This window comes from Indicator indicator, chromosome 25 (assembly GCF_027791375.1).
Source record: "Indicator indicator isolate 239-I01 chromosome 25, UM_Iind_1.1, whole genome shotgun sequence".
NCBI lineage: Eukaryota > Metazoa > Chordata > Aves > Piciformes > Indicatoridae > Indicator > Indicator indicator.
The window spans coordinates 11,862,674-11,934,762 of record NC_072034.1 but is presented as its reverse complement, the minus strand read 5'-3'; positions in this window follow the sequence as shown (position 1 = coordinate 11,934,762).

Sequence of the window (72,089 nt, the reverse complement as noted above, 5' to 3'; positions counted from 1 at the left end):
AACTGCAGAAAATGCAGCAAATTCAATGCCAAAGTGACATTAAGGAAGTGTTAAGGTTGGATGGTAGTTTATAGTGCATTCCCAGAATGCCAGTGGGTTTGTCCAGACCCTCAAGCTATCTGAACAAGCAGAAACAGGGGATGAAGAAAATGAACACCTCCTCAACATTTCCCTTGGGCTAATGCAGCATCTTGTTCACTGTAACACATATGCTTGCATCTGTTCTTCTGTGTGGTGCACATGACTTGAGGCATTTAATCACGATTACTAGCAAAAATCTGCTTGAGAAGTGGAAGTTCTGATTTCTAGCTGAGCTCTAAGTATGTGCACATCTTCTGAGTTGTCAGTGTAGTGTTGGAGATGTGGGGCTGAGCTGCTAAGTCTTCATGACACAGTGCTGTGTTCAGTGCTTTAGATTCCAGGAGCAAGACAGCTTAACAAGAAGCCACCTTGAGGTTAATTATCACACTTCAATTTTAAGTCTTTCATCAGTGAACTCCATATTTTTAATTTTCCTCAATAGAAAGAAATGCTGTTTAAGACTTGATGAGGCTGATGGAGGTTATGTGTATGCTCATAATGCTCTGCAGCTCATTAAAGGTACAAACCAGGATGAGATTCCTAAGTGCTTCTCCATACTCCTGAGCAGCTTATGGAGGAAGAGAGATAAATATGGTATATTTTGAAATATTTATAGCTTATAGTGGCTGACAGGAGAGGCAGAGAATTCTCTATAGCCAAAAACTAACTTGACAGTTTTATTACATGGTAAAGACAGTAACTAGAAGCATATGAGAAAGACTGATGTGCTTACAGCCTTCTTTCATAAAATACAACCCCCTCTCTACCCAGGACAATATTATCTTATAACTGATCTTAATTTTTAATATTCTTTCTTCTGGACTGTTAAACGTGGTGTGCTGCTGTGCAAGCTATGACCACATGTGTGAAGTTGCTCCTTGCTTTCTGGAGTTTTCTTTGGCTGAAATCACATTTTGGAGGCTGCCTAAAGCATTGTCTGATCTTGGGTCTATCTCCACTACATACTACCCATTGATCTCGCACCTGGTTTCAGTCAGGTCTCCCCAGCTCTACTCCCATATCATTTAGTGTATTTCTTCTCGTGGGTAGAAATGAAGAAAAGTAAGTTGGGGCTTATAACTCTCTTTTAAACACAACAGATATGACGGCAGCAAGCACTATTCTCCACAGGCTGCGTGCCAAGACAAGGTGAGAGACTCTTATCGTGAAAGGTGAAAGCATTTATTGCCTAAGCATCTTTGCAAAAAGCCAAAAGCACTAAGCATTAGCAAAGCAAAGCACTATGCACAAGCAAAAGCCTACTACTGTGTTACATAGTCAACTTATATACTTCTCTAATAGAGCTGTCACATCCCAGTTGGCTATCCTTCCACTGACATGGGTCCAAGCAAAGCATACCATAGGTCATACTGACAAACAAGCTTCTCAACATATCCAGTCAACTTCTGCCTAGTCTTCCTCTTCACTTACAAGATGTTTACACTCTTTCCAACTCAAAGACAAAACATAGCCTTTTCAAAAGTTGTTCAAAGGTTGCTATCTTCCTACAAACAGGTATGTTAACACATGAAAGGAGAAGGAAACTTGTATGTACCTTATAATCAGGCTTTTGCAAACTCCCCAAATCTAACCAACAGCATCTAAACTACAGTGTTGCATTTCAATCCAAACCCAGTGTATGGACAGGAAGCCTCAGGGTGTGCTCTGCTTCCTTGGTCCCATCACACCTATTGAAGCTCTTTCCCTGCAGGCAAATTGTTTTCCTTGTGCATTTCCTGGTCGGTGCTTCACCTTGCATTTCTCTCTCTGACGTGTGAGCTGGACCTGTCCTCCTAGATTTGGGGTTGTTTAGTGATGCTGCTTTATCTGGGTGATACACCAGAGGGATTCTTGCCCAGAGGAGGCTGCATTTTCATAGAGTCATAGAGTGGTTTGTGTTGCAAGGATGTTAAAGCTCTTCTAGTCCAATCCCCCTGCTGTGGGCAGGGACACCTTCCACTAGCCCAAGGCCTCATCCAAGCTGGCCCTGATCACCTCCAGGGTAGAAGCATCCACAGCCTCCCTGGGCAACCTGTTCCAGTGTCTCACCACCCTCACTGTAAAGAATTTCTTCCTAGCATGCACTCTAAATCTCCCCTCCTCAAGTTTCAATCCATTCCCTCTCATCCTACCACTACAAGCCCTAACAAAAAGTCCCTTCCTGCCTTTCTCATAGGCCTTCCTCAGGCACCGGAAGGCTGCTCTAAGGTCTCTCTGGAGCTGCCTTTTCTTCAGGCTGAACAGCCCCAGGTCACCACCAGCCCCTGGTTTTACTCACCACCAGTCTCTGCTCACAGGAAGCATGCTGAAATCTAAGGTAGACCTGATCAGCATGAGTATTTAGAAAGTCAGCCCTTAGAAAGGGTAGTCTCAAACTGAAATGGAGCCGGGACTCTGGATTCAAGGATTCAAATCTCTTGCAGTTTCAAGCATAAATTTACAGTCCCAACATAGTGGAAATTTTTGCCTGGCTGAACATATGTATTGAAAAAAAGATGCAGGTGTGGCTCTTCCTTCAAATAGAATGAAGGTAAATGCTTCACCCACCATAAAAAAAAGAAAAAAAAAGAAATATGTGTATGTATATTATTCAGTGTGTAGTATTCCTGATAACTGCTCTTCATAAAAATGTTCTTGCTGTAAGATCCTGACAATAACTGCACTGTTTCAAAGGCTCTATGTTTTCTGCTCAATGTTGTTGCCTTCATTTCTCTGATCTATGCAAAATCTCATATTTTAACCTAATGAAATGAAAATTTAAACACTGCTTGTCACTTGTTGGGGGAAGAAAAAAAAACAACCAAACAAAAAACCAACAACCCTTGAAGTACTTCAGTTTCAGTACTGGAAAAAAAAACCAAACAAAACAACCACCCTTGAAGTACTTCAGCTTACCAGTAAACAAAAGGGCACACCCTGCAAAATGTGTTTGAAATGCTCATTAAAAATGTTAGAAAAGTTTCTCTTGAAACTTCAGCCCAATTTTATTTCTTACTGGGGAAAATTATAATGTTGGAATGATGTTGAAATTGTGCTTTCTGGTTGTTTGTTAAAGACTTGATCTTTGTCTGGAGGCAGAATTCTAAATTGTATTCTTTTACAGGGGTTGTTTTTTGTGGATTTCTCTCTTTCTTTTTCTTTCTTTCTTTTTCTTTCTTTCTCTTTCTTTCTTTCTTTCTTTCTTTCTTTCTTTCTTTCTTTCTTTCTTTCTTTCTTTCTTTCTTTCTTTCTTTCTTTCTTTTTTCTTTCTTTTTCTTTCTTTCCTTCTTTCCTTCTTTCCTTCTTTTTTTCTTTCCTTCTTTTTTTCTTTCTTTCTTTCTTTCTTTCTTTCTTTCTTTCTTTCTTTCTTTCTTTCTTTCTTTCTTTCTTTCTTTCTTTCTTTCTTTCTTTCTTTCTTTCTTTCTTTCTTTCTTTCTTTCTTTCTTTCTTTCTTTCTTTCTTTCTTTCTTTCTTTCTTTCTTCTTTCTTTTTCTTTCTTTCCTTCTTTCTTTCTTTCTTTCTTTCTTTCTTTCTTTCTTTCTTTCTTTCTTTCTTTCTTTCTTTCTTTCTTTCTTTCTTTCTTTCTTTCTTTCTTTCTTTCTTTCTTTCTTTCTTTCTTTCTTTCTTTCTTTCTTTCTTTCTTTCTTCCTTTTCTTTCTTTCTTTCCTTTCTTTTTTCCTTCTTTCCTTCTTTCTTTCCTTCTTTCTTTCCTTCTTTCTTTCTTTCTTTCTTTCTTTCTTTCTTTCTTTCTTTCTTTCTTTCTTTCTTTCTTTCTTTCTTTCTTTCTTTCTTTCTTTCTTTCTTTCTTTCTTTCTTTCTTTCTTTCTTTCTTTATTTCTTTCTTTCTTTCTTTCTTTCTTCCTTTCTTTCTTCCTTTCTTCCTTCCTTTCTTCCTTCCTTTCTTCCTTCCTTTCTTTCTTTCTTTCTTTCTTTCTTTCTTTCTTTCTTTCTTTCTTTCTTTCTTTCTTTCTTTCTTTCTTTCTTTCTTTCTTTATTTCTTTCTTTCTTTCTTTCTTTCTTTCTTTCTTTCTTTCTTTCTTTCTTTCTTTCTTTCTTTCTTTCTTTCTTTCTTTCTTTCTTTCTTTCTTTCTTTCCTTTCTTTCTTTCTTTCTTTCCTTCTTTCTTTCTTTCTTTCTTTCTTTCTTTCTTTCTTTCTTTCTTTCTTTCTTTCTTTCTTTCTTTCTTTCTTTCTTTCTTTCTTTCTTTCTTTCTTTCTTTCTTTCTTTCTTTCTTTCTTTCTTTCTTTCTTTCTTTCTTTCTTTCCTTCTTTCCTTCTTTCCTTCTTTCTTTCTTTCTTCCTTTCTTTCTTTCTTTCTTTCTTCCTTTCTTTCTTCCTTTCTTTCTTTCTTTCTTTCTTCCTTCCTTTCTTCCTTTCTTTCTTCCTTTCTTTCTTCCTTCCTTTCTTCCTTTCTTTCTTCCTTTCTTCCTTTCTTTCTTCCTTTCTTTCTTCCTTCCTTTCTTCCTTTCTTTCTTCCTTTCTTCCTTTCTTTCTTCCTTTCTTTCTTCCTTTCTTTCTTCCTTTCTTTCTTTCTTTCTTTCTTTCTTTCTTTCTTTCTTCCTTTCTTTCTTTCTTTCTTTCTTTCTTTCTTTCTTTCTTTCTTTCTTTCTTTCTTTCTTTCTTTCTTTCTTTCTTTCTTTCTTTCTTTCTTTTCTTTCTTTCTTTCTTTCTTTCTTTCTTTCTTTCTTTCTTTCTTTCTTTCTTTCTTTCTTTCTTTCTTTCTTTCTTTCTTTCTTTCAGGACTTCCTTAATTCATTCTAAACTCTGATTTCTTACACTCATTTTGTAAGTTTCACGGAACTTGATCATGCTATGGAATGTGTTGCTTTGAAGGGGAACTGATGGGAATAATCTACATGTGTGCTGGCTCCGTTGCATGCAGTTATGTTTAATGTTGCTGCAAATAGGAAAGACCATGCTTGTAGGAAAAATATTTGTGTTTTTATCATGTTACTGTTAACTCATTTGTCTTTTCAGCTCCTCCATTTAAAAGCCTTGTGTCTGTTTCTCACAATGAAGTTTTAAAAGCTGCTGCCAGTCAGTTTTCACCAACCGTAAACACGATTATAGTAAATGTGTGCATAAGAACTGCCTTTTTTCTTTTTTTTTTAAATCTAGAGTGTCTTTTAAGAGGATCTGTTTTTCTTCTGCACTATTGTCTGTCACCAGTAGACACATCAAGTGCAGCACCATTGTTGGCTTTCGTGTTTTCCTTGCTACTTCTGTCACAGGCAATCCTGCACGTGTGTAGAGCTTCTGAAAGCCATATCACCTTGCAGCGCAGCAGCTGAGCTAGCACACTGCTCAGGGACTGCCGAGTGGTTGATGCTTGGCAATCACGGCAGCCTGGGCTCGGGCAAAGCTTGTCCCTGAGCTGGGTCTGTGTGCACTTGTCTTTGTCTGTAGGTGGCAGTGGGCATACGCTATGCAACAGCATTTCCAACATGGGGTCACAAAGTGAAAAACTACTTGCAGATTCCTATTTTCAGAGCTTTTCCTTTTCTCTCGCATGTGTGTGTGTTGCCTTTTTATTTTTTCCTTCACATTAAAAAAAAAAAAAGAAAGAAATTCTGCAGGGCTTTAAAGATTGAATCTCTTTGTAAGTGCTGTTGACCTTCTAGCGATAAAACCTCTACTGATTTCTTCTCATTCCGAATGCTGATGTTTTATATCCATTCTCTAAGCTAGCATTCATTTCACTACAGCTGGGGTGTATTTTAAAGTCCATTTTTTAAGCAAAGAAAGGTTATAAATGTAGTCTCCATATTACAGAAACAGATAGAACATGCTAATTTTTCATTCCTTTCCCTCCTTGAAGTTTTTCTTTCTGTGGTTCAGGCACCCTTTGAAATCCAGGGCTGTGTGAATGTCTGTTTTAAAGGCATCCTTTAAAGCCAAAAGACTTGCTGCTGTTTCACTGGGCATATGAAGCCCTAGGTGAGGGGAAAAAAAAACATGTGAAGAAGCAGCTGGATGGCTGCTGCCTGGATGGGTGAAGATGCAAGTGCTCTCAGGGTGTGTGTGCTGGGGAGAGGAGATGGATATCAGCAATGCAAGGTCAGCCTGCCCTGAAGAGAGGCAGAAGCCTGTAGCAGAGAGTAAAAGAAAACTTCTAGAACTACTGGTGAGTGAAGTCAGATGAGAGAGAACACATTGTAAGTCATGGAAAATAAGAGTCTAAGGGCTTGTCCCGACCAAATCCTGCTAGTACCAAGAAAAAGATTGATTCAGGCTGATGTCACCAGTGTTTTTTTCCCAGTAAGACTGCTTAACTCCCTTTTTAATATCTTCACATTACAACTTTCTCCTTCTGAGTCCAGTAGATATATTAAAATAGAACAGGTTTATGGATCTGCATGCAGTGATGGTTCTTCAGTCTGATACTAAGGAAGTGATGTTTAACAGTTCTCGGTGGGAAAGTTGGAATGGGAGTGTGGGGGAGAAATCCAACGTGTTGGTGTGTATTTAGTCTCTTTCATCTTCAGAGGGAAATATGATGGGGACTGTGCTATTTCTGTCATGTGAGAAGGTTAATCTACCTTTTTTATTTGTACATTTTCTCCCACTTCACTGGAATGAAATGAAAAAGCCCATAGGAAAGTCATGTTGTCTCCTTGGATAGCTTGTATGCCTGCACCACAAAAAGAGGGATTATCACTTTCTCCTCTGCCTTTTGAGAGGAAGTTTTTTGTGTGCCATCCATATTTGTATACTATGCAGTGTTGCAAAGCCACTTGGAATAAATCACTCTAGATTGATTAATTATTTTTTTTTCCCTTTGGTTTTTTTTGTTGTTGTTGTAAGTTTTGGGGGTTCTTTTTGTTTGTTTTTTTAGCAGCTCAAGCGAGTCTGTTAACATAAGCTCAGAAAACGCCATAAGATCTGTTATATATTCAGGTTTCCAAAGATTTGTCTATTTTAATGTATTTTAGTGCCAGTGTACATGCTCAGAGGTCCAAAGGGAAAACTTGCTTGTGTTTACTTCTCCTGATCCTGGGCTTTAGATGCAAACAGGTATTATGTAAAATACAAAATTAGAAGGAGAGACATAAAGGTGGCTAAAGGGTTAACTTGGGATTAGAATGACATAACTTGGTGTTGTGCCTGTCTGAGCCTCTCTGGACAGAGTCCTTTTAGCCCAGGTCCTCACTAACATAAACAACCATCTATCTAAAGGTTTGGTCCCTAATCCAAATTATGAGAGGTGCTGCAGTAGCTGGTGGAAAAAGGTGGACATCTCTGTGAGAAGGACCAGACTTAAACTCTAGGTGGAAAGAATAGTCTTTTGCATACTTCTGTTTCTATTTAACATACAGATCTTGCACTAAATGCTGATTTAGATGACTCCAGTTAGATGAGACAAGTCTTACCTTCAAGCTACCATAGACATGTAGTATTTTGTACCAACATTTCAGTTCAGCTCTTTTAAATGCATTTTTCTCTCTCTGAGGCATGATAAGATAGGTTATGTTTAGCTATGGACAGCCTAGTTGTTGAAGGATAGGAAGATTCTTGGATGAGGAATAGACTCCAATGTCACTTTGGGAACTTTATCAGATAAACAATGAATCCAAAGTGATGGGAATACAGGATGTGAAGCAAACACTGGAAAATAAAAATAAAAAAACATACATGGGAGAAAAGTGCATGCAAAGAGCATTTCCAAGATGCTGTTATTGAATGAGCATGAAAGGAAATGTCTTTCAGATGAGCAAAGAAAAGCAGAAGTAGCAGAGTCAGTTACTCTAAGCCTGGGAAAGCAATTTGATATCCAGAAATTCAGAAGAAATTTTGTGCCCCTTGGAGTCAGTTCTGGCCATAGAAAGTCTATGGAAGTAGTGTTCTCTCTCCACTCTCTAAATGGCTGTTATATGTTGCTGGAGATTGACATTCTTTCCAAAAAAAAAAAAAAAAAAAGTCTTTTTATAACAGATGTATAATAAATTCTAAATAAGTTAGACCCTAACCTTATAAAGTAAGCTGGTAAATGTGCCCCAGGCCGGGAGAACAAGGTAATTATTTGATACTTGAGGACTCTACCTATGTGGATATTTTGGCTCTGACTCTGCAAGCGATTTATTTCATACCTAATCTAAAGCAGATGGGCTCTGCTGTTGAAGTTATTGCTTTCTAACCTAAAGTTTTCCACTGAACTGAGCTAGTATTAGATGAAATGCTTGACATGAAACTAGAAAAGTAATAAATTGAATTGTGCAAACTCAGAAGTTGTTTCTGGTCATGTTAGAATCATAGAATGGTTTGGATTGGAAGGAACCTTTAAAGGTCATCTGGTCCAATCCCCTGCAGTGAGCAGTGACATCTGCAACTAGATCTGGTTGCTCAGAGCCTCAACCAACCTGATCTGGAATGTCTCCAGGATGTGGCATCTACCACCTCTCTGGGCAGCATTTTCTAGTGTTTCACTATACTCAGTCTAAAAATGTTTTTCCTTTATATGCAAACTAAATCTACTCTTTCGGATTACTACTATTACTCCTTGTCCTATTGCTACAGGCCCTGTTAAAAAGCCTAACAATTGTCATTTGAAGAGACTTAAAAATAGCCATCACAGGGTGAATATGAAGTGTAACTGTCATGTAGGATGTGCAGTGGCTGCAGCATACGTGTTCGTGAATGGTAACAGCAGAGAGCAAATAGGAGACCAAGTGTTGAACTGAACCAGCTGGTTCATAGGTAATACTAAATTAGAGCTAGGACTTATTCTACTACTCTTCAAAAGTAATGGTGACATTTTCCTGATACTGCAAGTTGCTTTTCTGATTGCTACACTTGACTTCAGAAATGAAGGGATGACTCTGAGCTACCTAAAGGTTAATTAAAAGAAAGAAGAATATTAAATAAAGGCCAGATCTTCCCTTCTTCTTCATGTAGGAGCCTGCTGAAATAATTTGAATTTTAAGTCTGTGAGACTAAGCAGTGAAAACGACAGTAAAGGACAGAGCTGACTTTGGCTGTGGTCTTAACCCTTCTACCTTGGTTAAGGCCTGCTTTTAGCAGGTTGTATGTGATTGCTAGCAAAGTTCTAACAGCTGAGAATAATCTAAGACCAAAATGACTCATTATAAAACCCAAACTCTTTCAGGTGGTAGTTCCATAAAAGAAGGACACTGGTGATGGCTGCCTCTTCTTCTGCCCAAGGAGACTGAAAAGAAGGTAAGCAGTTTGACTGAAGTATTTCTAAATGGTTCACTGTGTTTGTTTTCGTAAGTATTTATGGTTCGAGAGCTTAAAAGTTTATGGTTCAGTCTGCAAACCTGAAGAACATAAAACTGATTGTTCCTTTATGTACTAAGGAGATTGTGATTTGGGACTTGCAGGGCTAGTATCTGGTATCTAAAGTTCTGTGTATTTAATTTTTTTGTAGCTAATGTGTTTCAACTAATCTCTGTAATCTATTTCATAGAGGTTTTCTTAGGCTAAAAATCCTGTTGAAATTAGAGAGGTTTGAAATGGTGTTTGAGCCTGTTACACTTTTGTAGTACCTCCCAGCCTGGAGATATTACCTAACCATCAACTAGTGGTGCTTGTGTGCAAACATTGGAAAGACTTGTGTCCCAACAACTATCCAATGAAAGGAACAAGCAACCAAGTCAAGATCATAAATAAGCTGCATTGTTTAATTACCCTTCCCATGTTCAGTGGTTGGTGAATTTTGGATGTGATGATACAAGGCAAAATTAGATCATCCTTCAGAATCATGTCCCTAGAAACTATGGACCAGTTCTAATTTCTCTGTAGTCTGAGTTTAGGAGAAGAGACAAGCCACTATAACTTTTAAAATTTTCAAAGTACCAAAATGATTTAGGTGACCAACTGTTAAAACTGATGGAAGCACATAAACTTGAGCTTCAAAGTTGTTTTGGTTTAAGATTTAAGAAGCTTCTGAAAATAAATCTTGAAAAGGTGGAGTAGCTGTAACAGTGAGCTCAGTGAGGCATAGAGATACACTAGGCATATGGAGAAATTTAATAGAAGGAAAAGTAGTGAATGCCGTATCATCACACCAAAACTATAACATAACTCTGGGCAGGTTGATGATTTGTTCTTGAAGTGCTTTATTTCCAGACAAGAGGTTAGAAGCATTCAGTTAAATTTCCAGTTAAACGTGTAAGGGTGTATGATGTGACACTGAGTGCTTTGTGGTTTTACAGTGCTTTGCCCAGTATTATTGGACAAAGTAAAATGGAGTAGATATTTGAACTATGAGAAAGCTGTGGTGTGGTTTTTTGCCTATGATAAATCTGTAGAGCTGGGAGAAATGGCATCTGGGTACCAGCCTCACCCCTGTGTGGATCCTGGGAGGAGAATCTGTATTACAGGAGCATTCTTGGAAACTCAAAGCTATGGCCATGGTTTTAAATAGAAAAATATGAATTAGAGTAGTGTATGGGGCCAAAACAGCAGTCCCAGTACACAACAGGACACATGCATGATGAGCATTCAGGACAAATATATGTGTTTCATTCTGGAAGTTTTGTTGGAGTGATGCTCTTTGTAGCTGTAATGCAAGCCCACATGAATGTATATACCGAAAAGAGAGGAAGGTTTCCCAGGAGTGATCTTGTACTAACATTATTAGCCAATCTTGTAATGTTTTATGATCTTTTTCTGCTAAAGAGCAAAGTGATGAATAAATATCTTGAGAATCAATACATCTGTTTAGTAGGTACTTATTTAGAGCCCATGATTAAGTAAACTTTGGTAATTCAGTACTTGGTGTGTTGAGTTTTACTGAAACAGACTCACTCCTCTACCTTTATTAGGGAATGTTGTTGGCAGCAAAGGCATTAGGGCTTCCATGTCAGTTCTGAGCCAAGTTTTGAATATCTCTGAATGCTGTGGCATGCATTTCTAAATGACATCATTACAGAAGGACTGTATGGAGAATACTCTTTTTTTTTTTTTTCCTAAATACAAAGTGCTTGGGGAGTTTACCCCTGAGTATTCAAATTAGTCATTAATCAAAAAAGCAATTTGTTGAGCATTTGAAAATCATTACCAGTTTAAAAGACTTAGATTCTATTTTAAGGATTTTAGCAGGGGGAAAAAAAACCTTCAGCTATCACTAGAGAATATCCAATCTACACAGTAATTTAAGCACTGTATCTCCAATCACCATATGTGGTTTAATATTCACAGCCCTTTTGTAACCTATCTTATAATATATTTTTTTCATAGCAGAGAAAAATAACCTTTGGTAAAATAAGTAGGTTTAATGTGTTGGACCTGCTATGTTTCAAGCCAGTGTGCAGAGTTCCTCATAGGACAGGTGGGTGTGAAGTATTTTGCCACGTGGACGTCCAGTGGCAAGCTCAAGCTGAGTTTGTGTAGACTTGCATAGAGATTCTGTGGGGAAAGAAATGTGGCATTGATGCTATAACAAAGGCTATAGTAATATTCAGAATGTTATTCCTTGCTTGTGTGATGACAAGACTACAAGTTTAATCCAGTGTAACTTTATAGAAGCATTGCAGCTTCATATTTAATAATCCTGCCCTAAGAAAACTGGCAGTTAATGAGCAGATGTGAAATCTGCCATTCTTTAGTACAGTTATGTAAGTTCTGATGCACCTTGCCTTTGGGACAATCATTCACTGAGGTGCTTTAGGAAGAGATTTAGAATTAACATTGCTACAGAGGCATGTGGCTGCAGAAACCCAGACAGCAGGGAAGAGGTGACAGTTACAGTAATTTAGGATTCAGAATTTCTGTACCTTCTAGTCTTTGCCTTCAAAAAATGCCTGAATATAGATATTGTTGTACCAACTCATGAAGGTTTTATGTGGGTGTTTCTTAAGATTATTTGCACTTGCTAGATAAAAATGTGTTTCAAAAGGAAATGAAAGTCATTAGTCATATAAACCACCCCCCTGTTTTGTCTGTAGCAAAAAGCCTCCTTCCTAGGGAATTTTTTCTATGTTTTTGAGGTGAGGCAATAAAAGGCATTTAATGTTTGGTGGTTTTTCTTAGTGTGGGGTTTGTTTGGGTTTTTTGTTTGTTTGCTCATTTATTTGTGGTGTTTGGTGTTTTTGTCCTGTTCTGTTTTGGTTTTTAAGAAATTTATATTCTATACGCAGTTCCTCATGGGATTTTTGTGAAGGCAATTTGCTATTTCACTATTGCATTTCTACATTGTCTCATATGTGTGTGTGTATATATATATATATTACATTTATATTTCAGTTTATGTTTTGTTTTTGTGAGGGCAGAAAGCCATTCCTTAGAGTTTTGAGGTGAGAAAAAGGAATATTTTGTCCTTATCAGAAGATATCTTGGTTTCCTCTTGATTAAGCTTTGGGCCAGTCAGTAAAAGGAATGTATGGATCTGTCTGCATTTCTACAAACGTTGCATAGATCAGATGTGAATCAAGAAATTTGACAGGTAAAAGTGTAATAAATGTGATTCAAATGCTCCATACTTTATCATATTTAGACTGTATTTACTTTCAGGTGGGTGTAGTGGAAAACTATGCAGCACAAACCTATTTACTGTGAAGGAGCAGCAAAGGGTTAGAGTAAGGCCATGCTCATTCTGTTGCTAATTATTCATGTATTTAACATTTCTTCCATTTTCATGCTAATTCTTTCCTGGGGAGATTTTGCATATTGACTCAGGGAGGAAACTACAACCTGTCTCTATCTGCTCTTTTAAAAGTGCTGGAGTTACCCCCTGTGAATAGCTATCTAAGTTGCAATTAACTGGAATGGAAAGAAAAGGCTTGAGGACATGACCAAGGACTTGGCTATTACCTTTTTGAGGCTTAATCACAAATCCTAGTGTAAAGGTGTAGATGTGTTCCTATCTTTGTGTTATGAAATTAACCAGAGTAAGAAGAAATCTACAAGGTTCCTGGTAAATGCTCAAAAGTCTAAGGGGAGTTTTACTGTAATTTTGGCAATTTTACTAGTAGTTGTGCCCAGATCTGACATCTTCTGGACATCTAATAGGAGTTAACAAATGTTGTACCAGTGATATCTCCTCTGCAAAACACTTCTGTAAAAATTATGAAGTGCTGTGCTGTATTCTTGCTATTTCTTGGTGCAGAAGTAATACTTCATGTGTATCAAGCATATGACAGGCTTGTGTCTTACTATGGTCTTGTCTTTAACTGGTTATTCTGCTGGAGTGACCAGCACCTTTTCATTCAGTCTGCATAGCCAGATTTCTTCCCTAGGCATACATGTTGTTTTTCAGTATGGTCTGACCTCAAGAGCAACTGCTTGAGGTCAGAATGCCCATGTGTTTTGTGGGTTCCTTCACACTTTCCTGTATTGGGAAGTGTGGGAAACTCTGTGCAGCTCTACAGATGAACAAGACAGCTTGAGAGATGAATCCCAAACCATTGGTACACAGTAGAACACAACGATATTCCCATTCTATTCCATCTGGCTCTGGATTTACAGCCAAAACTTTCCTCCATATGCTGCTCTAAGTGAATATGTGGATCTAGTGGTGGAATTTGTGAAGAACGTGACTGAGTTTATAAATTAGCTTGATCAAATAGGTGGTGGAGTTTGTGCTTTTTGAAGTATGTAGTTGTGGCAGGGGACTGGGTTAAATAGTTGGGAAAGGCTTGTTAAAAGCTGTGCACTGATGTACAATGAGATACTCAGAAGCCAGAGCTTTATAACCTAGTAAGGAAACAAACTAGAGTCTATACAGCTGTGAGATTTGAAATGCTAGCCTGCCTCTTATGAAATAATAACAAATTTTAAGATGTGATAGAAAGCCAGTGTATAAAGAGAAAGTAGGCAATTTGATTTGTTTGCAAAGTTAAAAGAAAATTTAGTCTCTGCTGTGTATGTTCTGAAAAATTCAACTCCTTCATAGCATAACTCTTAAAAAAAATAAAATGTCATGATACTAAGGATGAACTTTCTTGCATGACCTAAATTCACAACTAAAATATACTCCTTCATTTCTGGTGGCTCCTCCTATCCCTGGTGGAACCTGTTTTCTAGTTGCTGTTTGTTTCAGAAGATAACGGATACCACAGAGGAGTGTTCTATTAAATGCTTCCTTCAGGAAAAAAACAAGTAGCTTTAACTAGTCTCAGAATGCAACTATAGCTCTGTGCCAAGCCCCTAACATTTAAAGGGGTAAAAGCAGGCTGAAAGAGTTGGCATTCTTCTTACCTTCATGTTTCTACCAGTGAAGTTGAATTTTACTCATAGTGAAAATAATGGAAGTATATGCAAGTAATACATTGAAATCCTGACTTCACAGAGGTTCTGATGTGTTGGAAACAGCAATAGTTTTTCAAAACAGCCTAACTGGCTTTTATTGAGCTTTGTGAACACATTAGAAAGCTTGACTTTATTCTTATCTAGAAATATTATTTCCTTTTGTTATACCAAATGTGATCTGAAGATAATGGAAGATCATTTTAGAAGTCTGATCGTATTAATTCCAGTGCTAGTAGATTTTTAGACTGGGTAATATTTCACCTTTAGGTAAGTAAAGTTTTTAAGATTTATTTTTTTCAGAAATGACCTTTATATGTAAAACTTCCCCAATCTAGGGATAAGCAGAAAGATATCTTAAAGTCTATAATTATTATTGTTAATTGAACTAATGGGGAAAAAACTGGAGAGATTTAACTCAAACACCAGAAGAAAGATATCTTTATTTGCTTACTTGATATGGTTCCTGTGCATTTAATGATTTAATCTCACACAAAGTGGTGAGAAAAGGATGTAGGGGACATCTAGTAAGCCCATGCATGGTTTAGACTTCAGGGTGACAGTATGGCCATGACACAGAATAATAGTGGTTCTGTTGAAAGTGCAGAAAGTTGGTTTATAATATCTAACATGTTATAAATCAACAGTTGCTATAAAACATTGACTTGTGGGAGGTGCTCAGCAGGGCCTTTAGATAAAACTGCAATCAGAACTCACCATTTCCCCAACAAGTGCCAGCTGAATCTCAATTAAACTTTGAGATGGGGAAGTTACTCAGTTCTGTGGTGGGTCTAAAACTACCACAAGGTCAAAGATCAAGATTTGGATCAAAGCATACACACAAAGGAGGATTGAGAGTGTGTGTAAGCATTCAATACTGCCAAAGCCTGGTCTGTGACTCAATACTGGGATGTTAGATGTGTAGATTTCAGTGGCCTGTGTTTAGAGGTGGCTGCTAGAAGTGCATTAACTTCTATGCTGGATCTTTATCAGTGAGAGAAGAAAAAAATTAAAAGTAATAACTTTCTGTGGACAAAAATAGAAGATTTGAAATACAGTATTTTTCAAGGTTAACTCAAAAAAAAAAAAAAAAAAAAAAAAAAAAAAAGAAATCCCCTTTCAGAAGTGTACAGCAATTTGTAAACCTGAATCCACATACCATAGACACTGCCTTAGTTTCTCCAATCCTGAAAATTTCAGATGCATCTCATATACAAGAAAACAGATTAAATTATTTGTAGTTCAGTACTCTAACACTTACCCTGACCTGTCTCCCTGCCAGATTCAAAAAAGCAGGTGAGATTTAGACCAAAATCTTCCACTGACCTCAAATGTACTGCTTAGCATACATAGGTGTCCTAAACAGGTGTTCCCTGTGTTGGTTCTCATTACACATGCAGTAAAGGAGTGGCCAAGTGGGCAAAGCTGATTTCAGAACCTAGTTTGGTGCATAACTTCCTGCCTGGGGAAAAGAAACTGTAAAGCTACAGTGGAGCAGTGTCATGATATCCAGACATGTGCCACCTGACTTTTCTTCTGCTGGAGATTTCCTTTGGTTAATAGACTGTGGTTGGTTTATATGTTGGAAGTGTCCACCTGGCTACACTGTTCTGTCCTGTTCAGTGTGGTTCTACTGCTGTATAAAGCAGTTTCATTGCAAACTATATAGAGTATCCTTTTTTTATGCTAGGAGAGAGCTCTCACCTCAGACCTTGTTACTTGCTGAGATGGACTTGAAAACAGGTACCTGGAGCTGCAGTGCTGAGAGCCATCACAGACAGTCAGAGGAGACCTGAACTTACCACCCAATAGGTAGGGTGTAAAGCTACCAAGCTGGCTGACAAAATTAGTTTTTTGATGGCTCCCAATGGCACAGTTTAATTAGGACATTACAGTTTCTTGAGAGTCAAATAAGTTTTAAAATCAACTCCCTTTTTGTGGTGCTGCACACAAAGAGAATAACGAAGAGGTGTTCCTCTTTCTTCTCATTTAAAAATGAAAGCTACAGTGCAAAGTGGTGTGTGGGGTTTCTGCCTGTTTGCACAAATACATGCATATTTATGTCACACATTTCCCTAAAGTGTACCTGAGGCAAAGTGAACATTGAAATCTAATTCTTCCTTTTTGCATAAATGCCTAAATTCTGGTTTCGTCGTCTTGAGCTTTTCTTTTTTCTGCATCTTAAATGCATAAAGGATCCTAAAAAAGCATCAGGATATTTTTACTCTAATAGCAGCTCTAAGCATGAATAGTGTACTGGTCTCTATGAAGCTGCATTGTATGAACATTGTTATTGAAACACTCCATTTTTATGTAGTCCTTCAGGTTAAACATCCTTTCTATTAAACATGACTATCTATGTGTCTGTAACTATATGAAAGAGAATGAATAGTTCATGATCTGACCTATAAATAAATATTTATTCTTGATCAAATGCTAAGCTATTGTGTGACTTGGGAAAAATAACTCTGCCTCCCTGTATTTCCTGACAGCTGTGAAACAATTCTACTTCAAAAGTCACAGGATTTGAATTTCAAAATAACTTAGAAGCTGGGAGCAGAGCTTTAATGTTTTTAAAACATTAGCAGGGAGCTAAGCAAGAAAGGAGCTGGAAATGATTCTAGAAAGTGTCAGGAGAATAGTAGTTTTCATTTGTACAGGACTTGAAAATTTTGATGTTCTTTCAGAAAAGTTGGAATGAACACCTTCTCTTGGAACAAAATGGAGAGAAAACCCAACTCCAACACTCCTCAGAGACCCACACATCAAGTCTGGCACCAGTTTTGGCAGCAGAGCCAAAGTGTGTACATTGGGAGTGTGAAAGGATCCTTTCAAAGATTAGAGGGAAGAATTTTCCATACTTGAGCTGTTTCTGCAGCCCAAATGACAAGTCCTGAGGAAAAATCAGTCCATGCCTTTGCAACCAGTTCCTGAGTAGAAGCTCTTCTCAGTTTATGTGGATTGGCTTTAGAAGTTACAACAAATAGTTGCTTTTCTTTAGTCCTGTGGGTAACCTCCCCTTCCCTATTAAACATGACTTTTGACATAGCTGTGACTATATGCCATAAGGCCTAGGAGGAGGAGGAGAACACATTTGGCAAAGCATGTTATGAACATTAAAAATACATCATCTGAGACAGAAAGGACTTGAGGAACTCAGCCTTAGCCTGGTATTTATCTGTGCTCCTTGGAAAGCTGACAAAAAAGATATAAGTGACAGGCAAGATAGTTTTGCTGGTTAGAAAGGTCAGTGGAACTGTAAACCTTTAGCTGGGTGCTGATGTAGTATAATGACTGTGACTTTGTGAAGTAAGAATTAGAAACTAGAAGTATCATTAGGCTTATCATAGAATCACTAAGGTTAGAAAAGGTCTTTAAGATCATCTAGTCCAACTCTCAAACCAACACCACTGTGCCCATGAAAACATGTCCCAAAGTGCTGTGTATACATATTTTTTGAATACCTGCAGGGATGGTGACTCCATCTCCTCCCTGGGCAGCCTGTCCCAGTGCCTGACTGTTATTTTGATAATGGAATTTTTCCTAATACCCAGCCTAAACCTCCCATGGTGCAACTTGAGGCCATTACCTCCCTCCATCTCTCTCGTTACTTGGGAGAAGAAACTGACCTCCACCTCACTACAAATTCCTTTCAGGTAGTTGTAGAGAGCAGTAAGGTCTTCCTGCAGCCTCTTCTTCTCCAGACTAAACAATCCCAGTTCCCTCAGCTGCTCCTCATAAATCTTGTTCTCCAGATCTTTCACCAGCTTTGCCCTTCTCCAGACAGTTTCCAGCAACTCAGTTTTGATTGCAGTGAGGGCCCCAAAACTGAACCTAGTACTCAAGTCAGTATGGAACTTCTTCCCAGACAAATCTTCTTCTGTTTTGTTTCCAGAAGGGTTTGAGGTCTGGCTGATATAGACAGCTGTGTCAATTTTAGATACTTTGATTTCTCTGAGGCATTTAATTTAGTACCACATAACATTTCAATTTAAAAACACTGCATTATGTAGTATTAACAGGCTACACAGCAGATGGGTGAGAAACTGGCTCACTGACAGGTATCAAAATGAAGTTGCTAATGGGGAGAGATCAATGAGAAATGCCATTTTTGTGATGGTCTCCTGGGGGCCAGGACTACTTTATATTTTTATCATTGACCCAGACATTGATGTAAAAACCTTACTGGTGAAGCATTCAGATGACTTAAAGCTTTGTGAGGTAGCAAATAACAGAGACAAGTAATTAGAGAAATCTGAAGTGTGCCATGAAACATTCAGATGATGTGAAGTGTGGATGCTGCAGTAATGTAGGGGTACCACATTACCCCTGTGATTGCAAATGCATGGGATAACCATGCATGGGATTGCATGGGATAACCAACCTCATGCCTGACCTGCTGTGGAGCTAACTTTGTTACATGTCCCTCTCTTCCCCAGTAATTCTCATAGAAAAATCTAGTCTGAAGCTGCTGTGTGTAAGGATTATATGGTCACGGGAAGGGAAAAGGTGAAAAAGATGTTCTGCTGTAGCAGTTCCTATAAATAAAGTCAAGTTAAAGATTAGATTTTCTTAGTAGCCAGTGAAGTTCTCTGGGGCAAATTAAATCAGATCAGCTGAAGGAAGGGGATATTTTCTTCTTTCTCTTTTCTCTCCTTACCTCTAAAAAGTGAGTGACCCCTTTCCTCAGATTGTGTTGTATGCTGCCATTTGTTTTCCTCCTCCCATTCCCAATCAGTGCCACTTATGTCAGAATTGGAGAAAGGTGCTTGTTGGAAGTCCAACCTCCTGCTCAAGATGAGGTAAGTTTGAAATTAGGGCAGGTTGCTCAGAACCTTGCCCAGTTGAACTCTAAACATTGCACAGGTCAACATCTCCCATCTCTTCTGGACAACTTGATCTAACGTTTGGACTGCTCCAGTAGAGATTTTTTTTTTTTTTTTTGGTTTTAAAGTATATGTTTAGGTCCTAGGTGGTTACTGCTAAATGCATAAAAAATTTAGAAAGGGAAAACTGTTCCTAGAAGTGTATTTATAACCAGTAAAAATCAAACCTCACTATATATGTAATTTATAGTTCTTTTGAATTGACTTGAAGAAAATAGTAATTTTTTTCTTTACCTTATTGTTTCTATTTTAATCTATGCAGCAATAACTGCAATATTTATAGAGTGTGCTGATGTTTTCCTTAGTGTGTGAGGTTTATTTTCTGAGTGTTTGCTCAAGGCATAGTTCTGTATGATTGATTAGGTGTCCTATGTAATTTTTGGGGTTGTTTTGTTGTGTCAACAACAGGCTGTTGCCTGAGCTGGATAGGTACTCTAGGTGTTATAGATATTAATTTCAGTGGAAACTGGTGTGTATATGTATATACTATTTTAAAACATACTTGAATATATTAATACTTGTTTGTATACTTCATCATCTGCACTTCTAATTCTGATAGCTTCTTATAGTACTATTGGTACTTCTCACTGATTTGATTTATATCTGCAATAATTAATATCCCCTAAGCCACTTCAGCAGTGGAATTTCACCTTATCTCCATTTACAATCTTCAAAAGTGCCTCTCATTCTCTGACCCCAACAAGAAGTCATTTCATGAGCACATCTAGCTGTTTTTCAATCCAAATCCTAGTTAAAGAACTTCCTATGCCTGAGTGATTCTGAATGAGTTATGAAATGGATTGGGCAGGAAGCAAACCTGTGCTGCTCAGCCTTTCATCAGTTTTAACACAGAAATGTGGTATTTTCTATGTAATGAAACATGTAAGAATAATTGGAAATTTAAAAGCTTTGGAAATGGATAATTTGATCCTGAAAACAAGAGTCACAGTTGCTGTCCCAGTGTTTAATTTTAAAATTGTGATTGGTATTATGAGAATGGGATTTTTCTGGAAGGAGAAGTTGGGAAATTGCAATATGAAGTGTTGAACTGAGTCAGACATAAAACTGCTTTGCCAGAAGTTGTTCAGTGCAGAGCATGAAATTCCATTTCAAGTGAACCATGGTTTTTCCCCACCTCAGATTGGTGCCTAAAACTGTTTACATTCTTTAGTTTAAACCATGGTTTGTTAGAGTTAAAACTAGCTTGCTTGTAATTTTGACAATAGTTGGAGAGGAAATTGTTTAGAATGGAAGGAAGCTTCTGAATTGTTATCTTCTGCTTTTAACTGTGTATAGATATGCATGCACATATTTATTTAACAGTAGATGTAGCTGAACCCCAGAGAAAGCCAATTCCAGACTTTGAATTTAGAATTCTTAAATACATTAAGTTGAAACACATTTGAGTGAAACAGTATTTTGACCAGGTATTGTATGCAACTTGTGTTTTAGTCAGACTTGAAAGAGTATAGCAGTAAATGCTTAAGTATCAGGTAGGAACATGTCATGGTGAAAAGGAACATTAGCAGTTTTAGTTTGTTTCTCTTTGGCCCCTTTCAATTCAGGATATTCTGAGTCCACCATTTTCCACTCTTTTTTTTTTTTGTGTGTTGTTGTTAGTCAGTTCCTGATTTGTACATTCTAATTTCCTGTTATGTTTCATTTTTGGATCCAAATTTGGGAATTAGGCCCTGAAAGTTGTAGCTGGGAATTATATCAGTGGCTGAGGGATAGAATAAACCCAGAGCCCACTTTTACTCTTCTAACTATATTATTGACAGAAATAGTACCAATGCCAACAGTAATAATGTTCATCAGAGGTTGTTTTCAAAGGTGAATACAGTATTTAGTTATTTGTTTATCTGAAAAATCCTTCCAGTAAAAAATATGAACTTGTCAAGAAACCAAACACACTTTGCTTGGATGTTTAGATTTTATACTTAAAATAGACCTAAGTCTTCAAGGTATTTGATGGGGGACTATTGAGTTTCTGCATTCTGCCACATTTGCTGCCAATTCAAATCATCTAAATTCTCTACCCAGGTTGTGGTTTTGGTTTGGCTGATAGAAAGGTTGGAACCCTGGGTGAATGTGCTCCTCTGGCTGGGATGAATAGAAAAAATGGGGGAGTCAAATACTGCAGTTGCTGGAAGTCACTAGAGTGTCATCCATACTAAGTAAATATATTAGTTGAACTACACTTTGACTTGGATGAGGAAATCTTTTATAAACCCAGCCCTTTCATTCTCTTAACTCTAGTTAGCAGCCCTTGAAGCAGGAATATGATTGTCATATACCCATTTAGAAGCTGTTTATATTGCTTTAGTTAAGCAATTTAAGATTTTAAACTTTGCTACTCATTAATAAGAACCAAAGCAGTTTTGTTTTAATAGCTGTGATTTTGAATTGTGACTACTTGGACATACAGATACATCATTTTTATAGATAGCTTTTAAAATATTTTATGACAGTTCTGACATATCTCATTCTAGCTGACACTTTTTTCATCATCTTTTCATTTGTCTTGCTCAATTTCCTTTACAGGGAGAATTATTGCTGGATAGATGAAGTACATTTAAAATTTGACCTAATTTGCCATGCGTTAATTTGTTATTCACACTTTAAATCTTGCCCTAAACAGATAAAATTATTTGTTTTACACGTGGGAAAGGATTTTACGCAGTTGGAACACGTTCTTTGTTAGTAGAGAGTTGTTTTGGCTTTTTCTTTAATGCTCTAGGATTTCTAGTCAGATTATTTGTTGTCTCTGGGTGAGGAAAAGACCACATTCAAATGGCTGCTGCTTTAAATCCAAGTAATCCTGGTCTCTAAAGAGATTAACATAAATACCTATAGTTGCTTCCTTTTGCTTCTGCTTCAGCGCTTGGGTTAGTTAGATTGCATGCCATCTCTGATTGCTAAAGAGCAAACCAGAAAACAAACTAAAAGTCTGAAAAAATCAATGGCTAATTCCAACAGTAACAGAGAAAGCAACACAGACCAGGTCAGAAATGGATTATTTATTGTTCACAATACAGATTGCACCAAAAATGGTTTATTGCTCACGTAGGAGAGAACCCAAGTTTCTACACTAAATCTCATGCAACTTTTTGTATTGATGTTCTTGCACAGCCTTGGTGAAATTCTAAGCTGGGTAATTTGCTGGAGGAACAATTTTCATGTGAAGCAACCATGCATTATAAGTGCTAATGGAAACCACTCATTTGTGAGATATAGCAAGCAGATAGCAGCTTGAAATTGATTGTGCTTATGCTCCTAAAAGATGAAACTTACCTGTTTTGTGGCCTTGGTAAACAGTGATGGAAGAGCTAGTCAAAAGGGAGGGTTGTTAAGATGTTGTCTTAATGGAGATGACTTTAAAAATTTCTTTTAAAAGAGTAAATATTGCCCTTACTGATGAAGAGCCTTGCATGTCAGTGTTACATAGCTAATTTACATCCCTCTTCTGTTCTAAGTGCTCAGCTTCTTAATTTGACCTCTTCTAGACAAAGAAACTTTTTCTTATGCAAACAACTGATCTCAGTACTGGTATAGCTCAAACAATGACACCTTTTTTTTTTTTTTTTGAGAAATTAATTTGTGGCCTAATGTGTCACTGAGGAAGTTTCAACACTCATGCAAAACTAAGTCTTTAAGAATTGCTGCAGTGGTGTGCATACACAATGTCATATCTCTGTACACGTACCACCACTGCCATTAAATAACTGGCACAGTTTTCTGCCACTTTTAATGCCTCAGGCCGTACCTTGCTTTGAAAGTAGTTCTCAATTGCTTCACCACATCAGTAAAGGTCTTACTATCTTGATTAGTAATTTCTGTCTGAATTAGTGCATGGTCCTGCTTCAACTCTTCATATTTCTTTGCCAATAATTTATTTAAGGTACCACAAAAAAAAAAAAACCCTATAGAGTTCAGGCCAGGATAAAATGCAAATGCATATAGGATATCTGAATTGAAAGAAATCAAATAGGTTCAACTATTTAACATCTAAACTCTCAAAGAAAGCAGCAAAAATTTCAGGCTATGTACCTCCAATATAATGGTGGACTAAGGCATGATTGGAGTTATCCCTGAAACAAGTCATATTCTGCCCAAGTTTTAGCTTGAAACATACTTTGTGAAAGTTTTTGTTTGGGAGACATTGTCCACTGCTAACAAAAAAATACTAAGGTGACTGAAACATACATGCAAATCTCTTCACATTTTGTCTAGCTCTCCATTAAACAAAACCACAATCCAAGACAGAATGCACAGAGAGTTCAACACACAGTCAATCCTTGAACAGACTGAATAGTTTGTTGTAGAAAGGCAGTTTCGAAGTATGAGGTATTGACCATAAGATGTATTTTCATTTACTTAAAACAACCAGAAAAAAAATCCATTTCTGGAAATGGAATGCTCTGGTGCTCTGTCATTATTAGTCCTAGATAGTTAACTTTCAGGTATCTTGGGTTTCAAATTAAATGTCAGGAGTCATTTGGCATTGAAAATGTGTCTCTGCCTAAAGCAGAAAGCAAATAACTCTGTATGGCATATTTTCCATTTTCAATGCTTGTAATAATGCCAGGAATGGTAATCTATTACAATTGCTTTTCTGGCAGAAATAAAACCAATAAAATGTATTCTGTTTTTAATAATAATGCTTAAATTCTTACATGCAATATTATTTTTCTAAATGATTTGGAAAACTTGAGGTAGAGGACAGCATAAATATTTGAGTACTTGTTAAAATATTCTTGAAATCTAGGCAGCTCACTCTGTAACACCCTGATGAGGAGCTGAGAAGTTGAGATTTCCTAGGGTCATTAAGATAAATAGTAGCTTTTCCTGCATACCCCTGAATCCCAAGTTTTACTCTACATCAGCAAAACACTAGGGAGCCCATACAGTATAAAATACTGGCTGCTCTACTCCTGTATTCAGAGCTATCTTCCCTATTGCTATTTGGATCTGTACTTTCTGTATATTTATACAGACTGCCAAAAGGGGCTGCAATTGGTAGGAAGTGCTAATAAACCCTGAGAGTCCAGTCATTGCCTGCATTCTTGCTTTCATCACAGGAAAGATGGGGTCTGGCCCACCAAACGCACAAAAACAACTCAATGGGCTTTTGCATTTGTTTTTTATGACTTTGAAAGTAAGTAGATGAAGAAGGGGAAACAAGACTAGGAGTGAAGATTTCCACTTGTGACAAGAGTGTGGAAAAAACTAGGCCTGGAAGTGCAATACGCAGTTCTGTCACGAGTGTGGGAGTGGCTGCTGAAAGTTCCCCACAGGTGCTAATTTGAAAAAGATGGCATCAAACCTTTGTGCAGAGCTCCAAGAAGCAGTTTCCCATCCCTGCTTCGTGGTCCCATATATGTGTATAATCATGTAGCCAGAATGTCACAAGAATAAGCTCATGAGTTCAAGTTTCTTTAAAGGCATTGAGCATTGAAGAAAGAAGAGATTGAATTCAGTCTTCAACTCCTCTGCCAAACAAATGAAAGAAATGGGTTGTGTAGAAACAACTCCCTGTTCTCCCCTCTTTTTCTAAAGATAACAGAAGTCAAGTGATGGAAAGCTGAGATATAATTTTCCAGTAATAACTTCCTCCTTGATAATTCCCTCATGCACAGTCAGCCCCAGTCTGAAGTCCAAGAACTGAGAAATGGTTTAAAGAATTCCTCTTTTGCTTTCCCCCTGCCCCTGACTAATAAGCCTGTGATCTAGTACTTCATAAATCTAGAGTGAGACAGAAGTTGGTCTTTTCTTTGGTGTCACAGAGGCATGAGTTGACATAGCAGTTGCAGTTTTATGCCAGAATTGAAATCTGAGCAGTCTCAAACTGCCTATGAACCCTCATTATCTAGTAAAAGGCACTGGTTGTAGTAACCATTGCACCATAAGCTGAAATAGATATGCTGGCATTATTTGGAAAGTGCTGCTGTTCTTTCTTGGTGGCAGGTGATGGGAAGATGAGAAAATCTGCAAATACTGTTGAGGAAGGAATTTGATTGAACTTCATGATTTCAACTGATAATTAGGGGATGCAGTTCACAGGTTCATAGAGTTCAACAAGGACAAAGCACTTTTCTAGACGTAGGCAAATGCAGGCAAAGACATGGACTCAGTGCAAGTAATAGCTGTGATTTGGGATATTTGGGGGGTGTTTGTTTTTCTTAAGTCAGGCTTGCAGTAGGTTAGAGGAAGGACATGCAACGTTATGCTGCTGTGCAAAGACAGACAGCCCACCTGGCTTGGTGAACAGAAGAACATTGTAACTCGGGATACAATCTTGTATCTATTCAGTATTGGAACAGGGTTGTCTCCTGTGAGTGTGGGTTAATACTTTCTCCAGCTTGGCTAGATGACATTTTTAAAGTTGGGTGAAGGGGAGGAAGAACACCCTGCTGTGGTGCTGAAATGATAGGCCTTTGTCTGAAGTAGAAGAAGGAAGATCTTTGTGATTGTCTTTGGGAGAGTCACTAAAATCTCTGCCAGCCCTAGTATCAGTTAGGGATTTGATTCACTGGAAGGATTTGTTTAACAGTCACCAACCAATCAAAACTCAACCAAAAACCCACCTGAAATATTTTATTTTTAAGTGGCTGCCTTTCAGATAGCTTGAGAAATTACACCAGATGAACTCATTTTACTAAGAGATGAATAACAGTGAGTTCCTTTCTGCATCGTCCTTCTACAATTGTATGTAGTAGATTCTACTTATGTGTGAGGAGTAATTATAAAGAACCAGGAGGAACTCCTGTCTGTAGAAGTGAGTAATGAAAATGTTATATATGATCTTTTACACAGTGATTCCTGCTACTCATAAAAGAAAGATCAGGAACTGCAGCAAATACATTAGTTCTCAAACACATGGAGTAAAGAATCAAACATTTTCATAGTTGTACTATAATTCTTCCCTTACATCCACCAATTCCCTTCATTGGGGTCTTAGTTCAATCATATTCTGTCCATACAGCTCTGAACCACATATAATATTCACCTTGATGTCTGACAGGTTATCTTTTTTGTTTGGACAGTTCAGTGTCTTGGGAGTGTATCAGGTGATTATAATCATGCAAGTTAGCAGCCTAAGCAAATAGCAGCTGAGATATTCTGCTGGTTTTTGTCTATTTTTATTGGCCAATTTTCTGGCTAAACCAAACAGACCAAGCATACTACTTTTGTCTTATCTATTAGCTAATTTTCAGAGACATACAAACATAATATAACTTTGATGGCATTTAATGTAAATTAGAGGACTACTGGGTTCTGCATCTGTTTGGAAGATAGGTTTGCATTCCAGCCTCAGGCAGAAGGTGATTTCAGATTAAGAATGCACAGCAGTGGTACTGTAAAATCCATGGAGACACAGAAGTGTGCTCATAACCTTTTGACATGGGAAGCTCAGGCTGTCAAACTGAAATTTCAAGGGCTTGTTGATCTCTCTAAGATATTCAAAGCTTGGTCTAGAATTAATGGTTTAGAAAATGAGTAATTGGTCATCTGCTGTTTGCTGGACAGAATCAGCAGAAAGAACATCATGAAACAAAAGTACTTTACCAAGAAGCTGACTGAAATTAGCCACTAAGTACATTACACTGTGGTTTTGGGGGGGTTGTGGGGTTTTTTGTTTGTTTCATTTGTTTTTCATGTGGCAGTAGACAGTCATCCACAAGCCAGCAGAATGGGAAGACAAAAAACATGGAAATTCTATGTTGTAAAGAAGTTAATTTCTCTGCTACGTAGATAATTGCTGCTTTTAATATAATAGAAATAACCAGTTGGTTAAAGAAACAAAAGCAGATACAGAAATACCTTGGATGGAGAGGTCAGTCTCTTGCTATCTACATGAGTTCCCTGGTTTGTGTTGAATTTTTGTTTCAAGATCCAAGAGTTGCCTTTGGAGACCTTCTGGCAACTTGCTGTGTGCCCTCAGGTTCCATGGGCAGAGCTGGTGCTTATGTCAGTCCAAGAGCACAAGTGTATCACTTAGAGATGTCAGGGACCTGACATTATGGCATCTTCTGGTGTAGAGTGGGGGGATGGAAAAAAAAAATTGAATGTGTAATGCTTTTGGAAAAGTACATCATAAAGGACATGTATGTTGCATTTTATGCTTTGCTTTTGTTGTTCATTTCCTGAAACAACCCATCCAATGAGAGAAAAATTGAAATGGTGCAGAGTCAAAACCAATAGGGTAGAATATTTAAAGCAAAAGTTTTTTTTTTTTTCCTAAAGAACACAGATGAATAAGGACAAGAAGTCTCATAGTCTAGTCATTTAGCATAACAGACAACTGATGTAAATAGGTATTTAGTCTAGAAGAATCCACTGAACATCTGTACCATATGTCCCTGAAAAATACAAATCCAAAGTGTTCTCCTGGGAACTCAAAAGCAAAAACCTGGGGTACAAGGGATGAAGAGCCAAACCCTGTATTTTTTCAGCATTACAGAAAGACAGAATTAATAAGAGCATAGCAGTGTACTCAGTCCACACAAAACCAAAGGTGCTTATAAGTTACTGTAATGATGTGGTTTTAATAGGAAACTCAACAGTGTATAATGAAGTTCATTATACAGTTTCTATTTACCTGAGTTTGTCTCTGCAGTGTAACAAAGAGGTTTTTGAGGATGCCAGAAGTGTTTGTGTAGTCCCCTTTGACACAGCTAAAGCTCTGCTGGACTGCTACCGTCTGATGATCGAATTCCAATGTACAGTTTATAAAAAAATTCAAGTATCTCCCCCATCCTGAATCCCTCCAGAGGATTGTATAAAACTATCCGTTTTACAGTGTTCTGTGAATAACTGTTATAGCTTATTTTATTCAGCAGCAGGTATATAAAGTAAGCCAAGAAATACCCAGATACTCTTTCCAGATGAACAGATGTTAATGTCTTCATTCAATTTTTATTTCCAGTTCTTGCTCTGCTGAACTCCCACTGAAGTCAGCAAGTCTGCCTAAATAAAGAACAAATAAAAACTAAGTAAATGCCTTAGGTTTTGTTCCAGGGCAAGGAAATGACTATTGGATTGCTGATCAGCCAAACTTTTCCACAGAGAGCAAATATTAAGATTTCCATATATATAAAATTCAGTGTGTATAATTCAAAAGAAGTCCAAACTCATCCATCTCTGATCCATTGCAAGTCCTGTGAGGAATGTAGGTAAATGCTTTTAATAATATTTTTTATTTCTGTAATGGCTATACTTTTAGGTGGTGAAAAAAGCCTTATTCACTTCACAGATATATGAACTAATGTAATGGGTTATCATATAACCCATCTACAGCTAGAAAAGAAAACTGCTAATTTGCTTATTTTTAGGAGGTGTAGAATTGAAACCCCAAGTCTTACATGTGAGGGTGTTGCCTAAGTTGGTAGCTATAAACTGAAGCGTTGCCCTCAGGCACTGAGGTATGAGAAGCAATTTTGAATTGGGTTATGAAAAGAATTTGGACAACGTGGGTTTGACCTAGTTTATTTTTTTCAATTTAATGCAGAAATGTTTACTTGATAGCCTGTGATACCATTTAGCAGCAGTTCTCCTTTTCGTGCCACTTCTCATGGTATTGGTAGCTTGAGTGTGACTGTTTGGTAAAGCAGGATGTCTATTTTCTTTCCCTTTCTCAAGGTCCAGCAATGAATGTGCAGAGTCTGGTGGCTCAGAAAGTGAAGGAGGTTAAAGAGCTTCCTGTGTAGTAGTGCTGTAGTGCTTTGTCTGATGCTTCTTTTAGGGCCTTTGATAGATGGTTTGATCAGTACTTGAGCTTAGCTAACTCCTTCTGATAGCAGGAGTCGTAGATTAAAATGTGAATGATTCCTTATAAACTACTGATAGGCAGAGGGTTATGTAGAACTCCTTGCATTTGTGTAGATGCACTCACTCAGACTTAAGTCCAGTGTGGTTACACACAATAGATGTGCTTGCTCAGAGTGAGAGACTGACTTTTGATGCAGTCACTGTAACATTGAGTGCCAACATCAAAACTTGCTACCCAAGTTTTAGAGGTTCTGTGAAATGCAGGCAATCAGTGGTAATCAGGAGATGAATTACTGCATAACTGACATGAATGTAAGTATTTGTTGCATTTATTACAGAATCCAAATGCAGGCTATTAGTGATTCCTAGGATGTGTTAATTATTCATTTAGTTCAGTTGTTAAGCAAGTCTCCATTGCTGTACTTTTAGAAAGCTAAGTATGCTAGCAAAACATGGAAAGTATCCAAGGAGAGGTTCAACCTTGAAAGCTTTCATCTAGTTTTGAGAAATAAGATGATAATAATAGTTAAAACTGTGTCAGCTTCCCATCAGGGTGTTTCTTTACTAACACAGATATGAAAATTAATAGCGTTCAATGTTGACTTAGATTTAACTTAAATGATTGGGTTCTGTAGCTTAGGGTGGTTTTGTTTCAACTCGTTTTCAGCATCACATCTGATGTGATGCAGCTTCAACTCCCTGAGTGCTTTTTGATGTTTTTTTTTTATCCTTTATTTAATAGTTATCATGTAGAATTAAGGATAGGGAGCAATCCTATCAACACTTCACAAATAAAATTGACCTAAAATGAACGGAGGTTGATAATTTTCTGTACATTCCAGCAGCTGTCAGAACTGGGAATGAGCAACTTCCATTCATTATCTCTTCTTTTGTATTGATAACACACAGTTACTGTATGTATATCCAAAGCATAACTCTAGGAGATAGTTGGACGGTTTGCATCATGCTCAATGTAATGAATATAATTTCAAAAAGATGCTGAATTAGAGAAGATTTGCCATTTGGGGCAATGAAATGCTTCAGAGTAGATCGTGGGATGATAACTTTATATGAAGCAGTCACCTATATTAAACATTACTGTAAAAACAAGTTTGTGCAAGCTAGATATTAAAATGGATAACTTGTGAAGCACTGATTCTTCTGTCCTAAAGTTTTACCTTACTTATTTCAAGATTGGTTTTGGTTTTTTTTCTTCAGGGCTGCAGGAAATGCAAATGCTAACCTAAGAGACCAGATAGCTGCCTCTTGGGTGTTTGGCTTGGTGGCTTTTGTTTGTTTGTTTCTTGTGAAGAAGAGAAAGACAGGGCGGAGGCCTGTTAAACTGAGTGTTTTACAGCTATTCACACATCCTCTTAACACATTTCTTAACAGAAGTGCTACGCTTTCAGCAGACTGTTTTGCCTGTAGGCAAATCTTCACAGTTCAAATTTTCTCAGCATGCCTCGGGGTTTAACTTGAGGTGAAACTCAGGCTATTTATATTTACATTTGAACTTGCACTTGTCAATACAAGTCTGGGGATCAATATCTGGAGTTCCACCTTCTTTACTCAGGATTTCATCTGTTTTAGTTATGCATGAATATGGCAGAGTGCAAATCAATGTGCCATGCTTAAAAGCGTTTAAGCAAACAACTCTGCCGACTGTCAGATACTGCTGCAGTTCCAAGTTTTCAACTCCATAGCTAGACCTGAGCTCACCCAGTTCTTGTAGCACAAACACTTAGGAATTGCAGTTGGAGTCCTGAACTGTAGCAGCAAATATCACTCACACATTTGTTGCCTTAGGTTTTTGTGTATGTCTCTCAGGAATAAATATATAACTCGTAAGCTTAGAAACTTGGCTTGCTTTTTTTCTTTATTTTTTTATTTTTCTGTTTGGATGAAACAGGAACAGAAGGAAGCCCTGGAGCATAGATCAGGTTATCTTTTCCAGTAACAGGCATGCAGCATGACAAACTGGGATCAGCAGTGTCACAAGAGGCACTGAGTAAAACCTCCACTGGCATCTCTGATGTCTGGAGATTGGGATCTGTGTTCCTGCAATCACACAGACTGTATCTTCCCTGAACCTTATTAGACAGCTACAGCAGAACCATCCATATGCCAATGAGCCCTTGGAAATGCCTCCCTCTGGTTTTCTTATTTTAACTTCATAATGCATATCAGAAAGGTCAAAGTTCTCCTTTATTATTTTACCACCTTTAATAGCAGCAAGCAATAGTAGCCTGGGTGGCAGTTTAGAGTAAGTGGAATAAAAATTCAGTGTGCTGCTAATGGCTCGATACAAAGGCCTCAGCTTTTCCTTAGCTTTTCTTTTTGACAAGGGTAATCTCTATTTCATCTCTACTACAAGCAGTGCTTTTGGCCTATTTATAACTGCAGCTGCCTGAAGAAAGCCTAAAGGAGATGTGATCAAACCAGACTGTACAGCAAAACACATTATATAAACATGCAATTTGTACCAAGGAATAATTTGAAGTATAGGGGGGGAAATGTCAAGTATGATGTCTGAAAACCAATTTGGCTTAAAATTCAACACATTATGTATATGTGGCATTTGTCAGCTTTCCATTCATCCTTGGAAGGAAGGCAGACATCCATCATACCTGTGTGTCAGCTGCTGTCAACAATGCTAAACTTCTTCAGTGGATTTTCTTCCTCTGGTGCACATTAATTTAGAATATCTGAATGTAAGAACTCTTTCTGTAATTTTTTTTTTATAGGCCAAGTCTTTCATCTCAAATACATGTTACGAAACAAAATATCTTTAAGTCACTATTGATACAGGTTTGCTTCCATTCAAATGTTTCTGCATATTAGGAATGACTTTTTCTGCCTATTGTTAGAACTCTTTGAAAGGTTGAGCTAGAAGGGACTTCAAAAGATGAACTTATCTGCTTATGTGCTCTGAAATGAATACACTGAAAGCATCACTGACAGGAGTATTTCACAGAATCACACAGAATGGTGGAAGTTGGAAGGGGTCTCTGGAGATCTAGTCCAACCACCCTGCTAAAGCAAGGTGCCCAGGACCACCTCCTGGTGGATTTTAAATATCTTCAGAGAAGAAGACTCCACAATCTCTTTGGACAGCCTGCTCCAGTGTTCTGGGGGTGAAAAAAAAAAAAAAATCCCTCATGTTCAAATAGAACCTCCTGTATTTTGGTTTGTGCCCACTGCTCCTTTTCCTGCCACTGGGGACCACCGAAATGTCTGTCCCTGTCTTCTTAACACCTGCCCTTTAGGTATTTATAAGCATTGATAAGATCTCTGTTATCTTCTTCCCTAGGCTAAATGGATCAGCCTAACCTTAAAAATCAGTTTTCCTAACGTCTAAACTAAAGATTGCTTCATTAATTCCTTTATTCTCCAGTAGAGAATTATTATTTATTATCAGTTTAGAAAAAAAATATAAATCTGGAAATCTGTTGTGTGACTTGGCCTTACTTTTTTTTTTTTTTTTTCTGAAGTTCAAGTGATTCTTTCAGGCTTCCTTCTGGGGTCAGGTTTTGTAGATTTATTCTTATTGATACTCTCCAAGTTTCTTTTAGTTAGTCACTACATTTTGGCTAAGGCTTATTTGGTATAAATGTTGAGCAGGTACAATCATACACGTAGTAACATGTTGACCTATTTTAAGTATTTTTCATATATTTAAGTTTTTTATGTACAATGCCTGTTAACACTATTAACTACTATTAATAATCATCACCACTTGTATCATGTCTGCCCCTGCACAGTGAGGCTGGGGTTCTGTAAATAGGATTGTTTCAGGGTGAGGGCAGAGTGTGAGGAAGGTGTGCTCTGCAGACCTGGTGCTTGGGTTGGCTGCTCTGGGGGACCTGCCATGCCCTCCAGCAGCCCTTTCTGCTTGCAGGTCTGGCCTCCTCTGAGTCAGCCAGCTACATAAAGGAATGCTGCTGATGCAGGCCTCATCCAAACCTGGTGTTAAACTGGGAAGGGGGTTTGCATGTAACATCACTCTGCTGATGCACAAACTGGGGTTCAATATGTGGCCCAGGGTTGAAGGAGAGAGCACAGAGTAATAACACTCTCTCTGTATTAAGAGCATGAAACATACCTCTACATCTGTTTTAAGGTTTGTCTGTGATGTTAAGTGGACATTTAAGATGTTAAGTGGATTTGGTACTTACTTGGTTTTCATTTCTCACTGTTTATAGTCAGGCTTGGAGCAGACTTTGATATAAATGAAACTATAAGTTATTTTAAATTGCTATAGTAACACTACTGCTTATTGAGCCTTAATGAGCTTTATTTGAGGGCTTTTAAAAGACTCGTAGTCTGTTGTAATAGCCTGTGTTATAAATTCTGTAATGCTGGAGATGCTGCGTCTTCTGGTGTTTTCCAAAAGGCATGGTAGGAATGTTTGCAAAGTTTTCTGCACCTGTTAAAACTCCAAAGTGTGATCCTGTTTAAATCAGCATCAGAACATGGGCAGCTGTGTAAAAAAGAAACAAATATTTTCAACTCTCCTTCTTCTAAAGACAGTGTTTGATGTTTTTCTTTTCCTTTTTGACTGGACCTGAAGCCGCCTTCTTTTATTTAACAGTGGTCTATTACATTCCTCCAGAGTTAGCACGCTTCCTGTGGCGTTCCATCATCACGTCAAGGTGGTACTTCACAATATTTTTCACATTTTCTGCCTCATACATCAAACTACAGAATGTTATCCATAAGGCACAGCTGTCATTCTGTAAAATTTTTAGCAATGCTCTCATTTTTATCTGACATCTAGAAATACCTAAAGTAATAAAAAATCATTTCTGCCTCATATTTGCTTTGGTGCTCATTCTGTCCCTGTCACTGTCTATATGTTATAGCAGGCAAGATTTATATGTCCCCTTACTTGGCATTCTGCAAAGGCTATGCACAGAACCCAAGACTGTGAAATTATTCCTGTTTTCAGGACAAAAAAAAAAAAATATTATTTCAACTTGCAAAAAACTTCCACTGAATGTATTATATATGCTCTTTTTGAATATAAATCAACACTTCATCGAATGGTTTCTGTTCTCTGCATGCTCTTTTCTGTACAGACTCTCACATTCTCCTGTTTCTCCAGCTCTGAAGATCATTAACTTTTGCACTACTTTTTACAGAGAATGATTTTATTCATGAGAGAACAAGATGTCAGAATCTGCCCTTTATTTACTATGCAGTTGAATTAAGTGATATTTATCATCTGCCAATTCAGCCCTCTAAGTACTTAAAATCACCATGGAGAGAATATAAAATAAATCTGTCATATTTAGAGTAATAATTTGCATTAAAATCAAGATATATTCTTATTAGCTGAATACAGGCCCCTCCCCCCCCCCCCCCCCAAAAAAAAATCCCAAAATTGGAGCTTTTAACCATTAAACTCTGTTCAATATTACCTTGATACCTTTCACTGATCAGTAAAATGTCATGATTTCAGGGTCATCTGTTTAATACCTCATTATATTCTTCATAAGATTCAGGGTAACTTCAAAGAACATAGAGGATTTACATCTCTGCTGGCCTGAGTCTGTAACTCATTTGTTAAGTCATGTATGAAACAGGAGTACTATGACCAAACCAGTCAGAAATATTCAACTGTGGGATCGTTAACTGAATTCTAATAGTACTATATGATAACTCCAGCTGTTTAACAGACACCTTGACTCCCTCATAGCTTTGACTCCCATAGACTGGCACAGATTGATTTTTTAAAAGGCTTTGGAAAAGTCAATGCAAATATTGGTAGGTTATCCCAGTGTCTCTCAGTCTGCAAAGGTACACAGATTTAATTTTATCGTGGTATGGAGGCACTCTGTCCAATATTTGCAATTCAAATAAGGAGCTGCGCTTTATACACGAGAGCAAGAACCGTCAGGGTTTCAAAGTTAATTAGTATAAACAGACAATTAATTACGTCTTATTAAAATGTAAAGGACCTGTGACAAATTGCACTAATTGCATGTTCTTATATATCTGAAGAGGTCAGGCTACTTAAAATGTGTGTTGTTAATGGAAGACAAATGTAGTTTTATATGCTCGATAGGAATATTATAAACTGCATTATTTATGACTCTGGTAGAACACTTAATAATTTTAAGCTTTAAATCAAACTCTTCATTAAGCCAGGGAGTCAGTGCACAGCCCTGAAAATAGCCTGTAAAAACCTGCTGCCAATGTAATATTAATTTGAAGGTCTGTTGTTTCCTCCCCCCACTCTTGGCACTACAGAGATACTGTTATTTGAAAGTATGCAAACCCTAGGGAAGCTTGAGCTCTTTGAAGTTTTCCTTAACTCTTCCAAACATATAGCACAAAAACATCTTATATTATTCATGTTTTCCAGAATTATGTAAAAATCAACCTCTCTCAGGTCTCAGCTGTTGTAGTTCTATGTGATAATTACCAGTAAAATGAAGAATGAAATAGTGGGTAATAGGACAAGGAATAAAGAAGAAAGGTGAGGGAAGCCCCTGGAAGCTTTGTAGGTTTTTGCTGTTAAATGTGGTCACACTTCAATTTTTGAGTAGACATGCTACATTATTTAAAATGCTGATAATATTCAGTTTAAATGAGTTAGAGGAAGTGTAAAAGCTGCTGTATTTATTCATTGCAGATGGGCCGAGCTAATGCAAAAAGCGAAGGTCTGCTATGATGGAACAAAAGGGAGATGCCATTTCAAATCACAGCTAACATGGAAGAACACACAGTCACATTTAGAAACCTTTTGTCACAGGCTTGGGGAGTACCTTATTTCTTAGACTGCTCACTTAGGATAAAAATCAGTGCTAAGAAACATATCTGGAGTGAAAGCCAAGCACTCTGCAGTAATGTTAAATACAGAATGCTTGCACTGGGTAACCATACCAACATTTCTAGACACTTCCATGCCAGAGAACATGGAAGACAGTGCTAGAAAAGTCAGGGCACTCTGAGAGCACTACAGGTGGCAGTTTGCCAGAGTAGCTTTAACTTCAGGTGGTGTGAAGAACTATGTCTGTGAACTTCAGGGTTTTGAGGGACAAGTATGATGGGCCTGGGTATGATGTATAACATGCATTTTATTTTCCTTTGGATCTTATCAGTTATTATATTGCAACTTATTAACAGTTTTTGCACTTGTCCCCTCTGCTAAATTAATCTATAGATTAAATATAGATAATCTATAGATAATTTTATAATCTATAGATTAAATATAGATAATCTATAGATCATTTAATAGATTAAAACATTCTTCCTGTTCATTCGCTCTAGTAGTTTGCAAGAGTCACAGGAATCCAGCTATCATAGAGCCCAATTTCTTTCAAGTTAATGAAAATTAGATGAGAGAAGCATGTAGTTCTTGATTAACCATATGTCAGTACATGATATGTAGTAGAAAATTTAAAATATTGATTACAACTCTTTCCCAAATCAATTTTAGAAGTCAACAAGAATCTTCTACTTTACAAGAGGGTTGCACTTTCAGTCCATTCCATTTTGGCAATTGCTTTGATTACTTGGTCTTGAATTTGTGGATATTTCTGAATTCACAGGCTGTGGTGTTGCTGGAATGAAATTCATGTAATGTGTCTAAAAGCTACTATTATTTTTCTGTTTTCCCTGGCTTTGCACCAGTGGTCATGTTTCTGCAATATACTTCATTAAAAAGAGAGGCTAGAATCATCTTTTTGATTAGCTCAAATGGACAAGAATGACATCCTAATTTTATTGAAAGAATGAATCTATAGATACATTTTCTCATGTCTTGGTTGTATCAGAAGATAAATTATGGTTATTAATAGTGAATACAGTAATATACAACGTAGAAGAAGGAGAAAGTGGAAATTACTAGATACAAATAGATGCCTTTTGGTTATGTATAGACTAATTTGAATTCTTTGAACCATATACCTAAATATTTCTTAAACATGTATCAACACCAAGAGTACAAAATACTTCAGCAAGATATTTATATATAAATCTAAAATTAAATAAGTGATTTTTACAGCTTCCGGATTAAAAAAAAAAAAAAAAAAAAAAAAGATTATTCAAGCAGTTAAAGTGAAGATTTTCTTAGACGTTCTCTTGACCAGGGAAAGGAAAAAGGGTGTTTGATATCCCCTTTCTTTTCTAAATCTCATAATTAGTTTATCTTGTTTCTTACTGTGCTGGTATAAATCATAGAACCATAGAGTAGTTTGGGTTGGAAGGGATCTTAAAGATTATCTGATCCCCACCCCCTACAATGGGCAGGGATACCTCCTACTAGACCAGATTGCTTAAGGCCCCATCCATCCTGGCTTTGAACATTCCACAACCTCTTCCAGTGTCTCACCACCCTTGTGGTGAAGAATTTCTTCCTAATGTTTAATCTAAACCTAGCTTTTTATGCTTTGAAGCTAATATGCCCCATCCTGTCACTACATGCCTTTATATATATTGCTCTTTGGGTACTCTGTGAGCCTCCTTCAAGTACTGGAAGGATGCTATAAGGTCTCCCCAGAGACTTCTCTTACCCAGCCTAAACATCTTAACTGTCTCAGCCTGTATTCACAGGAAAGATGCTTCAGCCTTCCAGTCATCTCTGTGGCCTCCTCTGGACTCACTCTAATGGTTCTGTGTCCTTCTTGTGGTGTTCATACCACAAATAGTGCTATGTCTTAGTTGTTCTCATAACATCACAAAAAGAAAAAAATAATTTTTTTTTTTTCACTGCTATCTCACATTTGTCCCTGAGGGCTGTGGTTTAATTAGCCTATGAACAACTTCACAAGGTCTGACAAATTTTGTTACTACAGAGTACTGGCACAGAACTACTTGCTCCAAGCTTTATTGTTGCCATCAACAGTAGTGGAGGTGCATCCCTTGATATTCCTGGTTTTTCACATGACCATCACCTTAGCTGGCTTGTGGCACTTAATGATGGTACTTAGATTACATTTATTTCTAGCTAATAAGATATCATAGAGTATTGTTATTGTCAGTTACTCTGATTTTAATCACATGTGAAAGCCTTACAGACTCTGCTTTAAAACAAATTTATCGTAAAGGTTATTTTTTTGCTACGAAACTGTCTCTCTTCAATTAACCTATGTAGTAGCAAAAAGAAATTAGCTGCCTTAGAAAGGATTAAGTTATGTCTGCATAATCTTAACACAATATTGGTGGGAGCACCTGGTATTTCACATTTTCCCCAAGAAAGGGGCTGCAGCAGAAACCCAAACTTGAAATATTGGAATACTTTTCACAGAAATTGTGTGTGAAAATGATACCTTGGTAGATTGAAATGGAAGTCATTGACAGAATGAAATCTTCCTCTGAAATGATCATGTTATGCTCTGCAGTATGTAGAGCTTAGAGATAGCTGCCAAAATAAATCCACATGGAGGAGGAGGAAATTGCTGCTTTCTGAGTGACAGCCTCTGGCCACGCTCCCCAGAGAAGTCTTCAGGACCGGTGATGATGAGTTGCAGGGTCTGAGAAGGATAATAAATTGATTCAAACTAGCCCAAATCTGATGACCCCTTGGGTGTTCTGCACAACGAGTGTGTTTGACAGGATCTGTGAGTATACCTCTCATAACCAGGGAGGGAGACAAAGGACCGCCTGGCTTAACCCTCTATGAGTGTTTGCAGTGTTGTGCTTACTCTGGCTACATGGTGCTTGTGACCTGGGGATTGAGAAGAAAAGAGATCTTCTACAGAGAGAATGAGGTGAAACAGAAGGTTAAGCAGGGTGAAGAGAAGGACCATAAATTTATAACTAGACAGAGGATGACAAAATGCTGAGGGTATATGTAAGGCACAGTGGGAGAGGAGGTAACACCTTTGTAACAATATGGGGTTTGGTCAACCAAAGGAGGAGAGTGTATTAGTATCTCTTCACATGTGCAGTGCATACATGAGTTATTGAATGAGTTGTTGACATACTCATCTGGGACAATTTGAAGGAAGGCTTCCATCTGACAGCTCACTCTTTCCCTTCTCAGTTCTGCTGTTGCATCCCCAGCGACATTCTGATAGACACTTGCCAACACAGGAAAGATAATTCTGCTACAAAGCTTTGAGATCCATTCTTAGAACACAGTGTGTCTTTAATTTTTCCCAAAGGAGAAAGGTCCAGGTGAATTTTTCCTCCCTTCTTTACCAGTTGTGGATTCACCTTCGGTGAATACCAGTGGTGATTAATCTGCCATCCCTCAGTGCTAAAAATTGTTTGTTTGGGTTTTTTTTTCAGTATACACTTTGTGATTTTCTGTCAAATGAGAATACTAAATGAAAGTGATTAATAGAGGTTTGTAAACACTAGACATAACAACAGACAAACCATTTGGGGTATGGTGCTTTTGAGGGTGTGAGGTGTGTGGAAATAGCTAATTACTTTCACTTAAAGCTGGCTTCTTTGTGTTGGTTTGGAGACCAGAAGCAAAGCACGGTATCGATATTGCTAGATAGAATTCCTGTTCATTTAACAGTGATAATATAGACAGGCATAAATCAATCATGATTTGTTTGGTCTTTGTGGTAATTCTACCACTGTGAAAGTAATTTAGTCTGATGACAATACGCCAGCCTTAATCTCACATTTAGTGGTAACTGATTCTATCAGGTAAATTAAAGCATTTGATGTATAGTGGAAATAGGAGCTAGATGTGTGTATGTGTATGAACAGTACTGCTTTTCAGTTTGCTGCAAAGGAGATCAGAGACACTCCTACAAAGTCAATATTCCCATTCCAGACATTGTCTCAAAAATCTTTTATTATGAACAGACAGGACTAGATACTTACGTTTCTTTGAAACCAGATGGATCGATTTACTAATTCATGCATAAATTATTTTTTATGTAGCATCTAACAGTTCTCTTCAGAGATTGCTGCTTTCTCCTTCATAGTGTTTGGCTCTGCCACAGTACTGCAAATCTGTAATGAGATTCATGGACTTACGTAGAGTTTCTTGTGATGGTCTCAAGAGTATCAACATTCAACTGAGACAGTGAAAAGAAAAGTAGGCAGATATAAATTTCTCCTATTATGTAAGTCCATATCCTGCAGAATGTGTTCAGAAAGTCAAAGACTTATTGTGTGTTTACCTCTGCCTTTTTTCTATTCATGCAAATTTGAACTGCTCACTTTCTATACAGCATAAATCACTTCCTGATTTCCACTTCTGTTATGTTAATCCTTTGTCCAAAATCACAGATAAATTTGTAAATAGCATTGGCTTGTTATTTGTACATTTTGTCATGGAATAGCAGAGGTGAAAAATTACTGTACTATTTGAAAGAACTGGATGACCACAGGCTAACAAGTAATATCTAGAGTATTGAAATAATTTGCATGCATCTCTTAATGCTGGAGAGAAGCAGGTTTTTTTTCCCTTGTTTCCTGTGACTTTAAACCCATTTATTCATTCTGGCCTTAAACAAAATGTGGAGTTCAGTTTAATGTCCTCATTTCTGCATCTGCAAGAGTGTTCACTTGGCTAATACAGGGTTTGTTGTCTTGGGATGCCCTATGTGGGTGCTATGATCCAAGTACTGCCAGAGCTCTTTGTCTCCATAGGGGATAATATGGTTTTTTTGTATGGCACAGATTCAAAATTAAGTGCAGGAGAACCCAAAGTGTCATTTGCCAAAGAGTGTAGATTCAGATATAGAACACTTGATTCCTCTTTCAGTTTATTTGTGTACAAGCCCATTTATTTCTATCTTGGATTCTTTTCTGCCTTTCTAAATAAATTTTTTGATGATAGTCTGAAATGGTTTCCTTAAGCCTGGCAGACATCTGTAGCAGCAACATGCTGAAACTATAATTGAAATGAGGAGCTGTGATCATCCTTATCATCTGCATATGTGCCCACATAGTGAGCATTAATTTATTCTGGTTTGCTATCTTTGTATGTTAAAAATGATTCATACTTTGTAAATATAATCAGACAACAGCTGCCCTCTTCTGTATCTTTAATAAAACTGAATCTTCCCAGCAATCTTTTCGTCTGGAAAAATTACTATTTTATTCCAAGGCTAAATCTCTTCTTTGCAGTGTCAGTTTGATGAGTGGAATAAACCATTTGAGGCCAGCTCCAAAATGCTTCCATTATAGAGGCATCAGTAGGGGCTTCACAGTTTAAAATTGCATTTTGATTTCCAATAAAAGCAGGAATAAAATATCTCCATTTGATACTTTAATGGTTGAATTTTATCTCTAAATTTGGCACAATAGCTCTTCAAGGGACAACTGAAATTTCTATCTATTCTTCCAATAAAATATTTATAACATTACTCAGTAGAAACATTTCAAAAGGATCTTCCTAGAAATGCTCCTTTGCTTCTCATCTGTTGTGCCTTCTTATAGCTACAGGAATTGATCTTCTCACCAGTTATCAGCTTATGGTATTCTGATGGATCTTTGGGCATCAGACTTCTGAAAAGTTGAGATCCTTGTTCTTTGTTTTGACACAGCCTAGCTGAGTTTGGCAAAGATAAACCAATAAAACTTTCCATATTTTTTTGAGGGACGGCACATTAAGGCAACAGAGCCATGGGGAATTTTATGCACACCAGTGTCACCATAGCAAAGTTCATGAACTTTACTACATTATGCCTAGCAAAGGGACTTTTTTTTTTCTACTGAGTGGAAAGGGAATTAGCTGTAAAATGAGTGTGAAGAACCTGCATATACTTAAATATAGAGGGAAAATTTGACTGGCTGAATAAATAGCAAAAGTTGCTTTCATTTAGGTATTTTGTTTTTCTTTAAGTCCTTTGCAATCTGTATGTTTTGTTATGACTTTCTTGTTACTGCCCTGCATCAGATTAGAGAGGTAAATAAAATCTTTTACCTGTTAAGACAATATTAAACAGATTTAATGGGAACCATAGCTTGTCTCTCATTCACAGAATACCTCCCTTGTAGTTACTGTTTTTAATTCATTATTGTATTTCTTTCGGTTTATTTTTATGCACTTAGATATTGGAGCCAGTGTGTCCTGGCTGCTACTTGTAATTTGAAAATGGAAAACCTGATTTATATAGGAGCAAACCTTGTCTCTGGGCAAGAGAGCTCACATTTATTTATGTATGTATGTATTTATTTATTTATTTATTTATTTATTTATTGATGTATATTTAACAATTCCAAAATGATATGATGATACCTGAAGTTTCATAAGATGGAAAGGTGCTATAAACCAGACAGGTTTCTTGGGCTCCATCAAAATCATTTGTCAATGTCTCCGAAAACAGAATCTGCATTTCTAACTTAAGTGGGCAGGTTTTCATGCCAGAGATGTGCAGGAAAGTATTTGGTGCAGAAACACTGACCACCTGTGCAGAGCATCTATTTTAGATGGCTTTTGTAGTAGCTTTTCTCCATCCCTATAGAGTGTCCTTTATTACTATGAGCAGGATGATCCTGTTGGCATTGTTTTTCCTGGTAGGTACTCTAACTGGGAGGAAGAAGGAGAAGTGATATTACCCTTCTGAGTTCATCTGGCACTTGCAAAGTTCTTGGTTTATGAGAGGGAGAAGCTGGCTTCTGCTGAATATACAACTCAGTGGTGCTTAGGAGTGAGGTACTGCCTCCTAAATCAGTGCTGAGATGAGTGCATTTCCTTACATGATGAGATAACGCAAAAACTTTGTTCCTGTCAAGTCTTTGCACCTTGTGGGCTGTTCAGCCCCAGTGCAGGGTCTCTGGTATATTAGCTGGTGACCCACAAAAAGCTGGATGGCTGCATGTTGAAGGCTCCCCTCTGACTGCAGGTGGTGCACTCTGTAGTATTCCTTTCACATGGCAGGTGATGATGGAGAATGAATGTGACGGGAAACAGGTGTACAGGGCTGGGAAATTGCAATGGGAAAGGCAAAGACTGAGTGTCTTGGTGGATTGTTCAAGCAAGGAAATCTTTGAGAGCTGGTCTGTTGTCTGGGTCTAATATTTCTGAAAGTCAAGAAGAGTTTGTTCCCTTCTCAATTTCCACTTACTTTGGTGGTGGCTAACCCAGACTATGGATAGGAAGATAGTAAAGTGGATTGCATAATAGGTAAATGAATGAAAGCAAAGGAGACTTGTTCATTAGACTTTAATTAATGTTTTTGTATTTTTAACTGCATGATTTAAAACATTTTTAGAATGCTTTCTACCACCAGTTACTGAGGGGGGAAAAAAAAAAAGTGGTGGAGCTGTGTGGCTGTAGGGCAGAGACTAGTATTACTCTTTTTAACAGTCATTAAATAATGTATAAAACCACAGTAACACAATTTAAAACCCTTTAAAAGAAAAACAATCCTCTCTTACATGCTCCAAAGTACTGCCTCAGGCTTTTAATGGTTTTGCGAAGCTGCTTATGTCTTACCTGGCAGAATTTCTCTGATTAGCTTCTGGAGATAATCCTGATGTTGCCATCAAAACTACATTACTGTGAATGCAAAACTCTGCCATTTAAGCAAGGGAGGGACCTGTCTGTCTGATAGTCCATAGTATGTGAACTCTTCAGCAGGTGTTTCCAAGCAGGCAGTGCTCACTAAGCACTCGGTTGCAAGGTCTCAGGAAATGTGGCTCGTCACACTGTAACGAGGTCACCCCTCTTCTGGCTGAAGAGCACAGTGAAAAGGCATTCATGGAAACCGTTTCCTAGAATCAGTTTTCTGTATAGAAAGCACTCTGGATGACACAGATTAAGTAATTAAGAAGGAAGAATGAAGTGCTGCTTCAGACTGTGGCTAACGAGGAACTTCAAGAATCTTTGCTGTGAATTGCTCAGCTGTTTGTTCCTATTCAGGCTCTCAATGATGTCTGTAATATCAGTTGTCTCTTTTCCATATTGCTAAAATGACAGCTTTCTACTTCTGTCAAAACTTAGCAAGAACAGTCTCCCAGTGCTGTTCAGACAGGCTGCCTGTTTCTTTTCTTCCCATTATGCTGGAAAGTTTTGAATCATTCTGCTGCAATATTTGAATGATTTCACAGATGCAGCAATATATGAACATATGGATGAGTTTGGCTTCATTTTAACAGTCTCTGTAGGTGTAATGTTAACATCCACGGATGCTAAAATGTTACCCCTCTTCCCATTCACAAATCTAGAGTGTCTTAGCAAGAACATTGCTCTGTTTTGGAAACTATTTGGCAGTTGTTGAATGTTGTTCTTTCCTTTGCAACTGAGAAATAGCAATAAAGACATAGCATTGACAAGGGCTCCAAAAGAAATGAAAAATTAATGCCTTTGTTAGCAGCATCATAGAAACACCTGTCTTGCTGACCTACTGCTCACTTAAATGACTGAGCTGTTTTAGTGAGCATGATAGCTATGATTTACTGATACAAAGTTAGAGGCCAAAGCTTAATAGTGAAATAAATGTAGATGTGTATTAGACATTAGCAAATCCTCAAAAAAGCCACTATGTAAGAGTAACAGTTAGTAAAAAGGAATAATTGCTACATGAGGTCCAGTAAAAAGGAATAAATGCTACAAACAGCTTTGTAGCAGGGAGATGTGGCTGTTGTAAAGAGGCATGAAATGACATAATGTGGTTTTATATCATCTTATGATGTTTTTTGCTGGTACATATGATATGCCTGACTTTTACCTATATATATATATATATACACACACCAAACCCCTTTTGAACCAATATATTGAGTCACTTCCAGGTGAAGTTGATAGAGTATACACTCAGCCCAGCAAAACCAGTCCCTGATTTTCTACTGGCACCACTGGGAGGTTGCTCTGAGAGCCAGAGGACTGTTTGCTCCTCTCTCAGGGCTTTTTCAGCTCAGCAGCTAACCGTGCCTGTTGGAAAGAGCTGGGGGAAACTGAGCACATGTGTAACTGCTGCACATATCTTCAGTAAAAGTCAGACCCTGATTTACATGCGTGAGAGAGAGAGGATAAACAGAGCTTGAATGTGACATTTTTGCCTCAAGCCAAGTGGCAGGGAACTTCTAAAGAAAGCAGGGGTTAACTTCAGTGGCATCCCAAATCATAGCGGGTACAGAAAGGTACTTTCCCACGTTTATGGAGATGCATGGAAAAAATCTATCTGGTATTTGGGAACCAGAGTGTGAGTTTCTGCTGTAAGCATTACCACATCTGGTTTTTTGTGAAGCTCTGTTAAACTTTGCAATTGCTTTATGTGCTGTGGTTACCCTTACGAAGAGAAAAAAAGAAATATGTGTATGCACCCCCAACAGATTTGAAAGAAATCCAAAAACTATGATTTCTGTCTTTTGTTTTCACAAGGAAGAAAAACTACTCCTGTACCTGAACAGTTCATGTTTTGTCAATAAGGTTGGACCAAATAATCCTTGAGATCCCATCCAGCCTGCTGTTCCATGATTTATTTTACTTGGAGTCTGTGTCCATATTAAGATATTGCATAGAAATGAAGGCTATATGCCAATAACCAAACTCTGTTTTATAAAATTATCTACTTTTCTAGAGCTTCAGTATACTCTTGTCTCCCTAGCTCCAGTGGCATTGCTTTTGGAAGCTTGTACAGAAAATAAGGGAAAGAAGGAGCTGTGAGTAATCCTCAAGACAACTCGGGCTTTTATTCAGTATCAATGCAGCTAATCTCCAGAAAATAAAATTGCAGCAATGTGGGTCACCTATAGTTTTATTGTTCTTTTAACTCTACCTAAAGAAAAAAGAATTTCAACCGACAGACCAATCTTTCTTTTTAATGGCATGAAATATACGGAGAAGGGAATTACTGCTTCCATAAATCATAGTTGATGATTACAGAGCTCTGCTTAAGGTCTGGGCCTTTAGAGGTACATTATCAGAAAACTGCAATGCTAAGCACTCAGATGCTAGGTATTATCTTATGTCTAGCATTCTATAAATGCCATGAACTTTGATTTAAAAGGATGCAGCCAGGTAATTGTTCAGAGTTTGGAAACTTTTGTTTTTACTTTTCAGATTTTTAATGCCTTTAAAATGTACTTTCTCCCCCTTATTGATCTCATCCTTTCCCATTTGGCAACATTGATTTGTTTTCTTGTCTCTTAAATGTAACAGAATCCAGGCAAGACTGTTTTTATTTAACAACTTCAATTTAAATAGTACTTTAATATCTTCCTGCAGCAACATCTTCGAATGATGTTAGCACAGATCTGAGGATGTTATCTGGTAGTGTGCTGGTGAAGCTGAAAGAGGACACAATATATCAGTTTTGCTCAAACCACTAGAAAATAAGCCAGCTTCTTTTACCTTGAGCTTATTTTTCAACAGGTTTATGATAGGAACTTTTGGAGTATCTTTGAAAATAAACAACTGCTTAAAATAAAATGATTCAAATTAGGAAAAGCAGAATTAATTTTGTAAATCCAGACTGACCTGTGATTTCTACAGGTAATTCTGGTACCCACTCAGTTTTAGGAGCACAAGCAGTCTGTTTTATCTGACTTAAGTTTAGCTTAGATACATGTCCAATTCTAGATGCCCACATAAAATGCTAAGTACATATGTGTATATTTCTAAGGCTTTAGGCCAGTGAGCTAATCTTTGTATCAGGAGTTACTCCCACTGCTATAACTCAAGGCTAAGGAGAATTATACTCTTCACAGCTTGAAATTTGTCTTTGGTGGCTTGGCAGGTGCATGTAAGAGTGCAACAAAGAGTGAAGTTCTGACAGTTCAGAATTACTGCCTACAACTCATATGCCATTATGGACACAGAAAATCCAATTTAGGCATCATGATAGACAGAATGAGCATTCTTGACAGGGCTCTGGGCAGCCTGATCTAGTTGAGGATGCCCCTGCTTGCTGCAGAGGGGGTTGGACGAGATGAACTTTGGAGGTCCCTTCCAACCCAGACCATTCTATGGTTTTATTACCCCCTGATAGCCATAATGAAATCTACATTTCACTCTGCAGCTGTGAGCATACCAGGAAAGTTTGTCTCCTTAAACCAAAATCCGGATGGGATGAACTGTGTGCAAGTTGTCATGCAAAATAGTTCAGAACTCACCTGCAGAGAAATGATACCACCAGGGATGTACTTATTTCTGACCATGTACATGCCTTAAATTCTGGTTATTTCTTTCAAGCTGGGGAAGATAAGTGTCTTTTTTTTTTTTTTTTTCTTAAATGTCTAAGAATTATATACGTTCTTTTTAAACCTGTCTGCAAGTCACTCTTTTGTTATGCAGTAGTTCATTCTTTAAAGCACATACCTAGAAGGTCAAGACATGAAATCAGTTTCTTCCAAGGTAGTTCCTTAACTCCAGGAAAGAACAATATTTGGAATATGTAGTCAGTCTTTGATCACCCTCAGGAAAATGTGATCAGAAGAAGAGGACAAGGAAGACTGGCTGTATATTATCACCCAGTAGTTAAGGCATTTAGATGATCAGGGAGCTCACTGGGCAAGAGGACTAGTCTTCAGATTCTCAGCTTTGTGAGATAAGGGTGGTCTTATTGTGCCCACCTACAGCTCATTAAATTATTTTTCCAAGCCTACAAAATACAGTGGAGCCCTGAGACTGATACTGCTGTGTGCTCTGTTGAGAAACAGAGTCCTGTTAGTTCTGTTATGTGCTGAGAAAGTCTGTAAATCCTTAAGAAATTAAGTTAGAGGAATTTCTCTGTCCTTGCTGGGAAAATGTATTTTCAGAGTAGTCAACATTATCACAGTCAGCAGTTTTGGGTTAAGTAAGGATATAAGTCTAGGTAGTTGAATTCAGAAGTATGGAAGAGATACACCATGCCCAAAATCAGATAGGGACTGAATAGGAGTTTTTGGAATTACAGGTTTGGACTTTGATATTCAAACTCAATAGAGCTTTCTTCCTTTTTACTCTTTTATTTTCTAGATCTTATTTTTCAATACTGTGTTGAGAGGAAGGCTTTGAATCAAGAAATAAAAGAATCAGAAAATCCACTGAATCTTTGTACAGACTAGGATTTGAATTTTACCCCTTAAATTCGTCTCTATACCAGAGGTGGTGATGTCTGTTACATATTCACTTCCCTACCCACAAAAAGTGCTGCTTTATATATTACATTCCTCAATATTTTTATCTGTGACGCCAAGGGAATTATAAAAGGTGGTGGTGCAGAGAGGATAAATGTGAAATGAAAAATGTCTGTGGAACTGCAGCCTCACTGGGTAGCACAAGCATCAAAATGACCCTTAGATGGTAGCTTTATAAGTGTGTTATCCTGACACACCATCAAAGGGAGCAATTTATCCCTTCTTCTCTCCCCTCTCCCACTCTTTGTTTATGCCAGTAGAGTCTTCTTGGGGAACAGTTTGGAGCTGAAATGAATCCAGGAAGCTCACTGGGCCACTTTTAGCCCCAGTGGGTTTTCTGGTCCTGTTCACTGTACACCCAACACTTCTAATGTCACAAAGGCAGCATTCCAGTTGTAGGTTGGTGGCTGGTAGCTTAGTACAAGTGAAAATCTTTAAGTGAAATTCTTACCTTATTCCTGCTTAAAATACTTCTGAAACTCTTGTTTTGGATCAGCACATACCCTGTGTAAAACCCATTGGAAGATAACTTTGGGGAAACATAGTCACTGGCATCAAGTGTAAGATTTTGGTGTTTGCCATAGAATAACAACCAAGAGGTGTCAGACAGAGGTTTATAACCAGACAGCATATACACCATCCTGCCTTAGAAACCTAGATTGTACTGCCCTGAGGAATGTGTGGTAGAGTTTTTGTATTATGCAGCAAATGAAGGTTCTGTTTTAGAATGAGGAATTTGCAGATTTAGCATCCCTTGAAAAGAATATCAATCAAATAGCAATGGTGATCCTAGCCCAGAAAAAAGTTGGAGTTCTTTTTGTGGTAGCTTGGAAAGAAATGAACTTGTAAGTCTATATAATATTATGTTATTACTCCTGCATGGCAGTGGTAAGGCTGGCAGGCAGCCTACTCTACACAGTGCAGGCGTGCCAACACCGCATTGCAATGGAAAATCAATTCTCAGCCAACTGTACTTGGATTGGAAGGAATTCAAGCACCGTTAGTGTTCCGCGTCTGAAAGTGCCACCGTGATGTCTTTGCTCAGAGATGAATCTCATGAAGGTATTAGAAAAGGACTTGTAAAGCCTACGTTGGAGAATAATGTTTTTATTGAGGGTAATGTTAACGCCATTTTGTTTGAAAATAATGAGACAGAGCAAGCAAGAGAGGCATAGAGATAGATCTTACAGAAATTAAAAATCTCATTAATGAGATGCTCACTGGTGTTGTGTATAAACAGAGGTGAGATTAGGGAAGAACATGATGCTGCTTCTGGAAAATTAAAACAATGAACTACAGAATAGAGCTAGGAGCAATGGTAGAAAAGATGAATTATTATCCCTGTGCAGGAGCTATACTGTTTGCATGTGTTCCCTGGACTGTCTCCACAGTGACAGCATCTCATTACAGTGCTTTTAGAATTTGCTATCAGGTTGGTTTGAGTGTGTGTGTGTGTGATAGTTTTAAAACTGTCTTTAATTTCTTCTCACTAAGTTTGAGTAGAAAAGTGAAAGAATGTAAATAAATCACTATTGGGTGTAAGAAAGCTAAATAATGATTATTCTAAACACTTCCATTGGAAAGAGAGAAATGTTTGAGTCAGTACTCAAAACACATCCTCTATCTCATGTTGTCCCACAACTGCAGGTTGTGTGGCTACCGAACGTTGGATTTTACGCCACATGGTTTGTTGTAAGGGCAGACGAAAACAACATAATATCAGGATTAGCCTGTCTTTTGTCTCAGAATACCACAATTGATGTATCTGAATTTTCTGCATTTGGGAGTAATCCCTTCCTGGTATAGCTTCTCTTGATATCTACCAACCATTTTTTTTAGTCTTTTAGGTATATTGGGGTTTTTTTTCATCTTCTTTCCTGCAACTCAATGCAATACTATTACAGAGACTTGTTTTCTTTTCTACCTGGTCTCATTTTCTCTTTCAGAAGTGAATATTTTACTTCACATCAGCACTGGACTGAAATCACTCAGTAAATAAAAGATTTATACTTCAGTTAAATGAGTAAATATAAGTAATTTATGATGATGACAGCTAACTGAGACACTAGTGGCAAAAAGGGAACTACTTATAATTTGGTCTTAAAGGAAAGACTGCCTTTGGGGACAGTCTTTAGGATACTAGGTGAATATACATTCTGTTCCTAATTAGGACAGGTTTTATGACACTGTTCTTTTAGCCTGTTAATACTTTGCCTAAGTCAAGTGTTTGAAGTATTCTGATTCACACCATCACTTGAAGAGTCCTCTTCTACCTTCATATATATTTTTTTTCTATGATTTGGGCGGAAACCCCCAAAACAGGCCCTTCTTCAGTTCTTCTCTAATGCAATTTTAACAATGAAAGAGTTCAGTATTTATTTGGTATAAATGTAGAAAATGTCTTTAAATGAAAACCTAATAATTTTTCTCAGCAATCAGTAAGCAGAACAACATCAATTGAAAAGCAACTGTTTTATAAATGAAATAAGTGGTTTTAAATACATTTAGAAGGGCCTTTTAACTTGAGTAGAGATATGATGTTCTTGCAGCAAGTCTCTGTGACTAATCCACTGGAAAGATTTACCGTTAGGGAACTCAAGGTCTGCGTTTCAAAGGAAATATTGGTAAGGATTATTATTCCCTTGTCCCCAGCAGTTCTCATAATCCCCTTACACTCAGAGTAGGATTTACAAATACAAAATATATGTCAAAACTAGAATGCTCTGAGGCCCTGTATTTGCAGAACTAAAAATGAAGCCTAGATGATTTCAATCTTATTTTGTGTCAATTATTAAGCACCTATACATTTTTTTTTCCTCAGCTAGGCAACATGGTAAAGAGATGAATCGAATGTAGACCACTAACGAGTATTAGCCACAAAAATCTGCATCAAAAAGATCTTAGCATCTTGCTTACAAGACAGATCTTGAAGGAGAAACTTAATTGTAGGGATACCTTGGTCAGTGCATAAAACAATAACTCTTGTGTACTAGATTGTAGGCTTATAAATAAATTATTTATAATTGCTTGAGATGAAAAAAACGACAACCAAAAAGTGAGATTTGTTTCTCAGCCTGCTGAAATCAATGATGGGCTTCACATCTGGGTATCTTGGGCTCTCTGAGGATTTGCTTATGTTGCTGTAGCAGAGCAGCAAAATGGGTGTCTTCTGGAAGTGAGAGCACAGAGGTCAAGGCTTGTGTGTTTCAAGTTAGGCATGTGGTTACCTGCTTTCCTGGATGGCAGTTAGGTAAAGCAAGGCTTTCACCAAGCAAGAAAATACAAGGTTGGATGAATAAAGGCACATGCAAAGATCAGTCAAAGTTGATGAAAACCAGGTAGCTCAACAACGTGGGATTTTCTGACATGCGTCTTCAGAATGACCATTTGACAATGAAAATGTAAAATCCATGCCACTAGATTATTTTTTTTTTTCTATTAACCATTTCAGGGATAAATGTGGACATGCTTTCACAGGATTTATATGCAGGGAACATTGTCCTTGGGAGGTGAAATGTAGATAAAATCCTTCATATCTGATACTCATACATTTGTATGAGTCCTTGGAAATACATAGTATTTCCATTATGCACATACATAGTATTTCCAAAAGGTACTTTGCCACTACAACCTGAATAAGATGTTAATGAGCTCTCATATCCTTTTTCTGTTAGTCCTAGTCTACCTTAAGTGAGTACTTGACAAGTCAGTCAATTCCTAAGTCTTCTGATAAGAACAGTAACTATTATATTATGCTTCATTTTCTTAAATGCAGACAAAGCCTGTCAAAGGCTATTCAAGAGGATACTCTTGAAAAGCATTTGTTTTAATCCACAGAAAACATCTGAGCTTTACTGTTTTCCTTACAATTTCTCACACAAATGAAATACGTTAGACAGAGTGTGAGAAAAAGCTTTCCTGTGCTATTTCTGTCCTTTCCTGTGACTTTGGATCATTCTTTGTGACACTGCTTTTTTGAATTCTGAATTATAATGGGTTGCCTGGATTCAGTCCAAGACTTTCTTTGATTTTGGTTTGTTTTTAGGGAAGTAGTCTTGGGGGCCTTTCAGATAGAATTAAGACTTCACTTAAAGTTAAATCCCATGACAGAGCTGAATAAAATATTCAAACTAAACCATATGTTTGGACCATCAGTAATTTATGTAAGATGTACCTATGTCTGTGAATATTGTATACTCTAATGGAGAGGATGAAGGGATGTTTTCATTTAGAAACAAATTATTATTTTTTAACAGGACACACGTTTTCTGTTCAATCCAAACCCCACTGAATTAAGTCCTTCCATCAGAGTTTTATTTTTTATCATAAAAACTAAAGTCAGTTCAGCTTTAAAACATTTTAGTCTTCTAATTTCAGAGCATGGTCTGTACTAGGCCAGGTGATATGGGGATGCATTTTCACCTGCAAACCTCAGTCTGCTGTGCTGACCCGGCTAGAGAAGAGGGTTCATGGCCCTGATCAGCCTGAAAGCCCTGAAGCACTCAGTGTGCATTTTCATAAGGACAAGAGCTGGCACAAAGGAAGAAAGGATGCTGCAAAATGAGATAGGAGAGAGGTGAGTAGAACTCTGGCATCCTCAGTTGGCATCAAAATTGCTGCAGTGTTGCAGCCCCAGTCATGAAAAAAAACCTCCTAAGGTCAGGAAGCCTTCCTATACAAAATGTTCTGAGTGTGGTATTGAGCATTTCACAGGAAAAAGTGAAGTTAAGAACAGCGCTGTTTGGTGGTCAAAACTCAAACTCAGTTTTGAGGATAACATGGAGTGGAAGTGACATTATTGTGACTGTTTAAAGCTGTGTCATGGCAGTAGTTTTCACTGCTTTGTTTCAAAATGACGTCTAAAAGCTGTCAATGAACAGTGATGGACAATGAGGTACCAGAAACACCAATTTCAGGCTGCCAGACTGACCAAACATGACACCTTTTAAGCACTTAAAGTTCATATGCCAGCATTTGTTGGTGGAATATACTAATTGTCCATCAGCAATTAGAAAATCTGGGCAAGAATCGAGGGGAGAAATGATCACTAGAGATTTTTAATGAAACATTTCAGAACTGATGGGGAAAATGGCAATATGAAAACTAGCTTGTGTAGTGAAGAAGTTGTAGTAAGAGGAAACTCATAAAATGACCAGCCTCCTCTGGCTCCTGTGGTAGGATGGGTGAGATGGGGTTTTCTTTAAGCTTTGACACTTTGGTGTAGCTGAGTGTCTTGTAATCTCTTTCTAACTATACTACTTCCCTCTGCTACTATCTCTCCTTGAGTGAAGAACTTGATTTGAATTAATGGCCTTGAACAACTATGAATATATATGACTTGAAGACTATGAATATACATGACTTAAAGACTTTGTATATTTTGTTCTTGGTATGGTGATGTTTCTTACCTTGTTTCTGAAGTGGAAAATGTCCTTGTACTCTGGAAACTGTTAAAGTTCACTTCAGACCTCTCCACCCATTGCAGTGAAATGCATGCAGGACGAAATGAGAAAAGTGACTTAGTGGAGAGAAGCCAGACTGTCACAGTGTTTGAAACCTCTGAAGTGGCATGCAAGACTTCTTGAAAATCCTATTAGGCACAGTTTATTTGGCCCTCAGCTTGTCTGTGTCAGAGTTTTTCATCTTTAAGGTGGGTGTCACTATATCTGTTCTCTGGTGGACAGGGCTGTGTGGGGATGTGTGCATTAAAAACAGAGATAGTCAGTTCATGTGGAACTCAGGCCGTTTAACTATGAAAGAGTGGGGTTGATCCTTTAAGTAAGCTGTTGATGCACTGCTGCCTCTACAGGGTAAAGTGATTTTTAGTGGATTATACTCATTTTAGTAGGCTAGAATTTTTTGGACAATGAGAATAGCTTGTTTAAAGCAAACATATATTGCGTTTGGCAATTTATTAGGATTTATACTGCAAAGAAGAACAGAGCTCTGACACAATTCACCGTGAAATTAAATAGCAGCTTACCCCAGCAGCAAGAAGAAATCATCCCTCTGCCAGAAACTGAAACTCTTCTTCCACACACAGATGTAATACCTATCTCCTGCCACCCTGTACAAATACAGACACCTTGCTATGTGCCCTGGCAGTTAGCAGATTTGGGCTATTTCAGATTAGGAGGGAACTTGTTCCAGGCAGAATATAACCATGGAAAACAGCATATTACCAGATATCTCTGCCTTCATGGTTTCCTCTGTATGTGGTTCATAGCTTCTTGATTATCCTGGCATAGGTTTAAAAAAAAAAAAAAATTACCTTCTTTAGTACTCCCATATGTGGATGTAGTTATATTGAGATATATATATATAAGTTAATATCTTCCTTTGAGCTAGAAGATAAAATCAAATAGTAATCTTTATTAATAAGTCTAAACAAAGCTGTGATATGTGTATAAATGTTAGGTTTCTCAGCTTTTAGTATATTTGAGTGTCTCAGAGACAAGTGGGCCCTGAAGACCAGAAATAGGTTTGTAAAAAGACTTTGGAAGTGAAAGATTACCCAGCCTGTGTTCTCAGTGTCAGGTTCTTTCTCCAAACCCTCAAACTGCAGGAAGGCTGGAGCCTGAATGGGAGCAGAAAGCACATTTTTATCCATCTCTCTAGCCCATTCTAAGTTTAAGCTGCTTGTAAACTACTGTCTGGGGAATCTGGACTTTAGAAAATACAGGCTATTATTTTGTTGTTGTAGGAAAGACATGGCACAGCCTCATGTTTATGCTCAGGCTTCTTCTTGTATCTTGGAATATACTGTCATGCCTCCCCTAAGCCCTCCTATTTTACTAAATACCTATAATGGGGATCTTGTGTGAAAACATAAGTACTTCTACTATAGAGTTGATTCCTTTTTTTGCAGTAGGAAAGGCTAGACATGACTGGATCATCATTTTGATTCCTTAGTGACAGCTTATACAAAATTGTGATGGTCTGTTGTTACATTTTTTTTTTTTTCCTTTGCGTGAAAGAACTCAGCTGAACTGTAATTATTTACATATATATGCACATACAAAGAAGCAGTGTGGAAATGTAAGGCAGATAATAATTATTGAAGGCAGAAAATGAGATCTGTATCTCATTTGGAGGGAGACTACTTGGCACTTGTTTTATCAATTTCATCCTGAAGAAACTTCAACAGCTAAGTGGCATTTCCTGGGAAGCAGATCTATTAACTATATTTTAAATGTTTATGAGGACAGAGCCACAAGCTGAGAAGTAGACCATTTACTAAAAAAACTTCCTAATAAAATCTGTTCAAGTTAGGCTGAAACCTGTAGTAGAATCCCCTCTCTGAATATGTTTAATGATGCATGAAAACTATCAGGCTGAACTGGGCATGATATCAGCAAGTAATTGCATTGCAGGAAAACTTAGACATGGTTTGGAAAACCTTAGTGCTGGGCAACAAACAAAGTGATGGATTTGTTACACTGAAGCCTGAACAGTTGTACTTCAGTGGCTTTGACTAAAGGTTATTTCAGAACATATGTAATGGCAGTGCTGCTGCTGTCAGGTTTAGTATAACTATGATCCCATATGAGGTGGCATGAATATTCTGTAGAGCTGGCAGTTTGCAAAGTGATATATACATTGAAGACAAGTGCTCTGGTTAAACACTTAAAATGCAGTCTTCTGGGCTTTTAAAACATTCGGGGAGCTCAGGAGAGATTTCTATCCATATGCGTGTCATCACAATACTAAAAGAGCCATTAGAGCTGGCTTAGAAAGGAGAATGGAACAGACATGAAGTTCAGCTCAAAAGCACTTAGAGATGATGTTTGCATCACCTTAAAGTCACCCTGTCCTTTGTTCATCCTTCTGTTCATTTCATTTCTGAACTCTTTCTTTCTACTTCTTCTTTGAAAGAGTAGTTCCTCAGTTGCTAATGGAACAATATGCAACATTACAAATATCTTTAATGGAAAAAATAGGCTGTGTTTTTTCATGGCACTAGGTGACAATGTTTGTATCAGGAGGAATGGTGAAGTTTTCATGGGTTGTACTGGTTAACAGTGTATGTGCTGGAGCAAGTCCAGCTGCAAGGAAGCTCAATAATTATTACAGTTTTTGGTTACAATTTATAATCAGCTTTGCTTTGCTCTCAGTTACGATATGCTCAGATAAAGTTTCAGACTTGGAAGGTGAGAGAAGGTAGATGGTGTCTTAATCTTCATAAGGCAAAGCCACCTTAGATGCTATTGCAGAGTAGGGGTCAGTTTGAGTTAGAAACAGCAGTAGGCTTTGGCTGTGGAATGTGCTTTCTGGTAGGCATGTGTTGCTGGATGAAGCCTTTATGTCAAGGGCGTGGACTGTCCGTACAAGTCATGAAGATATAACTAATCCCAAACTCTGTTCTCATAAATCAAGAAGAGCTTGAACATGGAGGAAAATCTGTTCCAAGTTTCTGGTGAGTAACTGCAGAAGGACAGTCCAGCATGTTAGCAAAACTCAATCTCTACTCTCTTTCACTATTCACACACATTAAGGGTATTTACTACTCTGTCTCTGATTGCAGTTCTGTTGAGCTTTCTTTTACTCTTTTGTCTGAATAACTATCTAGCTGTGCAGCAGACACTCTGGGGGGACAAAGTTCTGTATCTATTTATTAAGAGCTGAACAAAAGCCTAGACATCAGTTTCTGTTATATGTAAACCTGCTTTTGCTATATGAGCCTACTGTAAACCCATCCAGAGAATGTAAAGCTACATTTCAGATATAAACAATGCCTAAGATTTGTTTTCTCTGATTTGACTATAGGAAATTGAAGGCAAATTATTGTGAAAAAAATTAGTTGATATTAGCCTGGCAAAAGAATTTCATTACTTCTGTAGGGAGAGGAAATAGATTAAGTAAAAAAATGTCTAGAACAATTTCACATGAGTGAATCCAGTGATCTTGGGAGCCAGCTACACCCCAGAGAAGAGGATATGCCTAGGCCCCACAAGGTCAAAGGACAGTGGGTTTCCAGATGTGCTTGATTCACAGAGGGGCTACCCCTCTTCATCACTGACCCACACTCAAAGTAGTTCCTTTTCACACACAACTTCCCTGAAGCCATGCAGTATATAAATTCTACTGATTCTTTGTTGTCCCAGTTCTCCATACTTTGAAATTGTCTCTCCACTTTTCTTGTCTGTAAATTACCATTCACAAGGAGTATCCAGAGAAAAGCCTGTATCTTCAGCAATGACCATGCTTCTGGCTGGAGTTTAGATGCTTTCTTCTCTGTTACTATTTAGTAATACCACAGCATCTTGGGTGGCCACATTAGGCAAAGATACAGAGATAAATTTCCATCAGTTTGCTGCTTTGAGGTTTATCATGTTGTTTTTAAGAGGAGTCACACAGAACAAGGGTTCTCAGTGGATTGCTTAGATGAGATATTACAGTAGTAGGAGGCTTTCTATTTTCTCTGAATTTTGCTTGGTGTTGGGAGATTTGACTGTAACCTAAGACTTAAACCCTCAAATAATCAAAAACTCTGCCCCCAAACTGCGCTTGGCAGAAAAATTGAGCAGTTTAGTCAAAACTGAGCAGCCTCAGAAGTTTCTTCCAATTTCTGTGACTTCTCCCCCCAAAAAGAAACTCAGAATGGCTGGTGAGTTCTGGGAAGGCTTTCAGCCAACAGAGCCTGAATTTCAGCTTTGTATCATTGTCAGACTCCATAGGCTTGTGAGAGCAAATTTTTATTTGGCTTCTGGGCTCTCTATAGCATATCAGTATAATGTGCTTTCATGCTGTGAGGAGGATATGCCTCTGCTAGCCACTTTAGATAACAAACATCATTTGTCAATAACTCCTTGTAGGATCATTTTCAAGCTCTTTGAAAAAAAAAAATGAAGAGGAAAATTTGCTAACCCAAAGCAGAAAATATCATCCTTTGAAAATACTGTGCTGAAACACCTCCTATTAAGAGTATATTCAAATCCTATTAACCACTGTTGGCAGAATTAGTAGAAAACATGATGCCAAATTGGGCTTTTGCTGCGCCTGTGATTTCAGCTTGGTGTGACTTTCTTTCTGAGGAGCAGGGTTTTGTGAAGTCCTGAAGAAAAATTTTGAAAGACTTTCCCCCCCCACTCTATTACAAGATGACTTGAATGTTGAAGGCAATCAGTTTCATTCCAGTGTGCTGGGAAATCAGCTAGATTATCTCACCAAAGTTCTTTTCTTTGTCTGTCTTTCTTCTCCTTAATCTACCAAACCAAATACCAGAAGTTTGTGTTTTTTTTTTTCTTTCAGATGTGTTTATAGGATGTCAGAGTTTTAAATTCTCACTACTAAATTTAGCAGAGAAATTGTATGGCTGCTATAACAAAACAAAACATTAAAAAAAAAATTAAAGCCAAAAAATATAGAATGAAACAATATTGTAACAGAAACTTTGATATGAACTGGAGAGTATTTAGTGACCACCTGTAATAGTTTTGTAATTGTATTTGGTTTTCAATTAGGTTCCTAAGTTCATAAGCTCAAGGAGATTTCTTATTAGCTAATGAAATTGCAAACTCTTATGGCATCTGATAAATTCTAGACTAACTGGACTTGCAGGAGGGCTTGCCTGTCAGTTCTTCAGGGAAGTGATTTTTTTTTTTTTTTTTGTTCTACTAGGCTCAGTGGTGTTCCAGTGTGTGTGACTACAGCAGCTTCTGATAAACACAGCTCATATAATGAAAACAGTTAAACACAAGAGATTGACTATCTCTTAATGTTTAAAACTTCATTTTGACTAAGGCTCCTTCTCATATGCAATTTTATAATTGATATCTATGATTTATATCCCTCTCAGAAGGCAGTGATGTAGATGCTGAGCAGTGCTGTCAGTGTGCTACCTTGGGAGCAGCTCTAAAGACCAACTAGAGAATGATAGCCATTTACAGGGATCATAAATTTATGACATCAGACCAAATGAATAAAGCTCAAGCATGAATACTGTTTGAGATCTCCTTAGGGGTCCTCTTTGCTCTCTTCACTTTGCAATGCAGCCCAATCTTTTACCATGACCTGCAGATAATGGCTCTCTTTCCAAATTATCTTCTTGCAGGCATATCTGAAGTACTTCTGTGTCAGTCTGCTGACCTTGGATTATCTGCTGTTTCTCTGTACAGGGCAAGCACTTTACAATGCATCCCCTGTCCAACACAAAATGGTTTTAAGAATTATAGTCATAGGTAGCTATCATTCCTCAGACGTAGCACAAGGCTCTCAAGTCTCTCACCCAAACGTGAATATAAAGCAAGGGCAGTAAGGGTGGGACAAGCTGAGCTTTTTCCCGTTCTCATAGGAATTTGCCCACACACACTGTGCATGCAAAAACCAGTTACCTCATCTAGTCTGTATCATTTCACACTCTTTGCCCTTGTACTACTCTAAGCACAGGCTGTTGCCTTCATATCTATGTGCAACAACTTCTGGGCTTGTTTTCCTTTCTTTTACATGCCACTAAAACACCCCTCAACCCTGATGAGGTATGCAACAAGAAGTCACCTGCCAGCTGTTTGCCTGGCACTGCATTGCCCAGAAATAGGCATTGCACTGTCCTCCCCTGAGTACAATGGACAGCTGTAATCTCATGTCACCCCTCCCCTTCCACTGTAGCAAATTAGCTGCTGCTGGCAGTAGATCACAGACTGCTTTTGGCAGTAATTTAGTGTTTGTACACCTTTACTCTAAAGGTCACATCATGCTAGTGTCTCATGTTGATCCAGCCCTATCTAATCCATTCATTTTGCTTTCTTACACCTGCTATGTCACATTATTGTAATTCTTCTCTTATGTTTCTCTAACCTTACTGTGAATTATTTCTTTCAGCCTTTTTTTTTTTCTTCAGTTTGCTGTGCCTTGGGGTTGTTATAGTATGTGTGTTATTTTTGTTTCCCTTTGTTTCTTCTGCAAGCTGAGAATAGTAAACTTTCATCTGGGCAGGAAAGGTTTTTATGAAAAAAAAATTCTTAATACCTTGACATTTTCTTCAGGGCCCCTGAGAAACCTTTCCTCACAGCCTTGAAAATTAGGCAGCAACAATGTTTTTGTTTCATATCTCTTTAAATATGTGACCTTTTCTAAGATTTAAGAATGGGACTTCTTAAAGGAGTGTTCTGACTGAAACTTGGAGGGGTTTTAGCTGCTGCAGCTTGTCTTAACTTTTCCCTTCTGCAGGGATTTTGGGCCCCCACTACCTGGGGAAGGAGGCACAGCTTCTCTGCTGCAGTAGTGCCTGGCTGAAACCATCTTCACCTGCTTTCCAGCCCAGAATAACCTGTTATGTATTGAAACAGAAGAAATATCAACTGGGAGCAAATATGCCTTTAGGCTTCTAGGGAGGTCTTTCTGCATACATCTGTGCAGTTATGCCAGAAGGTAACTGCGTAATTAGTGTGATTTCAAAAGCATGTTGAGCAGAAGCAGCCTTTATTAAAAAATAACAGAAGCAAGGATAGTAAGAAGTACCTGATGCTTTTCAAAAACTCTAGGTGATAGAGAAGGCAGGTTTGAAAAAAGAAATACTGATGAAACCTAGATAAGTTTTCCAGATACTTTGAAATTCTTTGGAGAAAGAATATGAACTGATGTACTATTGAGAGAGTTAAAAAAGAGGTTAGCTGACATGGCAGGTCTGATGAGCCTCACTATTTGTAGAGAGTAACACACCAGGAAGACAGAATCCCTTCTAATCAAGTCCTGAAGTTGTGTGAGACAGGACTTAAAAATGGACATACCAGAGCAGACCAAAAGTCTATCTAGCTTAGTGTTCTGCCTCCTGCAGTGGCCAGTAGCTGATTTGTGGAAGGGGAAGGAAGGATAAAAGCAAGTTGAATTTGTAGCAATATTTCCCTTGAATGCTTCTTAATAAATGTGCCCCTTAGAGATGTGCTTTAGGAGTGGTGTCTCCATTACAGGCTGGCGTGGCAGGATTGAATTAACTCCCAGGTCAGTGAAGGATAGGGCCACAGTGCTGCTTCTCTTCCTTCCTTACAGTTCACTGTGCTGAGAGCATGACAAGAAGGAACTATCCTTGTATTCTGTGTCCTTTTCTGCCTGTGTGAGGGATGGATTTAATTTAGCACTCAGCACGTTTCCTTCTGTGGTCTGCTAGAATGTCAAGGGTGCTTTGCTGCTGCTGAGAGGCCTTGGCTTTGGGGCTGGCTTGGGTTAACACCATTGTTTCAATACTCTTGATCAAACTTAGACAAAAGTATTTACACAACATGGTAATCAGACCTAATATTTGATTGCAGTGTCTGGGACAAGCACCTGCTCACTGAAGGTGAAGTATGCTATTTCACAATATATTTAGACACTTCTGTGAAGGCAAACCTAAAGAGATCAATGTGTCTTCTGCAAAATAACACTGATCACAGCCTTCAAATAAAATAAATCTCATTATGAATAGCAATCTGAAAGGTAGAATAAATATCTTGGCTCTTAAGATGGTAAATGTCATACAAAAGCTGTATGTTGTCATGCTTTGTGTCAGCATCAAGTTCTTCCAAGTGTTTTAAGTAAGTATTCTCTGATGGTGTGTGGTATTTCTGGGGGGGCTGCAATTCCCAAAGAGGTTTGCCAGGATGGTCTTGGTGAGAAATAGTTCAGACTTCCTGCTTTAGAAGTTGAGCGAAGCAATATTTAAAAAAGTGTCTTTTGCTAGTCTGCAGCTTTATAATGTTAAATGGTTTCGTGCCAGATTTCAGTATTAATAAACTGACACTTCAATAATAATATATTAATAATATTTTTATTATGCTATTATTAGCTTTATCATGGATTCATAGAATGATTTGTGTTGGAAGGAACCTTAAAGATTGTCTAGTTCCAAGTCCCCTGCCATGGGCAGCAACACCTTCCATTAGACCAGGCTACATGAGGCCTCATCCACCTGGCCTTGAACACCTCCAGGGAGGGGGCATCCATGACCTCCCTGGGCAATGTGTTCCAGTGTCTCACCACTCTCACTGTAAAGAATTTCTTCCTCATCTTCAGTCTAAATCTACCCTTCTCAAGCTTCAATCCATTCCCTTTCACCCTATCACTACAAGTCCCTTCCTGGCTTTCTTGTAGGTCCTCTTTAGCTACTGGCAGGCTGCTATTCAATCTCCCCAGAGTCTTCTTTTCCCTAGGCAGAACAGCCCCAATTCTCACAATCTGTCCCCACAGGGGAGGTTCAGCGGTATCATGTCCCTCTTGTGCTGGGGGCACCAGAACTGGACACAGTACTCCAGGTGGGGTCTCACAATAGCAGAGCAGAGGGGAAGAATCACCTTCTTTGTCCTAATATATTGCTGGTGTGATACCTCAGAACAGCTTCTGACTTTCTGTAGCTTGTCTGCAACATAGCATGAGCTTCATGACAGCATATGAATTTCAGATGCCTGTGCATTTGAACTGTTCTTCAGTGAACTAAACCAGGAAAATAGGTACATGGAAGACAGCAAAAATCAACCAAAAATAAAACCGATTTAGTGGAGTAATTTAATCAACATAGAGTTATCTCTAGCCAGCATTTGGGAGTTGATCTTCAGCTTGTCCCAACAGGTCTATCATTATAAAAGTACTGAAAGACATGAGAATGTTCTGCATCATCTTTTCCCTTAAGATCCATAGCTCTTGAAGACCTTCAGAAAAGAGGTTCCCATCTCTGAGCGCCTATAGACTTTTGCACTCAGGTCATGGGAAGTAGTTAATCTTGTAACATTCAACAGATGTCAAAGATAGTGCTGGTCTCCAGTTCATCTCTTACCACCAGATCGGAGAGTACTTCTTAAATACCCTGTTTGGATGTCACATTTAGGAAAAGTAACTCTTAGTGTTCAAGATTCTGTGAACTTTTTGAGTGGATAAATATGTCTGCAAACTCCACAAGCCCATGTTCTCAGATTATTATTATATCTAGAGCAGACGGAGTTTTAAGCAGTGAGTTTTAGCTGAGACTGGGTGAGGTATCTTGTGTTCTACTTTTGGAAAAGAGCTTTTCTGCAAAAATTTTGTTATTGTGATTATGTTGCTCTTACTTCAGTTTGAGACAAGTAACGACACATTGCTGGAGGCTAAACTCTGAAATTAGAAATCCAAGTCAGGACAGAACCCAGCTGTTGCCTTATTAAGCATTGCACTGAGCTGCTAGCTTTCTGCTTTGCACAGGCTCTTTGTGTTTCTGGGACAGTGAAAAGCTGCAGTTTGAAATGACAAAACCTCTGGTGGTTTTCAGCAATTTTATGCATAAGGTGTTGCAGTGAGTGAGAGCTTCCTGGTGCTTGCCTGGGAGCTCCCAGTGGTTGCAGCAGGAAGGAACTGTCGGCAGAGCTCATTGGAAATCCCTCTCTTCTCTTCAGCCTGTTTTTAGGATTCTTGCTTCATAGTGCTTGTTAATCTCTGAGTAAAAAAGCAAAGTTCACCACTTTTGCTGTGTGTTTGAGAAGTGGATGTACAAATACACTTAGTTCAAAGCTCTTAACTGCTATAGTTTCTATTGTGTTGCATATTTGTCATCAGGAATTTTGCAATGGAGTGGATTTTCCTTTGGGAAATCTTCCTGACATATAATTCTGAAGGAATTTACACTTGCAGGGGGACTCAAAAGCATCAGCAGTAATGCCCTGCTAAGCAGTACTTCCAAAGATGTGTTTAAGACCAGAGTTGAGAGAAATATAAAACTCTACCAAAGATTTCAGAAAAAAATGTAAGATTCTAGGCTGGTGTGGAGAAGGTAGTCTCCAAATTAAGAACCAGATTAGAAAATGTGGATCTTGGTCTGTCTAGAATACATTTGTTTGGACTACAGTAGAGGAAATTTTATTAAAGAGTCTGGTTATATGAGTTGAGAAGACCTCAGGGTGGTATGAAATTTAGTTAATTGGGAAGTCAAAAAACTCCCTTACCTATGTGCTAAAGCCACATCATGGTTCAGGAAGTCACATTAAAATGGGTTTAAATTTAAGCTCATGCATGAGCTTAAACAGCCTTTCTGGAGAGGAAAGTTCTTCTGAAAAGAAACTTTAATTAATGTGTTGCAGTCCTGGGATAAAAACTGCTGTAGAAACAGAAACCAGTGGTAATGATAATACCATCCACAATACATTTTAATCCTCTTATTTTCTATGATTTTTATCTTAAACACATACTCAGTCTTTAAATAAAATTATAAATGGTTGGTTTTAAATACAGAGTAGTTATTTAATTGGGATTGCTTTATGAAATGTGTTCTAAATAACACAAAATTATTGCAGATGTGTTGCCAGACTACATGAAAATTCAGGTATCTTCCCCCAATGAATGACCAAATTAGCTACACATGTATTTCTGCTTATATATTTTAAAAGCCATAAGAGCAAAGCTGCAATCCCAAATGCCATACTATTTTTAGATCCTTTATAGTACACAAGGGACAGAAAAAAATATCTTGTATATATATTTCCATCAGTATTAAAACCCTAACGCTGGCTTGACTCTGCAAATTAATAGCAGTGCTCCTATATAATTTATTATACATATGTGTTACTACTTTCCCTTTTTCCTTATGAGGAATTTTTAATTGGCTCTCCTTTTGTATGGACTGAAAGTCCTTATTTAAGTAAACAAGTGAGTATTAAGTAAGTATGTGATTTATATGCACAAACAGAAACTTGGACTCTCTGTGGGCTTCAGTGATGCTTTTTCTGGATTTACATTAGTAAGTAAGACCTGGCCTTATTCCTGGTAATATAAAAAGCTTTGAGGCAAGTTTCTGGTGAAGTAAAGGCTGTAGTGCTAGCTAATGCAGCATCAGTTTAGAGCTTTTCTGGCAGGATCTCCACATATTTGTGAGGAAAGACCATGCTCACCTCAGTAAACCTGGCTCAATGTGCTGCAAGGCTTTTTTTTTTTTTTTTTTTGGTGTGTTCCCTTTTGAAACAAACATTTCTTCTGTTCCCCTAAAAACCTTGATAGTCATAATTCCCTTACTTTCCTTTTACAACATTTCCTGCTTATTAGCTAAACAGTGTCCCATAGAGCAGGACATGGAGTGTTCTAGTGTTCTACAGATAGTGTTGTTCTGTGTCTGAACTGATCACTGGATGGGCAACATGAGGTGTAGTCACATTAAGAACATTTGGAGGAACTTTCCTTTGCATTCTTCCAGTGAATATGCCCCTGTGTCTTTTCGGAGGAAGAGAAACACAGATAAGGTGTTCTTTTCTGTAGTTAGAATTCACCACACTTTTTTTGAAGCACATCAGAAGACATGCACTGAAAAGATTGCTTTTTGTTTAAAAAACCCAATCAGTCATCTGATCAATTTTAGTCCTAGCTGGTAGGGATCTCAACCCCCCATAGCTGCTCATGCACGCTCAATGGAGAATGGGAAAGGCAAAAGGGAGAAAACCTGTGGGTCAGGATAAAGGGAGTTCAACAGGCAAAGGAAAAGCCACACAGGGAAGCAAAGGAAGGAATTCAGTCACCATTTCCCATTGACAGGCAGATGTTCAGCCACCTCCAGGAGAGCAGGGTTCCATCCTGTGTAGCAGTTACTTGGGAAGACAAACACCATCACTCCAAACATCTCCCCTTCTTCCTCTGCTCCTGGCACGGCTTTTATTGGCTGTCCCAAGCTGTGTTTCCTCCCAGCTTCTTGTGCAGCCCCATCCTAATGGCTGGTGGGCGGGGGTAAGGAGCAGGTAAGACTTGGATGCTATGCAAGAACTTCCCAGTCACACCTAAAACACCAGTGTGTTATCAACACTATTTTGGTCACTAATTCAACACTTAGTACCACAAGACCTACTATGAAGAAATCATCTGCTTGCTTTGCTTGACTATGGATGGCACCTTGTTCAGTGTTTGCAAATGACGCTTTCCACAGAGCTAACTGCAGTTTGGAGAACTCTCATGAACATTACAGTGGTGTTGCATCTTCCTTCTTTGGGTGTGATGTCACAAGCTGGCCATTTGGTTTTGAATGCTACACCTTTCTCTTTGTCATAATCAAAGATATAGTCACCTAGCACAAGCTCCTCATTCTTTCCTTGTATGTCAAAGCACTGTCTTGGTAGCTGCCAGGAAGATGCTCTCTTCTCTCCTCAGACTCACAGGTGTTGTCTCAAGGATATAATATTGCTTAAGAGTATAAGGAATATGAACAGAGAGTAACAGGCAGATTCACTGTGATTATATTTGCAAGGCTCTTTTTTTTTCCCCCCCACATCCCTCCTTTTCATTATTCAAACTGCTCATTCTTTGCTGAATGAGCTACATTTTAGCACACCTAAAAATAATTTTCAGAATTTATGTTTCAGCAGGATGAATACTTTTACTGCAAGGTAATCTTTCAGGGAAGCAGTTACATATCTCAATATATGACTTAGAATGGAGTTCAAACAAATTCTCATAAACAAGATTTATTTTGCCATTTAACTGTAATAAAGTTGCACCTTGAATTGTGCTGTCTGTAAGTCAAACACAAAGGGATACACGTTAATCCTCAGTACTAAACCCCTGGTTTTATTCAGCCAGTGTAAGAGACTTCCCACTTAATTTAAAAATGTTCTGTTTATCCAATTTCTGAATAGATTGTTTTTTATTGGTAAAGAGAAATCTGAGCTGTATTTAATTATTTTTTTTCCTAAGCTTCAGGAATCCTTCATCTACCAACAAAATAAGAACAGTTTCTGATATCTGTGTTCCCTTGACCTCAGTAATTTACACAGCTGAACAGAGCATTCAAGGATATGTAAAGTGACTTTTGAAGTAAAAAAATTAAATATTGGAACTTATACTGTAGTGAGTATGTTCATAAAAAGAAATACTTCCAAAGAAGCCAGATATGAACTCACATTGGTTCTCTTCTTCGCCCGTTTCATGTTTTGAATTTTAATTTTGAGCAATTAAAACAATTCCTCTTTGGAGTAAGCTTGATTTTTGCCTTTGTGGCCTCCTGGATATTTTGTACTTCACAAGCTTTAATTAAGAGATTTTCTTGAAGCTATACCATAATATCTGATCTCAACTTCAAAATGGGAAGCAAGTGAGGCCTCTTAGAAGTTGGCTACCAGGAAGGGACTGGAGCATGGTCTGTGTGTGGCAACTGCTGGATAAACACTCTGGAAATGATCTTCCCTAGAATCAAGGGTGAGACCAATTAAATTAGTCAAAATTTTCTGAAAAATTAGCTGCTGGGGAAAAAAAGGGAACATGGAAAATGAGTTTGAGTATTTTTTTAAATGTTTTAATTTTTTTTAAGCTATATTATTTAAATGAAAAAAAAAAACCTGGGAAGTTTTCCTGCTTTGGAGGATAGGTTTACTTATGTCTGTTGAAGATACTAAGCAAGAGTTGGGTATACATAGCAAAATACTTCTAAAATTTGTGTGAAATGAAAAGAAATAATAATACATCTTTTATTTGCTTCAGTGATACCAGTACTGAATTATAGCTAGTACTTAAAATTATTGGCTTGAGGAAGGACTAATGACAGTTACATTGCACCACTCCTGTATGTAAATGCTAAGCACACGGTGTTCCTTGGAATACTCTCATGTGTCCTACTTTACATATAAAAGATGTATAAAGGACATATGAAGTCCTTCATAACCATCTCCCTCTAGCCCTCCAAGTTGAGCAATGTTTTAGGGATCTTCAGTATATTCAATAAGCTTTTGTATTTTTTTTTCAAATACAAAATACAGCTATTTAGTTCTGCACAGCAGTGTAAATTTTATACGAGTGCTTTATGTACCGACTGATAATAGCTGTGGAGAAGTCACAGTAAAACCAGAACTCCTCCATACCTCCTTCATGTATAATCAGCTTATAAACACACCTAAATGTCAGATTTGGTTTCCTCCTGGGTAAAGCTGCTTATTAAGTGAAGAAGAAATTATAGTTTTGCAAGTTAAAACCTCTGAATGCTTCACCTTAGGCAATGTTTACTCATCCTATCTTGTACTGGTGCTCTTTACTTTAAAAATGCCATTAAAGCCTACATGATGACCCTGAGATAGTTACCTTTATGTCACTGTCATTGCTACAATTGCACAGACAGAAAATCCAGGCTGCAAAGGAGAAATGGGAGAAAGAGGTAGCCAAGCTGCTTTTAGTTCAGAACTAATATTTTTTTCAAGCATAGCATTCTGTCTCTCACTATTTTTCATCAAAAAATTATTTTACAGAGACAGACTGCAAGGGAGGAATTATTTTTAACAAAATAAATAAAAATGGTGAGAGATGCAACGGGGATTGGGGAGGGTTGAGAAACTTTTCATTTTTTTTCAGTGTATTGAGTCACAAATGCTCCCTTCCAGCTACAGAAGGAGCATCTGTCTTCCTTTCAAGATTTGTTTGTGAAATATTGCAGCCACAGCAGGTTTTTTTTGTTTGTTTGTTTGTTTGTGTTTTGTAGGATTCTTGGTGATGATATGGTGAACTTCTGTTGGGCAGTTCAAGGTACTTGAATTGCAGGTGTAAGTCAACGAGAGATAAATGAGAGTAAGATCATTCCCTGCTGAGAAATGGCTGAAATTGGCATTTTTCTAATTTAGGTCTTGCTCAGTGATGTAAATGTATGCAGAGGATTATAGTTACAGGGACCCTGCAGTGTGTGAGTTAGCAAAAGTAACTGAATTCTGAGATTGCTGTTCAAGTTAATCCTTTTGGGGTCTTTTCTCAGTCCATACCATTTCTGTGAAAATAATTCTTTCTCCTTAGGCCTATTCTCAAGTTTTCATCTATTGAAGCAAGTGCTGAAAACAACTGATCTCCAGTCCTAAAGTTGTAGCCTCTTATTTAATAATAAACAGCATCACCTAGCATTTGCTCATAAACTCCCCACATCCAGCATTCCCGTTTGTTGCCATTTAACACCTTTTTTATTTACTTATGGCACTCCAACAAGGCACAGAAGACCTTGGTTTCTATAGGAGCAAGTATAAGCAAGAGCCTTTCACACACCAATCCTTGGTAGTAGCTCTAAACATCAGCATTATCACTGCTAGAAACAGCTACTGTTTGCCAGAAAATGATTTCCACTCTTTTCACTTCAGAAAGTGCAGTCACTTAGAAGAGACTGAGCTGAGAAGTTAAATCACTGAATAGAATTGGTTCTGTTCTAACTCAAACCAGGATGAAGGGCAACAAACTGGACTTCAATAATGCTTGTTCCTGATGGGTGTATTCATTTTAGATGAAAACTTATTGAATCACAGGCAGTCCTTTGCAGTCTTCACTTTTTTCGTGATAGAGGTAACTAAATACTGTGATCATGCTACCAGAGAGGGAAAAGCTCTGGATTGCCAACTCATGAGTGTTATGTGTCCTTTTACTTACTTAAGTAATGAAAGTACTTGCAGATTGACTTGGATGGGAATTCATTTGAGTAAAAATGCACAAGCCTATCATTTACGTTGCAATAATATTGTGACACAGAATATCCTTTGTTCATAGTTTTTCCCTTTAGAGAGACACTCCATGCTTCTTGAGCATGCATTCATTTGGTGCTTTGACCACTGTGAGACTTTAAATCCCTTTGTGCCTTAAAGCAAGAAAATGTTTTGGTTCTATTCAAGAAAGCCTGTCAACAATGAAGCATCAACAGAGTTGTTTATTCTTTCAATGATAGATTTCTTCTTTACTTCAGTATCTGTGCTCATCCAGTTTAAAATGTAAAGCTGCTTATCGTGCAAGTCATGGAATTCTTTAGGATTTAAAAAAAAAGGAAAACATGTCAAATAACAAAGCAACACTTCCCAAGTGCTTATCTGGCAGAGTAGAGAACCCTGATATTTCACTCGAATCAACTGTTTAAATGAGCACTTTAATGACAGTCATTATTTGTTCAAGATTTGCTTATGTAGCAACTTGAGTATTTATACAAAGAATAGAAGCTTGATGAAACAGAGTTAAGAAATGCATGCAAGCAAAATTAGATCTGCACCAAACCATCTTGTTTCACATTTTTTATATTAAAAGATGAACTCTTCTTCCATAAATGGAGAAGTTTATATTGCTTAATAGGGGAAATTTAAAAAGAGTCCCTCTGAATTTTGACTTGATTACACTCTAGGAAAAATATGAAGCCTTCTTCCTGTGTAATCCATCTGATTATGTTACATGAGCCTACTTTTCTGTAGCATGCAAGTTTCTATTTGTAGGCAAAAAGAACCCCTTAAAGTGATCCAGGAAATGTTTCAGCTTTTGTAGTCACAACTGTCTTTATTAATGTAGGGTAGGATTCATCTTATCTATGATGTCTACAATCCACCTGGTTATATCTAGAGGGCATAAATCATCTGGCTTGATTTTGGTGCATCTTTCTTTAGGGTGAGATGTGTAGTCTGTTGCAGTACCTACTTATGTCTGTGGAGTATGATGAGGTCCTTTTGAAACATAGATGTCTGTGATCTGGCAAATCCTCTCATCTGGGCGTCATTAATGGGAAAATATTCTATGGTTTTTATGTGCTTTTAGGAAAAAAAAACCTATGGACATGATTTTCATTGATATTTTTACATGGTTTGTGTGGTTTCAGGAATTTGGTACTTGTCAGGTGCAACATTTATTCTAGGTCCTGTGTTTTTTGAAATCACTGCCACTTGGAGGGCAGAAGGAACGGTTGGGCACTGAGAGAATACTGTGTAAACTCTTGCCCCCTTTGTTTCATTCTAGAGGAGCTCTGAACCATTCTGTTCATGGGGTCACTTACATCCTTTTGTTGAAAGACATCTGTGTCTTCTCTCATTCAGGGTGGCACTATGTGTAAGTTTTCCCATTCAGCATAACTTGATCTCTGAACAACCTCAAGTGACACCTTCCCCTGTCCTGACCATCATTCTGTCCTTTTTGTTTGGAGTGTGCAAAATATACGAAAATTAAAATTGAACATGTGGTAGGACAGAATTTGCAAGAGAATTGGTCAATATATATGACTAAAAGAAGATTTTTTTTTTTTTTTCTAAAAAGTTTGAGTTTGAATATTTTTGTGTTCACTTTGCATATGTGTCTGGAAGGTACATTTGTCTAGAAAAATGCTTGCATGACTACTGGCTTGGCTATGCAAAACAGCTACAGAAAGATATGCAGAAGTAATGCCGTGTGATCTGTACACAGTTCTAGACTGTAGAATATGAGTTGTCTGCAATGAAGTGCTTCAAAATGTATTTATAGACCAAGATTTATACGCTAACACTTTTTCAGCAATGATTTTTAATACAAAATAAATTCAGTGCTGAGTGTGGTGTATTCATGGGCAGCTGAAGAATTACATTGAATAAATTGCTTTCCACAAACTATTTCCCTACTCAAGCTATAAACAACAAAAATATTAAAATATCTTTTGCAGAATATAAATAGGCATTTACATTAAAGATAAAGGGTCTAATCAGGAAGGGAACGCAGGCCGTACAGTAAATTATCACTAATGCTCTTTGCTTCTATGTTTGCACAAGTCTTGGCTTTTACATGCAGTGTCATTTTAGTAAAGAATATTTAATTCCTTGGGAACATAATAGAGATAGATGTACATATTTGCATAGGGGAATTAATTTTATTGCACCAAAATAGGCAATGTAGATGTATCTGCATCAGTGCTGCCACTCTACTGGGACGTGTGCTATAACTCACATGTACCTCTTGCGGGTGCAGCTTTCAACTGAAGACATTTCTGCCTTAGTTACTTTTTTTTCCCCCCCTCTCCTGTCCCTCATCCTTGAGGGTTTTGTCAGATGTGGTGCTTCACAGCTTTTTTTCTTTTAATTATTAAAATAAGAGGATGGAATCACTTAATATATCAACCAGTCTGCTTTAAAGCTCTAATGCTGATTGAAAGGACACTGTTGGCAAGGGACTGTGATGTAGAAGTGGGGTCTTGGGTTTATCAGTCACATCCTGAAAGGAATATACACTTCAGCCCCTGGAATAATATCTCTGGGTCTGCACAGTGCTACTCAAGATTGTGACTCTAGTGGTGCAGGGCTGACTGGCCCTGTATGCAGTGCTATGATAATGTAATCACTTTCTGCAGCCCAGTTTAATAACCTGTGCAGCACCAGGTTGCTAAGGAATGGTGTGGGAATTGCCACATGGTGCTGTGTTGCACTGCATAGACCTGGAGGGGGATTTGTAAACGAGATAGGCAGGATGCAAAACACAGAGATCTGCCATGTGGTTTTAGCCCCAGCACCTTTTCCTATGCAGGTCTCAGCAGGATGTAG